Genomic DNA, 72,089 nt, shown 5'->3' on the forward strand with positions numbered 1-72,089 from the left:
TTTTTGCACGTAACATTGGTGTTCCAAGTCCACGATGTGGTGACAAATGTGACATTTTTTCTTTCCTGAACATACGTGTGCCTTGGTATTATTGGTACGTATGACTTGTTCACACGTAGAGCACAATCTCAGCAGTTGACAAGCGCATTTCTTCTGTGAACCTTGCGTCTTCAGATGTTGTTGGTAACAGGTAGGGCTGACAAACGTGCGCAGACAAGTTGAACAAGGCACTGGTTCTTCGCTCAGACAGGGTGAAGAGGCCAAACATCCTGTGCATTTCGATCCACAATGCTTGTGTTGCTCTCGATTGTTATAACCATGGTCACATTTCTCACAGTAATAACTGTATTTAAGGAATCCGGTGATACTGGTAATGGTATCGAAATGTTCATCGTGATGATAAAGGTGAATGTATTTTCCGTCCTTAAAGTCTTGGCCTCGAAACAACAGAGGTCCGCGCACTTCTTGAGGGTGCACTTTCAAGGTGTAGCGTGGAGCTAGGGCATCTTGCAATTTTTGCATCTCAGGAATGCCACAGGGTGTGTCTTTGGACAGGCCGGCTTGTCGTAACAGGAGTTCTGCTTCGCTTCGTTGTTTGGCTCGATAGGAACGTTGAATAGTGTTCCAGGTTCTTTTCCATTCTACCGTGTCGTTCTTGTTGGCATAGGTTCGTCCCACCACGATGGCACGGGCTAAACACATCTGGTCATGAGGATTGTGAATTTGGACAAGGCTACGCTTAATGCTGCGAAGGTCGTTCACCAATAACATCTTTTTGCGTCCAGTCCCTTGAGGAGGAGAGACGTGGGTCATGTCCAATGTGGCTTTTCCATCGGTGATGTCAAACTGGTCATTAGATTGTTGCACGTGTTGAATCTTGTCCATGACTTTGGAAGCGGTCAATTCTGCAGGGGTGCTAAACTCGATCCAAACAGGGGATTTCAAACCGTCGTGTTGTATGGAAAGTCTCAAGCGATCGTCTTCTTTGGGTTGACATTGTTGCTTGAGTGCAGTGAGCAAAGAATCCCACACCTCAGTGATGAACACTTCTGCTTTCTCTAACGGCACTTCAGCCTTGAAATCTTTAAACTTCACCGTGTATTTGTAAGCCGTGGTTCTAAATTTTCTAGAGGAGCGCTTTTCCGTCTCTCGAATGGAATAGTACTTTTCAGGGTTGACAAAGGGTGGTGAACTTGGTTTAGAGGGTTCGGATTCTGGTTCACTCATGTCCTCTTCAAAATCACTGGCATGAATTTGTGCCAAAATTTCAGCCCTGGTACGAGGCGATAGATCACGTTTCTGCCTCTTACTTTCTTCTTTCTTCTCGAATGAATGGGATCGTTTCATCTTGAAAGCAAAAAGTCAAATGACTCAAGTTCAAACACCATAAACTACTTTATAGTCATAGCAGACCAGCGTATATAAAAGGGTGTGTGTCTTGTCCTTTCACTATTCATTTCACTCTCAAGCCGAGCACAACGATGGAAGAGACTGACCAGATGGAACGTTTCGTCAGAGCTTTGCGAGGGGTCATTAGAAAATTCTCTTCAGACCAGCCTACGGACTACTCTCCTTCCTTTCGAGATAAAAGTCAAGATACTTGCTATATCTGTCAGAAGAAAGGGCATTGGTCTTCAAAGTGTCCAGACCGTCAAAAAAGAAAAAAAACAGGGGATAAAAAAGACAAAAGTCAAGATACCTGTTATTATTGTAAAGAAAAAGGACATTGGTCTCCAGATTGCCCCAAAAAGAAACAAGAGGAGTCAGAAGAAAAGAGGAATTCTTCAGAAGAAGAGAGGGATTCTTCAGAGGAAGAAGAGGAAGAAAAAAGACAATTCTATTTAAATGAGGCAAAGAAACACGAGAAGAAAAGAAGAAGGGAAGAAAGCGGGGAGAAAGAAGAAGAGGAAAAGAGTGTGACGGTGAAGAAATTCAAAAAACAGAGAGACTAAACAAGGAGACAGAAGAAGTCAATGAACTTTTAATTAAAGTGTTGTGTTGATAATTGTGAATTGGATTGTAAAAAATGGAGAAAAGAATAAATGAATGATATAAGGTAAGAGTCTTTGAGTTGTGATTTTAAAATAAGAAGCTAAACTCACGCACTCATACACAGACACGTACTATAAGGGTAACATGGGTGGGGTTTTTTTTTTTTGTTGAGTTATTGGCAAATTGAAATTGTATTTCTTTTCGAGAAATGTGGGTGGCCCTGAAAAGGGCCTTTTTCTTCATGGTGTAGGGGTGAGTTTAAGCAATCAGCTTTAACTGCCTTATGCCTTTGCCACGGCCAAGGCCTACTTCTGGACTGCGTAATGTTGATGATGATAATGATTGGGTTGAAATCACTAAGGGTGGTACGGTAGGCTTAGTCACAGGGTTAACGTGTTTGGCTCGGGAAGGTCGTATTCTCTTCGGTCGTGATAAAGAAGTCTGATACATTTGTTTCAGACTTCTTAACTCCGCTAAAATGTCCAACAGTACCGTGACCGTTTGATTTTCACCCTCTTGTTTCTTTGCTGCTACTTCTTCTTGCTGTTGCTGCTGTTGTTTTTTTCTTACCTCTTCTTCTTGTTGCTGTTGCTGTAGGAGAAAAGCTTGTTCCGCTTCCTTTTGTCGTTGTATAAATTTCTCCAATTCTTCTTTCTGTCTCTGTCTAAAATTTTCCACTTGCGGTAATGAAGAAGGTAACGCAGGTTCCGGAACAAATTCTTGCGAAGAGAGAAAATCCACAAAATCCCAATTCACTTCTTCTGAAAGTAAGTCCGAGTTCCCTTGGGCAGTCTCTCCTGCTCGTGCACCCCAATGGATCGTTTTCTGAGTTTCCGTCATGTTGAATGACTGTCGCATAGATTGACTGCACACAAGCGCTAGCAGATCTATATTGACTACGTGACGTCACAGACTGCTCTCTTCGGATTGGATGCGGCTGGCTGAATTTTGTAACGCGTGTTTGGATTGGTGAATGAACTCAATCCGTTTCAATCCTACCTGTACGTATAAATAAGCGCCGTTGACTGCATTGATTCACCTGTTCTCGTCGCTTCAAGATGTGGACTACCGTTGAGTCATCCACCCTTGTGTCTTCCATGATGTTTCGGACAGACTTGCTCATGTATGTCCGATCGAAGTGGACCGTTGTCCACAGGACAAACACCAGCCTGTGGATACGTAGGATCTACGTTGAAAGACAAGGATGCCTAAAAAGAGTGCTGATGTACGGACCAACAGTGAGACGTAGCCTAAGAACAAGAAGAAGACCAATGCGGTGACATTTATGTTAATGAATAGATTAACATAAAACCCAAAGGCCCTTTTCAGGGCCAGCCATATTTCTCGAAAAGAGATAGTCTTTTGAATTGCCTACCCCTTTTTAAAAAAATTTTTTTTTAAAAAAAAAAATCCCATGTTAAATTCCCCTTGTCCCTAAACAAGCCCAAACTCTATTCCCATGTTAAATTCCCCTTGTACGTAAAGTGCCCCACGATTTATCGCCATGTTAAATTCCCCTTGTACGTATAGTGCCCCACGATTTTTCTCCATGTTAAATTTCCATTGTACGTATAGTGCCCCAAGGGTGTTTTTAATGCTAATTCCCATTGTACGTATAGTGCCCCCCTTCACTACTTTTTCTCCTGCTGTTCAATGGGATCTGGGATTGTTTTTTTTTTTAGTGTTTTCTCTATATTTACGTCTATTGATATAGCTGCTGCAGCTTACGTTTTGGGAGAGGTGTGTTGATTCGTGTAGTACTGGCAATCCCGGGGTAAGTGGCCGGTAGCTTCACATCGGTTGCATTTACGATGATATTGATAACCTTTGTGCCACGATTTCATCATGAATCCCATGACATAAAGGATGGGATTTTCTTGGCATCTTCTGGCTTAAAGCTTAGTATCCTTACCCCTGTATAAATTGAGGGGAACCCCAGTAGGTGGCCATATGTGATTTTAGTATTTTCACTCCGTATTTCCTCTCTAATTTGATCTGGAGTTATTTTGTCGGGACTTCTAAATGTAGCCCGTAGAAGTGTATTTCTGTAAGTCTTTCTCCTAGTGCCTTGATCAGTGGTGGAGGGGCGTACATTTTAACTGTTTTCGCTTTAAGTTCTATTGTTTGATTGTTTCCATAAAGGGGCGCTTCACCTTTTGCAAACAGGAAGATGAGTCCTTTTTCTTCCATTTTGTAGCGTCAGGATATCACTTTCTTTAGTCCCCCGGCTACCAAGCGTTGGAGAATCTCCGCTGGACGCGGCCTCTCACTTTCCGTAAAGCTGGTAAGGTCCAAGACCTGGCACCCTGGCCTCCTATAGGACACACGGTACTAATGGTGTGGGAAAATGGGAACCAGCCTGGAAATGGGTGAACATAAAATAGAGTATATATGGGTTAGGCTGAATAAGAATTGGTTAATAATGTAAGTGATAGTGTAGGAAAAAGAATCTTTTGAGAGCTTATCCAAGTAGTAAGTGATTTTTTTAGAGACATTGTTTTATTGATGGAATTTCCTTTAACAGTCTTGAGTTTGGAACACTCATTACTAAAATTAGCACCTGACTCTTTGGTGCGGAATTGAAAGCACATGTTTCAAAGACATGCAGGTCCAGAAAATGCCGCGGCTCATATCCTTTCCTCTACACAGAAGCTGGCATCCAGATTTCATCTATACTGATAAATATAGGTTTGATCATGAGCACTCAAAAAGTTTAAGTTAGTGAATTTTTAACACCATGATGATGCATAGGTTTACTATGGGAACTGAATTAGTACCGTGAGTCCTATAGGCAAGCAGCATTCTGCCTTGATCCGTTTCTTTAACGTCTGTGGCGACGAAGCTCTTCACTTTCCCGCTTGCTCTACACTAGTTGTGTGTGTGTGTGTGTGTGTGTGTTGGACATGTTAGAGGGTGCGAAAACTACCCACTACAATACTGAAATGTATATTTGCAAAGAAAAATATAAATACATTGATATTTGCTACAAAACAAGAATAAATTTTAAATAAATTGAAATTTACACAATGGAAATAATGGCAAAATAGATATGGTAAAGTAAAATGTATTATATCTTCTAGAGGTCCTCAGCTAACAATAAGTGTATGTACGTATGAATACAGCTCTCTAGTATAATCCAAACGAATCTATGAACACGATAATCTCTGAGATGAGTATCAGACAGCGCCTTTACTCCCTGTGGCTTGCTTGGGTGGCAAGACTGATATAATCACAATCAGCTAAAAAAAAAAATGGGGAGGGAGATCCCGGTGTTTGTTCGTGAACCCCTCTTCAAGCATTTCAATATATCTAGAAAAAAAGGTCTCAAAAATATTAGTTGGATAGTTGTATAATCTAAGGCCAGTGTACTGAAGAGGTACTTAATTTGGTTTCATCTAATTGTCGCCTGATTACTCTATTCATTCAGAAGAAAATGTATATACAGTGGTAGAAAATGAGTTAGCTCACCTAAAAATGAAATCTGCTGACTATAAAATAATAATTGCAGACGGTTATAATGTCGATACTGGTACGGAGCCAGATTATATCAAATATTATAGTGCTATTGACCTACTTCAAGACTTTAATTATACAGAAGACGAAGCCATGTATGACCGAGCTAATCAAGACGTAAGGGAGATAAATCATGTTGCAGAAAAAACTTCTACAACCATGCCAGATGACTGGGTTGAGGATCGCCAATGGTAGATGTGGATCAGATAAAGAGATACGTAAATTTACCTGTATCCATGACAACTCTGCCTCAGCAATATATTATGCTATAGCTGACGTGTGTTTAAAAAAATATCCTTTGACATAGATGATAGATTGGAATAAATGCATATGCCATTGTTTTTTTTTCCTTTTACTACATGGGTAAACTAAAGTAAAAGGCTTTAAGTGTCTCTTGGGATAACGAAATAGATAAACACATATAGAACAAAGAAGAGTGTCTATCTTTTATCCATAATTGCAAAGATCTATTATCTTAACATATGGATAAGATTTTAAATGATATAAACAATAACAAACTCGATGAATGTGTCGATACAATTACTGATATTCACCGTGACGCAGCAAACACATCGAAGACAATCAATAGAAAGCAAAACCAAACTGTGACATCTCCAGGATATCTAAGACAGTTCAGATTAAAAGGCACAAGTGAATCGCTTCAAGATTTAAATTCCTTAGAAATATGTATAAATCTCTTACAAGAAACAAGCAAAAGCAATATGAATTAAAATAAAAATTTAGCCTTTTATCTGCATGATAATCTAAAAATACACAACGTTTCTGGCGCCATATAAATAATCCAGGTACTGGTACGCAAAGCATTATCATGTCTAAAGCATTATCATGTCTACAACTTGGTATAAATATTTTTCAGACTTATTTCATTTTTCCAGTTCGGTTGACCTGATGCAGGAAAATAAAAACATTCAAATAATTCATGAGACTTTAGATAGAACAATCACCGAAGAGAAGGTTCGCCTAGAATTGATTAAACTAAAACACAACAAAGCTGGGTAATATATGCTTTATCCAGCATGTTCTTTATATGTACGGGCAACATAAATGCACCAATATTAACAATATTATTTAATACACTATTCGATGTTGGATATTACACAGAATATTGGTCAACGGTTATCATCATACAGCAGCAGGGAAGTTCTACAGACCAGACGTTCCAGACCAAATAAACCTTCCTACGAGAACTTTCTCCGTAGAAGCCTCAGAAAGCAGAAATAAACCTTCCTACGAAAATTAATTTGCGTAAAATCCCCGCCGAGTGCAATTTTTGTGTGCAAAATCGATGATTCTGAGCAAGTAAAAAATGAAGATTTTCTGGGGGGGTCTGGGATATTTTTTTGTGTTAGTGTGATTTTGCATCATAGGGCTGCAATTCCCAATTTTACGTCACATTAAAATAATATACTTGAAAATAATATGAGTCGGAAAACTAGTAGAGTCGGAGAGCCTCATTCTGCTAGATTAGCGCGAGAAGAATTAGCGGCAGTAAAGAAGCTTATCCCGACAAAACAATTATTTAAGAAAAAAGTTCGTGATTACGAAGATGAGAAATATCATTTTACTGATTTGTCATCGAGATTTTTGAGCCCGGTCACTGGAGCAATCGAACAGGTCGCATACGGTGATAAAAAAGAAGAAAAGGAACTTAGGAAGCGCGGGCTTATTCCTATGACAAAAGACATCGAGGAACACACTCGAGTAGTTCCGGATAGATTGGATCAAATTCGTCAAGAACAAGTACGAGCGCGGGAAGAACAAGCACAAGCGCGGCAAGAACAAGCACAAGCGCGGCAAGAACAATTACAGCAGGAAGAAGAAGAAAAAGAAGAGGAGGATATTCAAGGGAGAGAACCTCGGGAAGTAATAAAAGAAAAATTTACCGATGATGGTTGGCAAACGTTGATAAAACAATTTGATTTGTTTGGTACTAACATTGAATTACTTGCTATATTTGCGGAAGATTCCTTTGACAATAGGAAGGGTTTTTTAACGGAAAATGGATTGAAAAAACTTAAGTCGCGGGATATTTGGTATAATAATATTTTTCGAGCTAAATTTAATTTAGGGGAAGTAAGAAGAACCAATGCTCTTTATAGTAGATTCCTAGAAATCGCAGATGCAAGGAGGGAACAAAACAAAAAATCTTCGGATAAATCACAAAAAACAACTCAACAAGAGAAAACTGCGAAGTCCGAATATGAAGGTCTTCATCATGCTATCGGAGTTGTTTTTTCCAGTGATGTACATGCACAAATCGCAAAAGGGGAAAATTTAGTCGATATTGCCGCGGATTATGATGATAGGGACAAATATTTAAACCCCAATGTTCGTGGAAAACCTCTTGAAAAAAAAAATGGATCGAGTGGATATATTTTGCTAGCAAAAAGCCTCCCTACAAATATGATTCCGAATTTCGCGAATTTGTGAAAAAAGTAGAACAAAGAGAAGAAGAAAAAATAAAACAAAAAGAAGAACCAGAAGAAGAGGACGATCTGTTAGATTGGGAAAGTAGTCCAGGACCAAAGACAGGAAGTGGATATACCATTTGCCCTGACAGCGTTGTCAACGACGTGTCTCGCCTCGAAGTATTAATCGGAGGAAAACGAGCCGGAAATAACTCTCGTGAAATAATCAACGAGGCCTCAGATATTTGTCAGCGATTATTTCGCGGCGGTGTCATAGACTCTTACATTTACAAGGAACTCATCGATGAACTCATCGATTAAAACAACGCAATTGAAATAATATGATTGTTCACAAACATCAACGCAGACCCAGACAGGTCCGCATAGTAAACTCTCGATTGCCCGTATACAAATATATCCACGGCAATGGTCTCGGCGACATCGTTGGAAGCCTTGTCACGCGAGTAATTCCCAAAATCGGACCCATAGCTAAGCAGATTGCATCAAAAGCAATAGGAAAGATTGGCGAGACTGCTGTCATCTCTGGTATCAAAAAATTAGCCAGCAAAGGCTACGATTTTGTCAGAGAAAAAATAACAAATTTAACACGTAAAAGAGAGCCCGTCAAATTACCTAGCACCAGCGAAATGCCACCCGAAATCAGCAAAGCCATAAACGACGCAGCAAATAAAAAAATAAACGACCTGGCACAGGAAGTTGCTAACACAAACCTCGCACAGGAAGTAGCAAGGAAAATTACCAACACAAATCTAGCAAATGAAATTGCTAAGACAAATCTCGCAAATGAAATTGCTAAGACAAATCTAACAAGGGGAGTAGCAAATACAAGCTTCATTTCAGGCAGTGGTCTTCGTTTTAGATGAGAATCTTATTAATAAATGTTCGCACAAGTGTCAAACGAAGTGTTCGACATGGACGAGCCTGTAGGTAGAGACACATCCGTGCGAGATTTCCAGTATTTTTCGTACGACGCAGTGTCGCCAAATACTGATAATCGCTTTGAAATTCAAGTCCACGACACAACAAGATATTTTCTTCCATCTGAGGCATATATCGAAGTTGTTGGAAAAATTGAGAAAGACGCTGGCGGTGCTAACTATAATGAAAATACTAAAGTTGGATTTGTCAACAACGGTATCATGGCATTATTCAAGAGTGCCACTTACATGATCGACGGAAGAGAAATCGAATCGATCATAGAAAATGTTGATATGGCAACGACGATTATAGGCCTAGCGAGATACTCGGATGATTTTACCAGATCAGCCGGTCCTAGTATGATGTTCGCCAAGGATAATTCTGATCACGCTGATCATGTCCCACTTGAAAAGAGACAACCTAGGAATCGCGCTGATCCCCCTGTTAATATTGATAACATCGAAAACTTGGTAATTGGTAACAATATCAATTACAACCTTGGATTTGCCACGCGAAAGTTTATGTTAAAAGGAAATGGAAATGAACGAACGTTTTCCTGTGCAATTCCATTATCTCACATTTTTGGATTTTGCAGACATTTCAGAAAAGTTATCTACGGAACGAAACATACGGTCTCTTTCGTTCGAGACGCCGCAGGCAGTAACAGAGCCATCTGGAGAGACGCTGCTATTCAACCTTGTAAGGTAATACTAAGCAAATTTACCTTGTGGATGCCAGCGATAGTTCCATCAATGCTCGAGGAAGAAAAATTGTTATCATTTATGAATCAAGGCGGAAAGTCCGTCATGTCCTGGCTGACAACTATGACCGACTCCTGCGATGTTAATATTAACGGAATATTTACCTGGCGAATTGCGTCACAACAGGGTGTTTCGGCACCTAGACACATCTTTGTTACTCTCCAAAACGCAAACAGATACGATCAAGCTCACAGTCACATGATATTCGATAATTTCGCAGCAACAAATGTATCATTGAGAATAAACGGCCAACAAGAACCATCAGAGGAAATATCAATTGATTTTGAAAATTACTCTACGGCCCGCGCATATCATCGCTTGCTAAGTTTTATGGGCCGCGATCAAAATATCGATACCGGATTGCAAATATCACAGTTGGATTTTAATACTCTCTATCCCATCTATTACTTTTCCTTGGAACATCTCGATCTGGTAAGACAATCCGTTGTCGATATTCATTTCAAAGCTAGAATTAACACAGCCGGAGCAGCAAGAGCCATCGCGGTAATTCTCAGCGATAGAACAATGATCTTGGAAGGCATCAGTGGCAGAATGAGAGTCATCGATGCTCCTGTCGAGAAAATGTGACAAAATCGAATATTTCCAAATTTAGATTAAGCGATTATTAATATGACTTACGAACATGTCAGCGTAACTCTGACCCCGGGTCAGATAAAAAAAACTCCAAACAGCAACAGCAAAGCGATGCGGTATGAAATTAACCTTGAAAAATGATCAAATTCACGGTGGGCCTAACAAATTATCGCTAACTAAAAATCAACGTGAGCGATTTACCAAAGCCAAATCAGCGAATTCTGGCGTTCATGTGAGTCTTTCCATAGGCGCAATCAGAGACATGGTCAAGGTAGGCGGATTTCTCCCTTTCCTAGCGCCTATATTAGCTGCGATTGCACCGCCTATATTATCAGCCGTGGCTGGATTCGCAGGTAAAAAAATATTAGATAAAATTACAGGAGGGCGATACCGTAAAAAAAAGGGAGGAGCCATGCCTATTCCCCCCGCCATGGTAATGAATATAAAAAATCTTCTGCAACGGCTGCAAGCACAAAAACCAGGATCCGGCCTAAGACTGGGACGACCTCCTCCCATATACGGATCCGGCCTAAGATTAGCACGCCCTTATCAAATTTAGATCTACTTGGCGAAGTAAAGAAAAAAAAAATAAAATTTTTCAGGGGCGTATTTATGCGGGACCAACTACCAGAAAAACCAAACCCTACCGAGACGGGAATAATTAATCTCGATTCAAATACCGGTCCCGGCACACACTGGGTTGCCTACGCGATTAATCCTCGCGAAGTTGCTTATTTTGACTCGTACGGATTAGCACCACCGAAAGAATTCATCAACTACGTGTCTTCGTTGAATACTCCGATTTGGTATTCGACACTTCCAACGCAGACATTAACGGATCCACCAATATGCGGCCCAGAGTCAATTAACGTCCTCGATGCGATTTCAAAATCATCCAGTCCGTATCACAAAATTTTATTTGAATATACCGTAGATAAATACCATGGTTGACATTTATGGTAGATCCCTCTTTAGGAAAAAGGAAAAGGAAATAGATGGCGTCGATGTATCAAAATTCGCAACCAAGAGTGATATCAACAATCTCCTATCACTGTCAGAGATAGATCCTGGCGAAGTTGCTGTTTTTCAAAATACCGAAGGAAGATTACAAACTAGCAACGTCAAAATAGCTGATATAATCAAGCGAGACGAATATAACGAACGCATCGAGCAGTTTACTCATTTGTCAGATTCGGTAACAAAATCCATCGCTGACATCGCTGATCTTATCGCGAAGTTACCATCGAAGGCCAATATCGCAGATGTAGAAAAAAAGGACAACGAACTATCAGCGACGTTGCTTCTAAAGGTCGATAAGGCAGCCTACGATGAAGCTCAAGATAAATTGACAAAAAGACTCAACAGGCTAAATAATGATCTTAAAAAACTCGACGAAGCACTAGATAAACTTAGCAAAAAAGTTGACGAGAATATAAAAAAATCCATCGATACATCATTCGCCGCAGATCAACTAGTAAAGAGGAAAGTTGATCAAGAATTACACGATGATCTCAGTGATAAGGTAGGAAAAATCAACGAAGATATCACCAAGATTTTTGCTGATGTTAACGAAATAAAAACCACAATGGGACAGAAAGGCGATAAAATACTATACGACGATCTCAACGAGAAAACAAAAAAAATAAACGAGGATATTGCCAAAATCAACAAAGATATTAACGAGGTGCGTGGATTGGCGAGTCAAGGTGCCGATACACTATACGACGATCTCACCGAGAAAATAAAAAAAATTAACGAGGATATTGACCAAATCAACAAAGATATTGACACGGTACGCGGATTAACACATCAAAAGGTCGATAAAACATCACATAACGATCTCAGCGAGAAAACAAGAAAAATAAGCGAGGATATTACCAAAATCAGCGATGATATTTCCATGGTACGTGAATTGGTGCAACAAAAGGTCGATAAAACATCACACGACGAGAAAACAAAAAAAATCAGCGATGATATTTCCATGGTACGTGAATTGGCGCAACAAAAGGTCGATAAAACATCACACGACGATCTCAGCGAAAAGTTAACAAGAACCACCAGGGATGTTACTGGCATTCTCGACGATATTACCAAAATAAATACCGCAATGGGCCAGAAAATCGATAAAACATCACATGACGATCTCAGCGAGAAAACAAAAAAAATCAGCGAGGAAATTGATAAAATTAACAAGGAAACTTCCAAGATACGTCAAATCGCAGATGAAAAAGTCGATAAAACATCACACGATGATCTCAGCGAGAAAACACAAAAAATCAACACAAAAATTGAAAAATTGGCGCTTATTGTTATACCACCGGACGTGGAAAAAGTAGAAAAACTTCATTGTTATGTGCCATTTGTAGTACAAGCGCGAAATAAAACATGGAAACCTGAGGTAAATGCTACGAGTTTTATTGCGCCAATTACTGGCGTATATCGAGTATATTTCATATCCAGGATAAAATTCACGGTAACAACTGAATTTCACGAAATTAATACGTTTCATGAATATTATCCTGGAATTTTTATTATTTCCATGGAGGGAAATACCAGGGAGGTATTTACATTAGAACCACCGGATAGAACCATCACAGGACCAATCAATTATTTTGCGATTTACGAGTATTTATCCGGGTGGAATAATATTCCGTACGAAACCAACTAAATACCGCAATTGTTATCGTAGATTAATAAATGACCGCATCGGATTACCGTTACAATCAGGCGAGGTCATGGCAGGATTCGTTAAAAATACTACTTGACGATTATCAAATAAAAATAAAAAAATACCAGCGCAGATTAGTTACCATCGATGTTGCTGTGTACGCGGTATCCGCGGTAGTAGCCGGTGCAGGAATAATATTATCCGCGGTAACAACAATCGCGCCGATCGTTGCAACGATAATAATATCATCAACAACGACAATCGCTGGTGTTCTCAATATCATCGCGAAAAAGATATCCTCGTGCACGAGCGAGAAATTATCCCTGTACAAGAACAAACTATCCCAGGTCAACAACGCGTATTCAAAATTATCATCGTTGCTTTCTGAGAGTCTCAATGACGGCGTTATCTCCGATCTAGAATTTTCCTCGATGATAAGCATCTACTCGGAGATTGAACAAATGAATATTAATAATGTCCGAACTAGCCCAGATCGTGACAAACACGACCCCGCTGACAACAACGCTGATATCGTTAAGCTCCACCAATCCAGAATTTAGCATCGACTTTCCAACGCCAATTATCGTCAAGGAAATTGCGCTGTCGCAGTTACGCGTTTACAACAGCTGGCCCAATATCAGATCGAAATCATTCGGTAGATTATTGTCAAATAATTCACTTGTTATCGCTAATAAAAAACACCCCGATGGAACTCCCGATTGGATTCCCGTTAGCATACCAACAGGCAGTTACGAAATTGAACAAATCGATGCGGAATTCGCATACAGAATATCAAATATAACCGGCGATGCTACTCCAGGAATAAAAATATTATCACACGAACCAACGTTGTCGTCGATCATCGAGATAAAACCGCCGTACATGGTCGATATTTACCATTCGTCGATTAGGACAGTGCTAGGTTGGCCTGAAATAGCCCCTCCGATAAAACCAGAAAAACCGAAGGTGTTTATCCCAGGTTGGCACGAGGAAGCCCCTCCAGATCCACCTGAACCCAAAAAGGAAGATTTTATCACCGATGAAGGATATTACGAAACAGCCATCAAACACAAGGATCTTGTCGAAGATGCCATCATTCTCATGAATAATCACAAATCCAACTCGCTATTTTTTGCTTTCACTCTCCGGGATAAGATTTTCTCATGGCTGCCTCTTCCTAAGGTCCCCTCGGATGTTCTCGATGTCAATGTTTTACAACCTAGACGAGTAAAACCAATAGATGGCATTTTAGTGAGAAGAACCATTGAGGATTTTAATCAGGAACATAAATTACAATTAATTTTACTAAAAAAAAATTTTCATGATTGTATCTTAGAAGAATCAGAATCATGCAACAAACTTATCATCGAACGCGTGAAGATTCTTAACCAACTCGCGCTTGATGTTGAATATTATCATGGCATGTTCATTCGGGCGATAATCGATGATATATCAGTTGCTGATTATGATCATCCCGTGAGCAGCTTCAGGCTGATCAGGAATTCAGGAGAGAAACAAAAATTTATGACATTATTCGGATTGACCGAGGAAACGCTTCCGAATTATAAATTTCCCGATTACAGCGTTGATAAAATGAGAAAATCCGTCACCGATACCATTCATGATTTATTTCCTAAATTATATAACGCGTGGCTGACTAACAAAATAAAAACGAAATCAATTCTTCACCATGACAACGACGGAGTTGGGCAAGGGCGACATATCTCGCCGGGCATCGTTAATATAACCGAGGTTATCGCGATTTATCTTCACGCGGATGTTGTGGAAAACAGCTACAATGTTGATCCGTCCGTGTCAAAACAAGCACAGCAGGGATTTATCTTGTATTCGTTTTCACCTAGCGTCTCTCCGGGATATTTGATAATAAAAGAGCCGGTGAATCCGTTTTATCTGCGATGTCACAATCGATTATTATCAAGGATAAATTTCAAACTAACGGATCAGAATGAAAATTTACTTGATATACGCGGAGAAACACTAAGTATCAGCCTGTTGGTAAAATCATAGATTTGGAATCGTGAGAATCTTCGATTCTAATTTTTGAATCTGTCCACGGAAAAAAACAGGCCAAAAAAATAAATAAAAACCAAGGAAAATTTCAAAATTAATATATTTTTTTAATTTTTGTTTTTTTTTTGTTGCAGAAATCTTCAAGATTCCTTGACCTTATCATCGACCAGCTTTTTCAGCTGCCTGACACGTGAGCTTGTAATTTTTCTTGACTCATATGCGTCTGATAAAATCAACCTAGCTTTTTCTACCAGCGTCGAGAATTTAACGAAATCCTCGATTTGATTATCGCTGACTGTCGCAAGTGATTGATACATCGCAATTTGGATCTTTTTTATTAGTTTGTACTCTGACGGTAGAGTGTATTTATATTCGAGTTTTCCTTGAACAATCGTCTCGAATTCGGATCGAATTTTATCTGTATCTAACTCCGAGGGGAGATTCACATTTTTCTTTCTCAGGTCATCGATGGCTTCGATGATATTGTTTATATTTTCTTCGTCCATTATACAATTTGTATTATTCAATTATTTTTTAAAATTCTTCGTCCTCACTTTCCGAATCGAATATTATCGGAATATAAGAAAATTTGATCCAAGCGTCAGAATCGTAAGAAAATGCCGCGCTAGTTATTTTTTCTGCCGCGAATCGTACCGTGGAAGAATTAATACCGAAGTATTTTCCAGCGGCAGTCATTGATTCAAATGCAAGCTCCTTTCCTGTTTCTAGATTTATCGATTTTACCGCCTTGGCATATTTTGGAAATCTACCAACATTACTGCTGTGAAGTAAATTTTCACTCGGAGTTACAACTCTAAGATTGGATAGTTTGTTGTTAAGTTTATTTCCATCGATGTGATCAATGACAAGTCCAATTTCTATTGGTCCGTTGAAAACTTCGAATACGAACCTATGAATAAAATAATTCGTTTTTCTTTGTTTTTTATTTTTTCCGACGGTAAAAGCAAGATATCCCGAATTACAAACGAAACCAACAAGATTCTTTGTTCTGGCATTTCTAACGGTACCATCCGATGATGCTTCGTATCCCTCGATGGTTGGGTGAGATTTGAACTCGTATGTGATTGTTGTTGTAGGAATCGTTGATTCTGGATTCATATACAATAATCTATCTGTCTAAATCATAATTTGCCTTGAATCGATTAATATAATCTTCTTCGCATGTTATTATCGACGAGGATCTCTTTTCGTAATATCTCCGTAATTATCGATAATTTTTCCCTCCACAGGATAAACACAACCGTGTCTTTCCTCGAGTGCCAACTTGACAAACTAAACACCGCTGTGGTCCTTTACTGCCACGTCGAATCGCATATATATGAGCGCCGCAATAATCGCCTCTGCAGGATTTATCACATGATTTTACTGAACCGATTGGTATCCACGCACATTGATTCATTATAATTTAAACATTTGTCTAAAATATAATAATGGATGCATTTGATCTTGATGAGGCAGAATATATCGTTCCTGAGGTTGATCGTGCGAAAAAAGAATTTTTCGATGATGGAGCTGTTCATGTTTGGTCGACTTGGAAAACGAACTCTGTTGATGCTACGATGAATCTGGAACGAGCCAAGAAAATAATCGAGCACATAAAAAACGAGCATAAAGAAGAGCGATTTATCTTTGGAATAAAATTTATCGCACAAATGCCGGACGATACTTGGATTATTCGCGATAAACGAGATCCCGTGCGTGGCGGTAAGAAAAATGTCGTTCTTGATAAAAATTCTAAGCCCGGATTGTTATTAGGAATCGACGGTCCCTATTATGCGAGAGCGTATCCATCTAGCGCTGTTGTTTATGGAATTTATCGGCTGAATAACAACCCGGACATGAAAAATCTACCTGCGATGAAAGAATCGCCGAAGATAAACTGCGTGGCTGAGCGCGTTATCGAGCACATGAAAAACGCCCGGCGTGGATCTGGTCTGACCCAGTTGAGGTTGGATAAAATTAACACGTGGGCGAGGACCGTTGCTGATGGTGCATCGGTGGACGATGTAGCTGCGTTGAGTAAGAAACTTAAATTTCCAATCACGGTGAAAACGCTATCGGGAGAAATATTATACTCGTCGCCGTATAAATCTCGAGGAGTACCAATCGAGATTGTCGATCATAATTCACACGCGTGGTCACAATCGGTAATGATATTTCCGCGAGATCGTGCTGTTAAATTTTATCCCACAGATAATAAATCTGCGTAATTTTCTGCGAAGGACAATTCCGATGCCATGTTCAGATATATCAAAAAATTAGCCGCGTCTGATCCAATATCGATTTGGTTGTTCTCGAGCGAAGAAAAGTACGATCAGTTTATCTTGCCACGCGGAGATATTTACCGTGATGAAATATTACACGAATCGATGAGAAATCTCGCGGTGAAATATTCGTCGAATCCCGATCAGCTATTAACGAATTGCTTTACGGTTCCATCTGTTGCTGCTCACGCTGCCAGAGAGAGAAATTCGTGGAAACCTACGAGGAATGAATATCTCGCTGATATTCAACTCAGCTGCATCGAGTACGGCCATGGAGGATTGTGGAATACCAAGTATTATTTCGAAGATATGATCTCCGTTGACATGAGCGCGTGTTATCCTGGAAGTTTCCTCGGATATGGCGATTGTGCGGATTATTTTGCTAAATTCGGCCATCCTACCAGCGAGATGACAAGGGTAGCAATTAACGGACCGTTGCCTGATTTTACCATGACCGGATTCGCTTGTGTTACTTCGTTCGAGTTTGCTGAAAATTTACATAAAATCTGTTATATTTGGTTCGGTAGGCATTTATCCCAGCGTCGTTGGGTCCCTACGGTGTTGTTGAGGTATATGCTGGATTCGTCAATGTTAGTGTCGTTGACGGTGAGTGAGGCGATTATATCATACAGGAAACAAACCGAGGTGTGGCTACCGACGGATTGTGACAACGCGAAGGATATCGGAAGAAAAATAATTGGCAAATTTACTCAGGGTGGATCCGTTGATCATAAACACCGACACGCTAGGTTGTTTATCAATGACGCCGAGATGGATTTTATTATCGCCGATACGGTATCACGAGGAATATTCTGCAACAGAGAGAATATTATCATTGATGGAGCAAAGTTAGGTACCGTGATTAGTTACCTCGATGGAGAATCAGCGCAGTATACGCATTTGAGGTCGTCGATGCTCGCTTATGTGAATATAAATTTACTGTCGATGATAAACAAATTTTCTGATATCGCGGTAAGGGTCGCGACGGATTCGTTTTATATCGATAAAAAATACCAATACAGGCTGGAAAATTTAATCACCGATGGTAGCTCCTGGGGGACGTGGAGGATAAAAAACGAGGATATTCTAGATTATTGCGAAGACGCCGATGTCGAAGATTGCGATAAATTTCATCGAGATAAATGTGAGAAAATATCGACGGCTGCATCTGGATTTAACCCGATTTCACGCAGTAAATTCGTCTACATGAATGGTCCTGGTGGTAGCGGTAAAACAACGCGAGCGATAAATTTATTTGCAAATTCCGATATGATCGTGCTGACTCCGACTCACAGATTAGCGCGAGAAATAAAGCAACGCGGAGTTGGTTCTTGCACGTATCATAGTTATTTCAAATACAGCGGTGGATTGTGGGATTCGGCTCGCATGGGAAACAAATATATCAACAAGATCATAATATTTGATGAAATTTGCACGGTAAATTTAGTCACGCTAAAATCAATCCTGACCTGGCTGGAGGGGAAAAATACCGCCGTGGTAATGTGCGGAGATCATGGTCAGCCTGATCCGATTGATGGCGAATCTCCTCATGAGTGGCTCAGAAACTTCGTTGATTATTATGAGGAAATCGACGCCGATTATAGATCCGATGATATTTTACTGACCGAATTCAAAAAAATAATTCGATTACAACCGAATAAAATTCAATGCGATGTGATGAGAAGAATAATCGACGAGACTCCGATGGATAATTTTCTAAATTTGTGGCGTCCCGATCATTTGATTGTTGCTAGCAGGAAAATTGTTCGTGATATTATCCAGGAAATGTTATTCAAGTTGCACTGCGAGAAATTTCCAACGCTGCAGGTGCCGTTATGTTACAGGCCCGCTGATACCAGGAAACAAAATATCAGTGTTACTTTACCCTGCGGAGAGGAAAAGATTTTAGTCTTGAATGATATTATCCTCGTTGATATTAATCTTGTTAATGACGCGATAAACGCAGAAAAATCGCCATGGAAACTAGGATATGCAACAACGATACATTCATCGCAGGGATTGACCGTGCATGGCCAGGTCTGGATCGTCGATGATAGAATTTCCTGGTCAAATTTAGTGTATTTAGCCGTGTCAAGAGTAAGAAAATTATCTCAGTTAGGTAGAATTCGAGTAAATCACATTAGTGACGCTGGCGGTAGTTGAGTATCTTTCGGTATTATTTGTAATTCTTCTTTGGTAAATCCGCGTTGAGGCGCTAACGAATCTAGGATATAAATTGCTGGTCTTCCCGATGATCTTGTTACGGCTGATATTTTGTGTGTTGTTACGCTCCAGTTTGGATCGGTTGCTCTTTTTCTGCCTCTTTCGGCCTCACCTTGCTTATACAAATACCTGACCGTGACGCTACCTAGTACAGGCGGAATCGTAGAATCTCGCTTTAGGGGTATATTCGATTTTGTAATTGCAATTGCAGGTTTCATTGCTATTGTTCGAGTTACTTCGTTATTTAGCGCGTTAATCACGTGAGGAAATCTTGATACCCAATCGTGAGATCGATTATCTTGAATAAATTCGCGTGCGTACTGATATCCGAATAATCTTTCCGCGAGTGTTTTGTTGAATCTCTCAACGATAGCTTGATTGCGATGAACACCTACTATACCGCGTCGGATTTTAACATTATTCTTTTTCATCAATGAAGTAACCGCACCGAGGAATTCTCGTCCTGGATCAATCTGGAGAAGCTTCGGCCAGGTCAACGGAGATCGTGAGTAAATTTCGTTAAACGCCTTAGCAATTTCTGTTGCTGTTTTATTCGATAACGGCTCGGCTTCTTTATATCTGCTAGCGATATCAACGATGGTCAGGACATACTTGTATGTGACTCCGTCAACGGTATCGTGAGGAAGAAACATTAAATCAGCCTGATGAACTTCATTAGGTACGCTGACAGTGAAACTCGCATATGGTATTTTCTTAGGCGGGGGGAGATATATTTGCCAGACTGCCTGTTTCGATAGCCACGATTCAGCGGTGGATTGTTTTACTTTTGCGGCCTTGGCAAGTTTGGCAATTGCTGATTTTCCTCGCCAAAATCCTCGCGGAGAATAATATATCTGCTCCATTATTATTTACCGGCACCGAATACTAATTTGCCTTTCATTCCGGTTTTCACCGCCAAAGCTGCCAATTTTTCTTTGAAACTTTTGTCGGGAATTGCGTTTAGTGCGTGAATTAGCCTGACATCAGCGAGATGCCGTTGTTGTAAATCCCCGCTACGATACGCAAGATCGTGATAGTAACACGCGTTATCGATGGCGTTTACCAAATTCGATAAGAATGATAATTATTGGCCCATCTGGTTCTGGAAAGACGCAGTTGTTGCTAAATTTGATTATGCGATGGCTAAAATGGGATAAATTGTATTTGGTTGCACCGTCCGTTGATGATCAGCGATGTTATTAAGTGCTAAAGGAATTCAGTGACAATACCGATGAGGGCACAATCGAATTTATCACAGACATTAATGAAGCTCCATCCGTGGAAAATTTAGATGGCGATGTTAATAATCTTGTTGTTTTCGATGATGTTATGCTGGACAAGCAGACCAACCCGGCTAGGATATTTTCGCGTGGCAGACACAAGAACACCGATGTGATTTACGTGACACAGCGATACACGCAGATTCCCAAGGTGATCAGGGACAATTGTAATATCTTGTCGGTGTTCAATGGCGTTGATACTCACACGTTGAGAAATATCCATCAGACCTGGTGTAACGGCGACATGGATATAAACAAATTCAAAAATTTAATCAGCCGAGCTCAGGCAACGCCGCACGGTTTTATCACGATCAATCTTCATGATCCGCGTAGTAGATATCGAATCGGTCTTGATCAAATTTATTCATGAAAACGCAGCCCAACGTTGCAAAATCACACTAACACAAAAAAATATCCCAGACCCCCCCCAGAAAATCTTCATTTTTTACTTGCTCAGAATCATCGATTTTGCACACAAAAATTGCACTCGGCGGGGATTTTACGCAAATTAATTTTCGTAGGAAGGTTTATTTCTGCTTTCTGAGGCTTCTACGGAGAAAGTTCTCGTAGGAAGGTTTATTTGGTCTGGAACGTCTGGTCTGTAGAACTTCCCTGCTGCTATCATACCAATTTTGACGAAAGGGGATGCAAATGAACCCTTTAATTACAGAGACATTCATCTACTATCTGTAATTTGTAAATATGTAAGACAACTTAGGGGTAGATGCTATGCAGTATTTTTTTACTTTAAAAAAACTTTGATAGATAGAGGGACATTTATTGTAGCAAAAGCTAGTTAGTAAAAATTTTAGTAGAAAAGTGTTAACAATCATTAAGTTAATTTATACTGATATAAAAGCATGTGTTAAGTCTAACAATCGTATCACCAATGTGTTGAATTGTCCTTTGGGCGTACGCTAAGAGTGCGTTTAATCGCCTTTACTCTTTTCTTTATTTTTGAACGGTTTTAAACCCTTTTTAGCTGAAGGAAACAGCTGAGTGTCGATAGAAACCTTAGAACCATTGTTACTTTTGTATGAGGACGAGTTAATTGTCTTTGCTAACGCTGCTCACCAGTTGCAAAATATGCTCAATAGGCAACGTACATAATGCCTAAAGTTTGAGTTAAAAGCGAATATAAAACAAAAACAAAGAGTGTTTGTATTTCGCAGAGGTGGATAGATATCACAGAAGTTACAAAAAGTGACGCTCTGTCCAAACATAGGAAAAGACTGAATCATATTATAAGTATTTGGGATGTATATTTTCTTCAAAACAAAACTCTTGGTATATGTGCCAGGAAACTATTTTCTCTGCAGGCACTGAAGACTATGCATATATTGAAGCAAAGTCTTTCAAAAGTTGGCAAATTACACGTAAGTGGACTGCTTCGTTTGTTTGACTCAAAGATAGCTCACATCCCTAACTATGGGTCTGATGTTAATTTACGATGCAAATGATATCGGAAAAGTTCAGTTGTTATCTTGCAAATATGATCTTGGTACATCTCAGTCTACTCCATATGCATTCGTATATAATGAATTAGGAAGATTTAGCATGCAGATTATAAGATATAAACGTATTTTGAAATATTGGCTTAGAATTCTAAAAATACCAAAATACAGATACCATAAACAATGCTACAGTTTTCAGTTAAGATGGGAAATTGTTTTTCCTGAGCTTACGATGTTAAAAAGCTTCTATTTACATTTGGATTTGGCAACGTTTAATGTACTCAGGGTGTAAATAATGAAACTACATTTCTGAGATTGTCCAGCCTGAGATATGAAGATATTTTTAGGCAAACGATGCAGGATGAGATCAAGTCGATGGAAAGATTCGTTTACATAGGTCATTGGGTACAGAATACACTTGTCAAAAATATATAGAATTGTTAGGAGATAGAGATTTAAAAAAATATATATATAATCACTATGCTTAAAGTGGGGGATTTGCCAATGAGAGGTACAATAGGAAGATACGAAAGTATTTATTATGAAGAAAGATTGTATCAAATTTGTAACGTTATAATCGACAATGAGTTCCATTTTGTTACTGCATGCCCGCTATATGGAGAATTACGAAGAAAATATTTACCCACCTTTGTATATAAAATTCCAACTTCAGAAAAATTTAGGACTTTTATGCAAAATGATATTAGTAAAATTCTTATGACTAATTTAACAACGTTTATTACAAAAGCCTCAAAGAGTTAGAGAAACCATAAGACTCTAGATCAGTATCACACACAGTATGTGCTCCATGCAGGATTTAGGGTTCTTTTTAAAGTAGTTTGTGTGATTGGTGTGTAATATATACTTGTATGTAACCCAATTCGAAAAATGCAATAATTATTACTTTCATGTATAACACTTCCAGTAAATACTAGCATGATGTTCTTTGTACCGCATGATGTATGGATATGTATTATGGGCCAGAGGCACGTATTACAAATAAACATTATTATTATTATTATTACATAAATTAGGGACGACATGATGTATAATAAAGAAGTCAAATTTGCACACTTATTGTACAGGAAATGGTGCAAAATAAAGTAAAATTAAAATAAAATGTCTGAAATGTTTTATATAAGAAAAATGTGTACAGTCAATAGTGTTAAGAGCGAAGAGAAAGAGACACCTCTGGATCAGTTTTCCCTTGGAAAATAATAATGTATTTATCAGTAGATAATTTCCGGTGTTTCATAATTATTATCCTATTTTTTTGAAAAATAAATCTTTGGGTGCTTAAGGGGAGTACGTATTGAAAACAAACCATAAGCTCGTAAAATATCCGTTCCGATGAAATTTAAAATGAAATAATATCCGCCAGCACCAATAAAATTCAGACCCCATACCTGCACGAACACCAGATAGGTCGGTAGATAAAGTTGCTTGTCAATTAATTTAACTGGATAAATTATTTTGGGCTCAGTGCTGATAAGCCTTCGAACTGTATATGGTTTGCCAATAGCACTGGATGATAAAGCATGTTTGATCAGAGACAGCAAGAATAGTTTAATGTGTGTTACACTGTCAAAGTGGACACACGCTATCGAGCCTGTTTCCAGCCTTGTCTGCGGTACCCAGATACTGCCATATTGACGCCCTCCGCTGACCTTACATGCATACGAAATCTCGCGGTCCAGCTTGTTTCTTTTTTGCTATGAATATTCATACGAACTGCTCTTTACGTGAGATCCAAAGTCCGTGTAGACGGTTCATACGACCATCCTTCAGGTGAAGAGTGATTTACAATCGTTATCAGAAAACGTTTTATCTAGTCCAGTCGAAAGACAACGCCTTAAACGCTGATTGCTGCTGTTGTATCATTCTAAGGAGAGCGAAGACTGGGACCGCCTGTGTCTGTTGAACTATCAGACAGTCTTTGTATTCAACAGGCGGATAAGGAAGTGACACAGCTGGATAGAAACTCAGTCAGTTCTGTGATCCATCCTATATTATATAATACTGTGTGAAAAGTTTCTTCTGGAGATGGGAGAGGAAAAGTTTCACCGAGCGGCCCGCGATGGTTTTCTTGACATTCTTCGGTCAGCCACTCGGAAAGACCTGAGCGAGACGGATGAAGATGGCATGACTCCCGTTCACTGGGCAGCCAGCCATGGGAACCTGGACGCCCTAAAAATGACCCTTATGAGGGGGTAAGAAACACAAATACGCATACACACGATATGATGTGGGGCAGATTAAATGAGTTCTAGAAAGGGGGGTGTCAGATTTTAATTAGAGAACAGGAATGGGGGTAGGCTAATATAGTCAACGAAAATGAAATGTATTGAAGGAAAAATGAAAGCTTGAGCACCCAACCTCTTTCAGTCTTAACCAGAAAGTTGCACTTCATTACCTCGTAATAAGGGAGTGACCAGGAAATTATCGGCTTGTCTTGGTATGTGGTTTATGTTAACGTTACAGTTATTTTTATACAGCCATCCAGTCTGTTGTAAACTCATTTGGAACGTAATGTAAATATAGCATGCCCCCTTCCTCCCAAAGCAGATTTGTCTTAGCGTGCCACGTGGAAATTTGAAAATTAATATTTAATATCAATTTGTCTTGAACAGTTTCCCTTTTATCAGTTTTAGTTCTTAATTGTTCTTTTTCCCTCGCAGCCGTGCAGGTTGTAACAATTGGCTTGATGTATTCAAACCTCTGTCTCGTGAATGCAATTTCAAAGCAGGCCATTTAATTCCTGTTTTAAAGTCTGATTAAAAAATATAGATTTTACAAATGCCCTTTACCATATTCTCGATATATATATATATATATATATATATATATATATATATATATATATATATATATATATATATATATATGAGAGAGAGAGGAAAAGAGATTTGTGATATTTTAAATTAAAGTGACCTTAAACGATACGATATATTAAATTCTATATTGTGAAATTAAAGAGGAAAACGTAATATGGATTTATATTTTTTTGGCAAAATTGTTTAAATACTCATCTTTCGTGTAATAATTACTCCAATTGCCATGATAAACTCATCTGCGCAATTTTTTAAAAACATTTTACGTCATATGAGCATTCTCTTTGGGCTTCATAAATAAATAAGAATTCAGAACCTGCACACAGCCATTTTTGTTTCAAAGATTATGAGTCGTTGAGATATGCTTCAGATTCATATAGTAACCGCGTTATGTTGACATGCTACGATCGATTTATGTTCAGTACTCTTTACCGAGCGGTCGAATTGGAGGTACGTTCTCTTGTAGCATATAAATCTTCCTGAATGTTATCATAAGCTCCCGGGTTTAGAAGTTAAAGATCAATATAGGCGGGAGGTGGAGAATATAACGTAAGTGCCCTGGACCAGTAAATCTTCCACCAATATACACTTCCAGACGCCATAAAAGGAATATTTTCATTTGATCGTTTTGAATAATTTAAATCCAATACTCAATTTAGATCAGAACAAATCCTATTGCAAAAAAGATGCTATTGTTGCAGGTTGTTTCGATTTTTTTCAATATTAATTTAGCCTATGTCAGTTGCAACAATAGCATATACAGCAGTCCAAGTATCTCTTCAAGGGCGCATACAGAGTTGGAAGCAGGTTCAGTAAGCTTACAGATTGACAGTCACACGGAAATGCTCCATCCAGAAAGACATACTTTTTATCATATTCTCTCGCTACTAACACGAACTTGTATCATTTCTTTCTTTCTTTCTCTTCCTAATTCCTTTCCACTAAAAGTTATAATACGGTACATGATAAGTACGAGAAGTTATACACATGGCACTTGATAACTACTAGAGGTTATACACAAGGTACATGATAACTACAAGTAGTTATACATAAGGTACGTGATAACTACTAGAAGTTATACACAAGGTACGTGACAACTATGGGAAGTTAAACACCAGGTACGTGATAACTACTAGCAGTTATACACAAGGTACGTGATAACTACTAGATGTTATACATAAAGGTATATCTAATGAGGATATAGTTGGTGTCGAGTCAAGATATATATTGACTACAGTGACGGACCCAGAAATATCGTTTGGAGTGGAGGGGGAGCGTAAACAAGTAGAATAAAGGTCTGCGAGACAGATTCCTCGTGGGGGGAAGGCCCGAGGATAAAGCTCCCGGATGCTACTACAGTTCAGTAGTATCCTTGGCATTATTTTAACCATATAACTGTTAAGAAAACTTACGCTGCGAAACGATCTTGTTTTGCGCTTATGTTTTGGAGCAGACATCCGTCACCCCACCCCAATCCCGGGATCCACATCTGGAATAATGCCTGTATTTGATTTTGCGAAACCGCCCGTCAATGCATGCTTTGTAACCCACACTCACATCGGTTGCGCGGATATCTCACTGCGTCATGTATTGTATAGGCTATACACAACTATTAAAAATCAACATATTTCTTTGCGGTGTTTGTGACGTACAAGCCCATTTAAATTAAGGGCACAGCCCAATTGACCATTTAAGTTAAGGGCACAGCCCAATTGATATTTTGTGTCATCATAATTACGTCATAACTGCGTCACACTGGCACGTGTTTATTTTTATGGGGTGTTTTCTTTTTCTTTTAAAAGAATGACATTTTACCCATGGCTTACACACTGGATACACGTGTGGTAATGCGAGGCTTCACTTCAATACACTAAAATGAAAAAGATAATTTTTTCAGTATGTAGGTTTCAAAATATGTCTAAACAACCATCTACGCTGGCTGGAAATTGAGCTAGACCAAAAAATCTTCACGATAGGCTTCAAAATATATATCATTTTTCTCTAAGAATAGGCCAATAACAAGTATACGCGTAGACTTGATTATGCTTCTTTAATGGTTCAAACAAGGTCAGAATTGCATCAAATAGTTATTTTTAGTGACCACTTTCAGTGATTTTCGTTTAGAATATACTCTTAAAGAACCAAATGCAGAAACGGGGCAAATCATATTCTCACACTATGTGACAATGCAAATTCATTTAATAGCATGACATCGCACGAAGTACACTAGCGACAAAAATGGAGAGAGAGAGAGAGAGAGAGAGTTGTTTGGGTTCATCACATAGAAAAATCTCGTTGATTGGAGATGCCTTTCCATGGTATCAAAGGAACGAGCAAACATTACGTGTGACAGGCATGCGGTACTTGACGTGTCATCGGTAAACAACAGGCTATTTGCACTTTATACGGATCTGGGGAAGGCTCATCGGGACATTTTCATCCGGGTAACGACACATTGATACTTGCTGTGCTTTGATTGATGTAACGTCGAACAAAGTATCCTGAATTTAGTATGTGACGCAGTTTTAATCCCATTTTTTACTCTCTCTCTAGGTTTACTGCCATTAAATACAGGACTTACAGGAAATCTAGAGTAGCCGTAAGTGAAGTATTGCCCTCAATTAAAGCTATAAAATCTACAAGAACGCGCTTATATATAACAATTAATACTCACACTTCTGGATTTTATCATTTTATTTTCTCTCGCCTTTTTCGGAGAAAGAGAACACTAGACACAGCGAACATGATGTCGTCGCTATGGGTCTTCATCATAAGATCATTTTTTTAAAAACTATGAGTCGCTATCACAATAAAATGAATACATAACCAGTATTAAGTTGTCATCGACATAACGAGATCTGTTTTATTATGTATTTCCTAATAATCTACTGAAATTAATCAGTAACACAAAATGTATAAGGCCACAGTGGCTACACCGCTTTTATCGACACGGAGGCGATACAAATTATGCGTATTTCATCATAATTTTGACCGCTCTGGTGGCCTAGTGGTTAGAGCGTTCACCTTGGATGCGGGAGGTCATGGGTTCAATCCCCGGTCGAGTCATATCAAAGACTTACAAAAATGGTACTAACAGATGCCTCGCATGGCGCTCAGCATGAAGAGGTTAGTGTTAGGACTGGTCGGCCTGGTGTCAGGATAATGTGACTGGGTGGGACATCATGCTACATGTATGCGGCATGATGTCCCAGTGCTAGACATCACTATAAACTGTCACACTGCAGGCACCGTAGCGATTTGACTTAAAAATTGTGAAAGTTGCGTTAAAAACCCAAATCACACACACACACACACACACACTCATCATCATTTTCTTCTTATTCTCTCTCTCTCTCTCCTTGAGGATGAATATATCTTATGTCGTCTGTACATTTATGTCAGCAATGAGGAGGTGCCATAAAAATGCCTGATAATAAACTTTAAAAAAAATTAGATTAAACTTGACTCATATAAGATAATTTTCTACATGTATCTGTAACTGTAAATAACTGAACTTACCTAGTCTGTTTATATTCAATATTCACCATCACTAATAGATTACCTGTAACACACTACGACATACGGTCCACGTTTTTAAGGAGACCCTTTACCCCACGCCCCCCCCCCCAACGTTTTATTATATGATCCATACCATCTTTTCCCCGCAGTGTTTAGACCATGTAGCAAAAGACGCAGGGATTGCTACTGCGAACCATTGAAATAGCTTTTGTTTCAAATAAATGAACGATTGATTATGTACGACATTGGCTTCGAGAATTTGGATTTTTCATCACGTATGTCTTCGCTAAATTCTGTATCAATGAGTTTTATAGAAAGGTTTAAGTCTGAAAACTGAGTTCAAAAGTATGCATGTTTAAAACGCTTGAGACTGACTATCCAGGTAGGAGATTATTTTGTAAGTGAGCTTAGCTTTTATTATCATCCTTTTGAAAGATTGTATTGTGGATCATTTGCTGGCGCTCTGAGATGACCTATTGTGGGTACTTTGTATTCAAGTACATGACTCGTGCATGTAAATACAAACTAGCCACATTATCTCTATTTCCTCGGTACTGCAGTGAAATGATACCAATGAGGACTGATTCCTGAGCGGGCCGCCCCAGTTAAATGTCAAGCATGTGATCGGGTTTGGGTCAGGTTCACTAGATTTGCGGTAAATTGAACTATTCGGTTTCGATCTGCATACCAGTTAAAGGGCCGCAAATTATAAGGTCAAGAATGTGGCCCACCTAATAAGCAGCGTGATGTACATACCTGTGTCAACATGCATACTGATTAACTGTCTTCTCTACTCGATTTGCTTATTTGCATAAGTGGTGTCAAAAATGTGTTGGATTTGGGAACAACACTCAACGTGTGATCGCTATAGTTTTTATTACGAATATTCCATCACACGTCCAAATTCATCGCTGCTACCCAGGGCCGGCAAGGGGGTGGGGCAACCGGGCATATATCACCAGAGCACGGGCCTGTAAGAGGGCCCGGGCCGAACAACACTTTAATTTTACAAAAGAAATTTTTTGTTTGAACAAGAACTAGGAGAGGCCCGGGTGTTTCTTACCCCAGGGATCGTGATCGTTCTCTACGCCCCAGCTGCTACCTTATACTGTAATGTTTCTATTATAATAAATATATTAATTATTAAAACCGGAAGTCGTGCATTTTCTCACGTCTTTCTTAACTTTCATGAGGAACACATGCCTAGTTTTATAGTTCAAAGCTTCAAAACTTGATTTTATGGCTGCAGTTTAAATGTAAAAGCACTGGAGCGAAACTGTAGTGGGGCTGGTAACAAAATCTCAGTACTTTGTTTTGAAATTGTAGCTTTGTTTACTTTCATTGCCTTATAGAAAATGTCTGACAAGGAGCGAAGGATGGTAGGTACAATCGAGTACTCGAGTAGTCTAGGAATAATTGATCTTAGCGCATTTTCAACTGTAGCCACTTTGCGAAAATTTATAGCAATAGTTTGATATGCTCGTTATAACTAATTAACATAAACGCTCACAGATAGTAGTATTATCTTAATTAAAGCTGCGATGTTTACACATGTACATGGCTCAATGTAATTAACTACCTGGAACTATTTACATGACCCGATAAACGTGTACACGAGCACGCATGCAGCTATCAGTGGCGTAGGCCGTACTGTTCCAACTGAATTATATATATCCGTATCTCTGCTTAAGATGACCGTTTAGAAGGATTATTCTATGAATTAGTTTCTTAAAGTATGTAAGATTTGTGCATCGAATTTAGCATTAGTAGAAACACGCTGATGTGGACTAGGATTGGTTAGATCGCTCATTACAATTACATTTACCGGCAAAGTTGACAAAACTTCTTAGAATGTATTATGTGATATATATATATATATATATATATATATATATATATATATATATATATATATATATATATATATATATTGTAAAAAGAAAAACACCGTTTGAATTTTGTAATGCAATGTATAGTCCCTGGTATTTGTAAATTATAATAACAAAAGCATCCCATGCGCATGTCAAGGCAGTACATCCTGTTGAATTACCGAGTTTATCGTCATATACATATACACACAAGTAGGAAACAACAACTTCACAACGATTTTATGGATGTTTTACTGATATTGTTAGATCTAGTCAAGAAAGACATGCCATACAAACTAAATACTGTCATAATAAGAGGTAAACCGCCCCCCCCCCCAACACAGAGCAAATGAAACAGTTGCAACTGGTACGTTATGCATGATAGAACAACTGTGAGTTGTTCCGTAAGCCTAACAAGGTGATTGGAGTGGGGAGGGGAATCGTCTTAATTAAATTGCCTCGTTTCGGTTATTGTAAACCGTGTACACGTTTAGAAATTTGTAGCAAATGTTGCATCCTTGTTATTAGTACAAAACAATACATATGGTATTAATACAGAATATAATACATATATTATTAATATAGAATAATACACATATTATTATAGAATAGTACACATATTATTAATATAGAATAATACATACATACATATATTATTATTATTATTATTATATGCTCCTTTTTTTGTCCGTTGATTTCACATTGTCAGAATCGTTCAGTATTTTACGATATTGCGATCACGCGTACCTCATATTGCACTCACGTGTCCCCAATGGGGTATTAGGAACTACTTTGTAAACAAATCTTGTACACTCACGTAGTAGGCGATTTATGTTTTGGTTGATTAAATCTGTTTCTGAATGAACTAAAGCAGATGTTTCGTGGACTGTCACACACCAGCTGCTTTGCCAAATTCTGCATTAACTTTCTTGATACAATGTCTTGAATTTAGGCTAGCGATAGACGCCAGATTTTATAAAATTGCTGGGTCCCTACAAACATGCAGTGACAAGGCTAATTGATTCTGAGGTGAAGGGGTCACTTGAGGACATGTAAATAATAACTGGAAATACAGCTTCAAAATTCGGAGAGCAAAATCCCTTATTTTACTCTTAAAGAGGGGCCTATGTGAAGTGTCGAATTTTGAATTGCAATGAACTTTAAAGTTGAATGTGTTGAGCATTAAAATTTTATCACATTTAAGCCAGAAAAGTCTTTGTGAAGGGTCACTTCGACCTTTGTTCGTTCATTGTCCCCCATGTCAGTGTAAACTTCAAAAGGGGCAGCATTCAACCTCAGTGAAATTGACCGGGGTATCTTAACACGGTCCTTAGACAGTAAACATTTGAGCTACCAACCCTAACCGCTTGGTAGGAACCTATGTCCACTTATAATTGTTTCAAAGGAAAATTGTTACGTACCGTCGTTCACAGATTCTGAGCTGCCTAAAGCTGATGAAAGGAATGATTTCTTTGGGAAAAATTTGGGACCGCTGCCTACGATTGGGCAGAATAAATTAAGGCGTACACGTTAGAAGCAATCAGACTTTAAAGTGACGACCTTAGTCGACATTCTTTAGTCTGAAATTTTCCTGAAAGAGGAAAGGTAGTCTTGACTCCGTGGTAAGCCTAAAGAGAATAGTGATTTCCTCGGTAAACAAAAAAGGGACCAGGTGGCAGTCTTGTAGAAAAAAAGACAGGTTTTAGTGCCAGGACGCACACGTTCTGAAAGAGAACATCAATAAGGAACATCTTTCTGGGAGAGAGACGGGACAGTCTGAAGACAGACGTCCGAGGAAAGAAGGATGAGGTCAGAATAAAAGGACCAGGAAGTCCATGAAGGGTCAAAGCATAGAGCTTAGGAAGGATGAACTAGGAGACGTTGATATACGGTCATGAGAGAGAGGAAGGTGATGAAAATCAATCGTGGACATTGCGCTCTTTTCACCTCTCGTTATGATAATGAAATAATCCATATTGGACACTCCTGTTAAATTCCATTGATATAATCTAACTTGAATTGGAATTGCCGTTATTAATTTGTTTTTATTAAATTTGTTATTTTTTTTGTCAAAGGGGGCTTGTATTGCTTTATTTTCTCTCAGTATTCTCGCTCAGTTCTCTGTTGAAATTCTATTCTTCTTTCACTCCCGCCGGGCTATAATGTCGAGGGAGGTCATCCTTGTGATAGCGCCAGCCAAATCCAATTAATCACCCCTCTTACTAAGAGAGAGACCTTACATGGTATTAATATAGAATATAATACCTACATGCATATGATTCAATTCAGTAGTGTACTTACGGAGGGGGGTGGGGCTGACGGGGCGGATGCCCTGGGCGACAGGTCCTGGAGCGCCACAACAGGTGATCAAATTAAATTGCAGGAAAATCGTAGGCTGGTCCATCATCGTCGCCCCGGGTACCATTTACCCTTAGTACGCCACTTGATTCAGTTTTTGAGAAAATGAAATCACTCTAAATTTTGACTAAATGTTCACGTCGGGCCTTTAATTCGTACAACTTACACATCAGATGGAGAAATGATTTTACTTAAACTTCAGAATAAAACATGTAGTGGATACTCATGCTATTTATATAAAATATTTTAGTCTTATATTCTCTTCTATAAATTGTTCTTTCAACCCGTGAAAGCTTTCTGCTTGTGCCAAACACTGATTTCTAATAACTGAGTTTCAATGGGAAAAAGAGGATTTTGAATTCTAAGCTTAAATGTTATAAGTTTATGAATGAGTTCGTACTCCGAGTAAAACTTTTGACTGAAGAAAAGCAACTTTATTCGTGGATAGAGCATGAAGTAATTTATCGAGAAACTCGATAAATGTTCAAGTTTATACTGTACAGTCTTCTCTATTATAATAGTTTTCAAAGTGAATCACCTCACTGTAAACACTGGATTCCTAATTTGATAATTTGTTTCTGACCTTGACTTCATACTCTAGAAGCTTTTATTTTTGTTCTTTACTCCATTATAAGTCGAATCCAACATCACTGACCCATATATTCCATCGCATAATGCACTGGCAGGTTTGGGTCTATGCTATTTCTTAGAACTAATAGAGAGAACAAATAACATGGACCTTGCTCTGCCAGCGGATTATGCGACAGCAGATCAAAGTCTTTTTTTTTTTTGCAGTTGGAATAGACTGATGAGCGAGTAAATGCGGTTAGCCAAGTTACCCAAGATATGTATTAATAACAATCTACCGTTCCAGTTGTATTTTTTCTTCACAATGTTCACTCCTTTACATAAAGTAAATACATTTTGATGATCTTTAGAATGTACATGCCAAAAGAATATGAGAGTCAAGAATTTAGCATTTTCATGCAAAGTGGTGCCAGTAATTGTAAGCAAAACTAGCTGAGTTTCGCAGGACTAGCTATTGTGTGAAATCAATTATCATATAAATTCTTTTTTTTCTGCTCAGTTTTCCTTTTTTTTACTGTCTGCTTCTCGATGTTCAGAGAATGAACGGAATACTGTATTAAGAAGGGTTTCCGGGAAATAGTAATGAAATCCAGATATTGCCCAGATTGTAAATTTTAGTTCAGTATTACTTGACTATAGAATTTAGCTACTGGACAAGTACTGAGAGAGAGAGAGAGAGAGAGAGAGAGAGAGAGAGAGAGAGAGAGAGAGTTCTTAAATCTGTAAAGTCAGTGATTTAGGCAATATGCAATGACTAAAGATTCCGTTGTAAATATGAGTCATATATTAAGAACTTAAATACATCGCGGTTATCAGTGAGTTGCGTTGACATTAAGTAGACAGTGGACAGATGTCAATGAACTGTTTCTACTTCAGACAAGACAGGGAACGGTATTTGAACATTAATTTCAAATGCCACCTTGTTCATTTTTCCCGTCAATGACTACAGCGTGTAAATATCTAGCAAATAGGTGTTTTCGCCCGTTTTCATTTCTTTTCTTTCTGGTTCGTCGGTATCAGAGCAACGCAAAAAAACTTGACGCTCTATAGTTTCAGTTGTTCGTAACCCATATGTAAAAAAGGGATGAAAAGCTTGCGATATATTTTCTTACGGTGGTCATACCGGAAAATAATTCTTCCTTACCTAGTCTTGCATTCACAGGTTCGTACCGGTATATCGGCGTTACCGGATTTTCTGTATGTTCTAGGATCTGTGGAGCCTCCAGGCAGCCCACCGGTAAAGAAAGAAGGAAAGAAACAAAGCAGACAAACAAAACCAACAATAACAACAACAAGAAAACCACAAACAAACAAGCCAGAACTTGTTTAATATGTCTCAAAAGTCACCTAGGCAGCCAGTCCTTGTTTTCAGACTTTTTTAGTTTATTTTTCCTGGAGTAAATCCAACGAGTGCTGAACAAACCGCAATGAATAATTTGATCATCTTTTCTTTTGGTGCAAAATGACACCATGAAAACGATTCATCGCGCAAAAAGATAGAACTTTGAACATATATTGTTAATCAAGTACTGGGTGGAGAATGTGATACAAAACATAAACGAGCTAAATCAATTCAAATTTAATTTAATGATGTACATCATGCAAGCAGTTAATATACGTTTTAATCTACAGATAGCTTTTAATATTTATTGATAATCTAGTCCCTAGAAGGGACGTTTGATACAAAACGTATAAACGAGCTAACAGTCAATTCAAAATAAATTTAAACGGTGAAGAGCATAAAAACAATTAATAAAAATCAAATAGTGCAGAAAACTTTTAGAAGATTAAATACGGACAGTTACTATCAGCCTAAATAGTCCAAAAGCAAAGTAACTTAACAAAGCAAGGATTGTTTGGCAAGCTACAAAAATATATAAATATTCAAGTAAAGCGTACAAAAACCATATCTAAACATTCATAAAGTGAAGCGTACAAAACCATATCTAAACATTCGTACAGCAAAATGTACAAAAACTGTATCTAAACATTCATACAGTAAAATGTACAAAAACCATATCTAAACATTCGTACAGTAAAGAGTAAAAAAACATTTATAAACATTCATCAAGCAAAGAAAACATAGTAAGATGTGTGTGTGTGTGTGTGTTTTCGATTTTTAACGTAGCTTTAGCAGTTTTTCGACTAGTCATATCGCTGCGATGTCTACAGTGTGGCAGTTTATAGCGACGTTTAGCAGTGGGGCATCATGCCGCAGACATATAGCATGATGTCCCACCCAGTCACATTATTCTGACACCAGGCCGACCAGCCCTAACACTAACCTCTTATAGTTGATCGCGAAGCAAGGCAGCTGTTAGTACCATTTTTATAAGTCTTTGGTATGACTCGGCCGGGGATCAAACCCACGACCTACCACAATACGAGGCGGACGTTCTAACCACTAGGCCCCCGGAGCGTTCATAGTTAGATGCTGTTATCAGATTGTTTTGTAAAAATTAACGTATAAGGTTTTGTGAAAGATATATTGATTGTTTGGAAATATATAATAATCTACACAGTTCATAAGATCATTTAATTTGATTGTATTTTGTATTTCCAATGTACAATGCTTAAAGCAATTTTTTCTCCTGTCTGCAAGACAAGGACATTTAAAATGATAGTGTCAAGCATCGCCTAAATAATCACAGGTTATGCAAGGAACATTTTCTATTTGATCCTTTTGTGTTCATGAACGACGGTATCCTGTAGGTAATCTGTGATGTAAATAATGGAATCAAGAGATATAAACACTAAATGACTCATGTGATAATTAAAAAATGTTTATGTTATATGCTCTTTGTTAAACTATATATACCGCATATAATTGCTTGAAAGTCCGGTGCAACTGCATCAACATAAGCCATGATCTGTCGTCGCATAATGCACCGGTAGATCAGGGTCTGTGTTGTTTGTTTTACTGGTTACTCTTAACAAAACTACACAGACCCAAATCTGCTGGCTCGTTATGCGATGGCAAATCAGGGTCTATACAGGACCTAGTTGGAACCTAATAACAAGCGAGTATTGTACAACTATAATAAAAAAAACATAACTTAAGTAATTAATATTTTTTCTCTGTTTGGCTACAATGGTCCTTAAGTACCTGTTTTACTTTTTGACTTACTGATCTCAAGTCAGAGTACTTGCCTCGATTAACTCAAAGTTCTGCTAGTCTGGTAGTTTAACCTCTGTGTCCCTGAAGAGTCTATGATGCCAGTAATTTTATACAAATGTGTTTAAGCTTATTTTTTATTACTATAGAAATCCGCCATTCGTCAGCTGACAAAAATATCAATTGGGCATCTACTGTCAGACTTTTTAGATTTACCAAGATCTGAAGATGCTGCGTGCTTAGCCAATTCATCATGTAGGTCTCAGTATCTGAAAATGTATCACAGAAGTTAAACGTGATCCAAAAATAGCATAACTCCGTCTTAACATTCATCTACTGGTCGCAATATGTAAGACTTAGTATAGTGGTCATGTTCGAGTCCTAAAGGCAAATTGCTATTTTGGTTTTATAGGGATTTAAGAATTAAATTCTAAGTCGCGTAATACAAAAAAGATGGCACTGAAAGCTAGTTGCAATTGTTACGGTTGATTCAGCAAACTTAACGATATCCTATGCATACAAAGTCAAAGATAACTTGACAAAGTATTTAATGTCCACAGGTATCGAAAGCTTAATGACTATGTTTGACAATTTGTTCAATCTATCGGGTGCCTCAGAAATAAAATCTGATGGGTCGGTAAGTGAAAAAGAATTAATGACAACTTTTCCCCTTGCTGCAGCCCAGTATTAGTTTGGCAGAATGCAGAGGTCTTGCCATAGATCTATACGCAAAATTTAGTTTGCTTACATGTATTTCACAGGATGCCACGGTAGATCAATTGGCAGAGCTTCAAAATGGTAATCCAAGAATCGCGGATTTCATATTCATCTTGTTCAGAGTGGGACAGCTTTAAAATCTGTTGATGAAATGTTATCAGTCTTTTTGATAAACTTACCTTAACGACGAGAACTGTTAATCATTTTGATAACACCATCCCGATATAGCTTGAATTCGTTTATTACCGATGAGAACTGCTAATCCATTTGATAATATTATCCCGATACAGCTTGACTATTTTTATTAATGATTTTCTTAAATGCTTTGCAAACAATGATGAGCTTGTATCTACTTTGAGCAGTTTTACATCTGCAATGGTAGTGGTTTGCTTTAACATAACTCATTTTGAGAACTTTGTACACGGTTTATGGACCGTCGGAAACACATCGGTGATCTTTACCAACGTTTTAGCAGCATGCAAAATGACACAATTACATTCAAAAGTACCACCGTACTCGCGCACAAGTCGAGTCTATCTGAAAACACAATAGAATCTAATCTGTCGTCGCATAATGATCTGGGTCTTTTGAGTTTGCAGTTAGACTCGACATGTAGGCGAGTACAGACGGTAAGTCGACATAAAGAGCTATAGCTGTTGAAGTTTGTAAAAACATAAAAGTAATTACTGAGTTTTTATATATTAATATTTTTCACGAACATACCAGAGCTTTCACCTTTCCAAATTGTTCTGCTAGTGACATACGTAAAACTTTTGTTTCATTTTTGGTCAAGAATTACGTTAATATTTTGGCACCTACGTAGGTGATTGGCCATAAGTATTTGATCAAAATTAAGAATTTGAAAATCATTTATGTTACTGAACAGAACTGGTGGTACAAAAAAATAGCCAACTGTACTATTGTCCTTATATGCAAACCATCCTACAGATTTCATGCTCCACAATTAGATGTACAGATGTGACAGGATTTATATAAATCTAGTAACCATTGTACAAAATTATTGATTTTTTTAATCCATGTTATTTCTAATTTTTTTGAGTTTGTAGCAAATCAGATCTAAATTTCTGAAGATTATGTAAAAGTACATTAAATATTCAGTGAATTGCAAAGGTTTAAGTCACGTGTGGTAACATCGCAAGATTCAACAGTCCCCGAATTAAAATCTCTCAAGAAAACAAAACATGATAATATTATGTTGAATGGAGACGACAGAACTATATCATGATACACCAAACAGTACCGCAAACGGTATTTTTTTATACTTAAGGTTTTGTAATAACTAGCCATACTAAGTCACTGGATGAACCATTTAACATCGGAACATATTTGTAGAGGTCATTGAACATAAGAACATATTGACAAAGGTCACTTCCAACAAGTCCAAGAGTTTTATTTATACAATTTCTTTATATTCTTATATTTTGGGGTTGAATAAAGTTATGAAATTCTGGAAATGTTAGTTAAAAGGTCAAAACAAACACATTAATGGAAGTAAACTTGAGAATAGTTTTCTTTGAGAAAGGCGGTTTCAGTGATGTTGGATTCACATTCCTCTTGGGGTCAGTTCTAAAATCTAGGTGATTTAGGTAAAATTCTCAGAGAGAAATGGGGAAAGAAGTTTACACGAGGTGTCTCGTTTGCATTGAATGTAATCTCCAGGTCCCATTTGTCATTATCGTGCATCATTTCCAGCTGCTGTTTCGATGCACATTTATAGACCGCAAATAGGATTTGAATCCCAGTAAACTTCCGCTCGCCTTTGCTTTCTCTCAAGCGATACATTGTTTACACGGTGAACATTGTACTATAACCCAAAAAAAGTTGTCGTATGCATTGCATGAGCTATGAAAAGGAAATATACTCCCTGCATTATTTTCCAGAAGAAGAAAAACAACGCCAAAAGCAACATTTTTTAAGGTTGCTCGTGTCACTATACCGTTGCGAAGCAAAGATTACAGATGACCGTTCAAGTGTTTATTGTAAAGTTGGTAAGATCCAGAAGACAAAATAATAAATAAAACTTAGACACTATCTAATGTCAAACGCCTTTGGAACTGTACTGTGACTCTATATATGAAATACAACGGAATTACTAGCATTGGGACCTGTTCTACTACACCAATTTCTTAAAATAGAATAAATATATGAAACACAACATACACTTATGGGTTAAAATGACGCAAGTGTTGTATTCCAGTATCACACATAATCGTAGCGTTCATATGTGGTGCACGCATTCGCAATGGTAGGTGTTCTCTTGCTGAACAACCATCCATTTTGAATTACTTTTTTTTTACCCAGCTTCAGACTTGAAAAAGGATGGATCACTACGAGTGAAAGTTTATAATAATCGGCTCAGGCATCACGCTATTAATATGTGTCCTAGAATTTTTCTAGCCTTTCGTAAAAGCATCGGATGTCAAGACATTAAATTATTTTATCATAGCTTGACACAGTAATGTCCCATTATGACGGCAGGTGGCACTGATTACGATATTCCAACTTGCATTATGCTAACATCTTAGCTGTAACTTTCACTGTGCTACATTACAGCTTTTAGAATGTGATGTATTTTTTTACTGTTATGGTGATTAATCAAATAAACTGTCAGAATGCAACGAGGAGACTTAGAAAAGGAATATTGCATCGTAGAATATTGACGTTTGTAAAGATAGGAAATTTGTAGTATTCAATATTTCGCATATCAAATTATGTAAGAAGTATTGGCAGATGTAACGATTCAATCTTGAAGGTACATCTTACATACATAGAAAATGGAAAAATAGAATAATTCAGTAAAGAATATACAACATATATTAATAGAAAACACATGCACATAATTATGGTGGTAATACCCCTCCATAGCATGGAAGCAGACTATCACATAATTATTTTTACATATTGATCGCGTCTTAGTCAGCCTGAGGGTCATTTCATCCGTCAGCCTCTCCCTTTCTGGGTTATTTGTTTCTCCTCACTTTTGCTTCCGACCGATAACTTTCAAGCCGGTTTAAAATAGAGCGTGACATTTTATATACATATATATCATAATCAGAAGGTTGTTGGGTACCACATTTAGATTCCTGTCTTTAATTTCAAGGTGATCACTGCTTACGATTATGTTTTCCTTCACACTTAAATTTAGGCTTTGTAACTTATAAGCCATTTGAGATTAACGGGCATATTTTGACATACTTAAATATTGTGATTAGAAGGTGTGTCGCATACCCCATTGGAACAAGTATCTTCAAAGTAACGGTCATGACAAGTATTTCAAGTTTTCTGCCATAATTTTCAGAATGCTGTCAAGTTTTTCCTTTTTAAATGAAGTTATAGAACTTGAGATATTTGTATATCGTTTCTAGAAACAGTTGTTATGAATGGACTTGTGAGTTCTTTCTAGAAACTATTGTTATGAATGGACTTGTGAGTTCTTTCTTTAAACTGAATGTTATGGTTCAAAAGGTTTTCGACGTACTGTTCTTACCGCTCTGTACTTTGGAACAATTCTGAAATTCAGGGGCGGGAACTTGATACATATATACACCATCGCTAGAATGTGGGTGACATATCGTATTGATAGTTCTATCTTCAGGATCAAGGTCACTGCTCTGCATTTAAAATTCCTTCATACTTTCCATTCTGCCCTGTAATTTTCAATAGCTTTCAAGTCGTTTAAAATTCAGGCATGACAATTGGTACATTATCATTAGAATCAATGTCGCATAGCACTTTTCGTTCTCTTCTGTATCTTCAGGATCTATTGAGATTAAGAGAAGGAACGTCTTATGCTTATTTATCATCACCAGACGATGTAATATAAATGGCTCAGTCTTCAGGGTGAAGGTCATATCTCAATTAAGGGGCGGTACTTATTCAAAGGTGTTTCATATACTATACTGGTGTCCTTATCTTCAAGGTCAAGGCCATGGATTAATATTTTAAATTTTCCATCGCTTTCTTGACACTCTATAACTTTAGAGATTAAGGAATGAAACTTAAGGAACGAAAAGGAATCTCTAACACTGTCACCCTAATCGCGTTTCAAACCAAACGGGAGTTGTTGTTTTTTTACTATCACTGTCGCCATATTTTCTTGGGCGAGCCTATATTTTCAGACAACAGATATAATATATTCACTAAGCCCTAATAATTTAGTAAATTTCCGTAACTTTGTGTGTTACATCCCTTAAAACACATCTATGTAAAACTCTCACCTTGTTATTGTGTTCATTTTTAAAGGTTTGATACAGAAATATTAAAACTAGACATTGTAAATATTGGGTGCAGACGACGCAGCTTTTACTGAAAATGGACTGCTCCAGAAACTGAAAAAGGACACAATAGTTTGATCAGTTACAGCAATTGATTTCAAGCACGAAAAAGATGTCAATTTTATGGGCCTCCTAGCGACCATCAAGTCAGAAAATAAATTTATGAATGAAATAACTAAATTTTGGGCACTTTTTATATCATGGATGGTTTCTGTTTTTAAAATCTGGGGTGGTGTTACAATGAGTTTCGAGTGTAGGCGAATACTGTATTTTTTTCCGTTTCTCTTTTGCTTCCATATAGTTGAAGATTTTAATCATTTTCAACAAAATGGAGCTAAATTGAATCATAGAGAACTATCCTTATTTCCCACCTGTTCTGATGTCGTTTGGCTATATTGCTCATATTGCTACAAAGTCAATATATTAAAGTTATTAGAGGCTCTGCATTAATCTAGCAATACTAGTTCTCCCGGGCATAATGAAAGATTCCCGCTGGAAACGACAGCCTGTCAATGTTTATCTTGCAAAATACTGCAGACAAGTGCATTGTGTAGTTATTGATCAGCATACCAGTCCCCCTGCGTTCCAGAATACAAATTTTCAATAAAGATAATTCATTCATTTAGGTCCTTGCTTACTTCTTAATCCAGAACAGTATACGAGAAACCTGGCATTACTAATCAGCCATTAGAACCCTCAGAAAGTTCTGGAATAGCAACCCATAACCTTTCTATCTATTGTTAACTCATATTTATTTGGTTCGAATCTGGTGTAGATAAGAGTTTCTGGTCAGACTGCCACACACCAATTTGCCTGAAGCGCAGGAAGAATTTTATGTTTTAAGATCAACACAGACTATTCTATAAACTCGTTTGATAGCTTATCGTTAGGTTTGCATGCAAGGTGTAAAGAAAAACGTCGCATATTTGTATCACCAGAAACATGATCGTTGTGGGGAGGTGACTGATACAAAATAAGAATAGGGGAGATTAAGTATCGAATATATACCAACCATTTTGATAGAATGCCTGGGGAATCTTGACCGTGATAACAGGGGGAAAGTAAAAACCGATCAGTCGTAATACGCCTTGTAAAGCGCCCTACTAAAATCACCTGTCAGGTATTGGTCTGCACCACGATTAAGGTCTTCATGCTTGCTAAACTGATTTAACAATTGATTCAGTTTGCTTATGCCTCCGGAAAGCAGTGTCCTATATTGATCCTATTCCAGACGAATGTGACTTTAATTTAGAATCAGACATGGGGATATTTCCCGGCTCTCACCAATCGTCCTTTCAGAGCATGCCCAGAAGATTTGCATGTAGAGTTTTCTTAACAAATATTAATATTCTTTCTACGTGATGAATGTACTAAAAATGGTCATCTAATGGTACGCTTCTTCTGAAACTTGATTATAACATGTCTTTCCCGTTTTAAAGAAAAAGACGTCGGGAAATAATGGTGCTACTGTGTAAAATTGAAAGTTCCACAACCAAAAAATATTAGAGCGTTCTTGGATTATTTTATTTAGCTCTGCTGGTTATATACTAAAAGAGCTCATGGGATGGTATATTGTCCGTCGTCTTTCTTTCGTCCGTTAGCAAATATGTTATCGCTATTTCTCATAAACTATGTGGAGGACTGACTTGAAACTTTAGATACATCATCATCCCATAGTATATGTACCAAGATTGAAACCAAAAGGATATTAATTAAGTAAAAACACTGAACACCATGTGAGTGAATGAAATATGCATGATAATGTAGTAAGAGATTCTCTGTAAATCTAACATTTTCGCTAGCAAAGGTTCCGGTAACCATATCTACACCTTGGCGGATCGAACAGCTATATTGGCGCTTTGTCCTAGTGATATCTTTTTGATTTCGTGTGTTGCCTCCCTTAGTATATAATGCCAACTAACCAATAGCGTGGCGCATTGTACATCCGCCGAAAACGGTGGCTGCAATTTACCTTAAAATGTTGGTTTGTAAATTTAACATCAAAGTAAGAACATGTACCAGATTAAAGCCATTACAGATGTATTTAAGTGAAAGGTATTTATGCAAACATGGACCGGCAATGGAAAATTGCTTATTTATCAGTCCATTAAAGTTGTGTGCTGCCCTTTTCACGATCACGTAGGAACAGAGTTCAAAGCTGAACAACTTAATTTTGATTGGATGCGATGGCTTGCCGCTGCATCCAATGAAATTCACTGACCCGAAACTCAGAAATATCTGCTCAATATGCCTAGGTTTAGATAGGGTTATCGGAACCTTGGCTAGCGAAGATGTAAATCTAAATATTAATGCAAAATGAAAATAATGAGGAAAACAAATGTGCAAACAAGAACACTTTATTAAGCCTTAAAATTGGGACACACTATTCATTGCCGTACACAACAAGATCTTACGACAAAAACTAGAGCTCGGCACTCTCATAAATATATACATAATTCACACGATGATAATACGATACTTTCATTGTCGTAAAGAGCTCATGCAGTTTTGTATTCACCATAATGTGAAAATTCTTTTAATAAAACGATGTGTGTGGTTCATAAAATCATTTATATTGTCAAATTTTAAATTCACAATTCAAAATACACAGCTCAAAATCCACATCCTTTGAACGAATCTATCTCGTGTTTGCTCCACCCTCTGATCAGGCAGTTATGTTTCCAATCATATTACTCTTTTGCCATCTATGTTGCTTTCCTGTCGAATATGTTGCTCTTTTGCCAACTATGAGGCTATGCTGCCTACTATATTGGCAGCTATGTTGTCATCTATGTTGTCATTTTGCCATTGATGTTGCCGAGTTGAAAACTAAGTTGCCATGTTTGAAGCTGTGAAGCTCTGCTGCCAACCATGTGTCAGCCTGGTGGTGGGTACATATATTTTGTAAGGTAGACTGCCTGACAAGATCTCGGAATTATTTTGCTAAGATATAGAATATACCTCCATTAAATACTACCCAACAAGTGCAACACCCAAAGTTAAAGCACCCATGCACATAATGAAATCTGGGTATCTCCTTGCAAAAATTCTACAATGAGTTGCAACTTTTACTCGATATTTTCTCTAGTCAAGGTAAAAAATAAAACTACAGTAGGTAACGCTGTGCGAGTCCACGAAATCCACTACATATATCAGTTCTATAGCAGTTCTAACGGAACAATCCAAGTTATTTTCTTGTACTGTTTTGTGATAGTTTAGTTGGTCATTCATGAAAATGGTGATGTTTGGACCCCCAAATATAGCTGCCACATCAGCACTCTTGAAAATCATATCGCTGCTCCTCGTGAATGGATGGTCAGATCAACATTTGGTTTTCACTAAAAGATTCATGTGACATATAGTTGGTCGTAAATGAATATGGTGCCGATCAGACGTCCAATATGGCCGCCATGCGAGCCATTTTGAAAATCTCGTTATCGTTAAACCTCCTGAATGGATGGTCGTGTCAATATGAGGTTTTCACTAAAAGACTCCTTATGATGTCTAGTTGTTCCTAACTAAAAACGGTACTGATCTGATCCTGAATAGGAAATGATATCTTGAAAATATTGTTTATCTCTATTCCTCTCCAAATGTATCGTTATATCAACACGGCGTTTTCACCATTATACTTCTTATGATACCGAGTAAGTCGTAAATGACAATTGTGCCAGCTATGACGACTGTCTTAAAATGGCGCAGTTTATACATCCAATATGGCCGCCATGACGACTGTCTTAAAATGGTGCCAGTTATACATCCAAAATGGCCGCCATGACGAGTGTCTTAACAGACTAGTTGTCACTTCTACCCCTGAATTGAGAATCATTATGTCATGGGTTTTCGCCAAAAGACTTCTAATGATATCTACTTTGTCCTGAATTAAAAGGGTGCTAAGCTGACGTATAATATGGATACCACAGCAGCTATTTAGAAAATATGGTTACCGCTGAAGAATAGCTGAGATGATTTCAACATTCGACAGTTAAAACAAAGAAATGGTTTTACCATGAAATTCCTTTCAAATTTGGTTTATCTAGTATAGCGTCAGTCCGTTCGAGGGACTTTTATTTTGTGGGATGGGGTTGCAGTGCATCATATTTTCTTAATTCGAAAAATAATATTCTTATACGGTTGTCTTCAGTAACACGTACACTTGCATTGTATCCTTATACGATACTTGATAAAGTCTGACCCCAATCTGGAGCGATATATTCTTTTCGAGTGGCATTTAATATGGTTATGATAGGCATACACAGACAAAGTGGTATTTATGAATAATTATGACTGAAATCGATGGTTCAGTTTAGTGTGGGTACTCTATTAGATATAGTTTGATCAATCCAGGTTGAAGGTTACAGTTGCAATAAAGATGTCTTTTTTTTGTTTGTTGTTGTTTGTTTTTGTGCTTTTAATGGCACTATCAGCACATTATTCGCTATCTGCAATCCGCCATAACCGACCAAACCAGGCCTGGGCGTCTGTTTCCTTGGGAAAGCCACTTAGTTCCCATTTCCTTGGCATGATGTAGCCAATATGTTAAAATTGCCGTGAAAACACCACCCACGCCACCCCCACCCCCAAAAAGAGATGAAAAGAAAGAAAGAACATCTTTATTACAACGCTAATCTTTTACCTGGCATGTAATATTGCATACATATAACACTAAAATTGTCCTCTAAAAGCTAATCTATTACCTGGCATGTAATATTGCATATATATATATATATATATATATATATATATATATATATATATATATATATATATATATATATATATAACACTAAAATTGTCCACTAAAAAAAATGTTTTAGTGGACAAGTTACGAAGTGTCGTCACAATGAAATTGGTGTGGGGTTCGATATCAGTAAATGTTTCGCACTCTGCCCATTTTGGAATGGAGGTTTAGACTTGTTTAGTTGCTATCAGACCTCAAGTGGTCTTTTACCTGAAAACCAACACTACTTGCACGGGAAAGATTACAAGTGGATCCTTAATGTACGGTATTTATCTCTCAAGTGATATAGATTACGTAGTTCGGTTCTCAAATACAAAATGTATAGTTTTTATAACCGTCACATTACTTTGTCACATGGCAAGTCTAACAATCTGGGGCTGATAAAACTACATGAATATGGATGCTAGTAATTGTTTCATTTTACTTTGTTTATCCAACGGACCGTCCTTGCATGTTCCGCATTAAATCTAAATTAGACTGTTTTTTGTTTGTTTGTTTCTGATAAAATATAGACTACGCGGCAGCAAAGAAGACCAGCCGCCGTATTTTCAAAGCTATTTTAAGCAACAAATACTAACATAAGCTCAAAACACCAATCACAGGTCTTATATGTTGAAGATATCTATGTAAATCAAAATTTAGCACGAGGAACAGAGGTTTAGAAGATCCTAAAAGTTCTACGAGTCTAACTTCATTCTCATTAAAATTATAATACATCTATGGGTTCTTTTCTTGAGCTTGAGTTTGAGATTTGCTTAAAACGTTTCAGGAATACGGGGCCGGGAATAGAGAGATGCAATACTTGCAATCCTCTTTTAGCAGGGCAGCATCCAAGAGTAATCTATATCTAGTCTTTGCAGTTCAAGGGTTTGTAAAATTCAGTTCCATGTTATTGTTCCCTGTCATCATATTATTCCGATGCAAATACTTAACTATGTTTGCAACGATCTCCCAATCTCACCAAACTTGCAGTTTTGAGTAAAAGTACAAACAATAAACTTCATTTCAAAGCTATCTCTGTATCTATTAAATAAACCACGGTTGAACCACACGGAGTGTGTTATTTTCCATTCTGTTTCTAGCGATGCGTGAAACGTGTTCGGCTGTTCCACAAAATAAAGTATTTCAAATATAGATTTAAGCATTATATATTATTGTGACCTCATGTATTCGAAATTAAATATAGAAAATAATCCACGAGGTAAAGCTAACGTTTGTTTATTTTCAAATCGTCTTGTGCGAGCGCCAATTGAAAGTGCAGAGACGAACTGCGGTGGGCATCGTGCTGGAACTCTTTGTAGAAGATAACATTGCTTCGTGACCGAGGAAACGCGACCTAATGAAATGAAGAAATACGTATCATCTCCATGGCGGCTTTAAAACTTGGCAGACATAGAAATATTTCCGACACGGAAGACGAAATAAATCCGCATGACTCAACCCAGTTTTGAATCGTTCAAGTCCTTAGTCTTTATGCTACGCAGTGTTTGTGTGTGTGTTTGCGCATGTGCGTGTGTGTGAATGCGTGAACACTGAAGTACCTTAAAATCGATTCGATTTATGTAGATTATAGATGCAATCAAAATATTGTCAGAACATATTTTGCTCCTTCCTTGTACTGCGGGACAAGAAGTAGGCAAGACATTTAAAGGATCTTATTCCAAACAAAGCATACAATTTACAACGGTTAAAATTTGTTCACGGCATGAAATTATGTATCGTTTTGTATTTGGATTCTTTTAGGTTTTTGACCGTGAAGTCAAAATTAGCAATGCTATGATCCCTTCTTCCGTCCCGTCCACAATTACGTATTTATAACTTCTTCTCCAAAGTGACCAAGTTACACATAATTTACAGGGAGCGTTCTTTCATCCAAATCTTTCATATTTATTCATTGGATGCCGATTCGTTGTGCAATGTGGCAACCGTTTCTAACATCATAAAATCCTTTAAATAATTTCTAAAAAAAATTCGCTTAACACACTTTTACTATATGTGACAGAAAGCATTCCAGAATGAATGTTTTTGAATTATTTTTTCAATGTTGCTTATCTACCTTAAAATATGAGTTCCGTTAACAAAAACAGGACAAAAACACAAGCGACTTATTCTTAAAACGACTACAACAGAGTTTATACAAAGTTTGACAGAACTCATACTTGCATAGATGGCTTTTAGATTTATACAGATGATGTCTATTTGCTATTAAATATGTCCGCCGTTAATAAATAGAAATACTTCAAACCGTTTAACGACTTATTGTCAAAACCGCTTAATCGAATTTGACACATTTTAAAACAAGCATCGTGGCATAGATGACTTTCGAATTTATGCAAATAATGCTGGTTAGCCATAAAATAGAAAAACCTTTAAACGACTACTCAAAATCCCGTTCAACAAAATTTGACCAAATTTAACAGAAAGTATCCTGGGATATAGGGTTTTACGTTGTATAAATGATGACAATCCGTCATCAAAATGTGGCCCCATTACTAAATGAAGATTTTTTCCCCCAGCTTTAAATGATTTCTCATGAACTGCTGAGCAATCTTTGACCAAATTTGACAGAAAAATTGATTATAAGTATTCTTGCTTGCAGACCTTTCATGTGTGAACAAGTGATTCCGATTCGCCTTCATATTCAACAGCTGGTGCTAAAAATAGGAAATATTGGCACAACGTTATCTAAAAATTCTCTTAAAAGACTATGAGCATCTGTGACATAAAGAGTCCTGCTGACATTGATTTCATATATTGACCTGTATATTTTTATTGACAGGTACTTGGTTAGATGACTCAGAGTACGAATTCAACTAACATAATAAACATACATATGAAATTATCATAATATTACTTATTCAGTAATACAAATCCTCTTTGTCAAACCTATATTTATCTGTATAAACACATCCTTGATGCAAGCTTTTGCGTTGAGAAAACCATACGAACCGCGCATTTTCCGTTGGATTTACATGTATTTGAAACATGCTTTTACAACTCCACACTTACAGAACCAGGTGCTAATTTCAGTAATGAGTTTTCCTAAGTCAAGTCTCTTAAATGACTAAGATTGTATCAACAGAACCTTAATTTTTTTATAGTAAGAAATAGGATTAGTTCTCAAAGATTCTTTAACTAAAATTATACTGTTTATTATATACCAATCATTGCCCTTCGAACTGGTACATAGTCTATATCATAGGTCTCAAACACGTGGCCCGCGGGCAGCATGCGGCCCGCTAAGCCATATCATGTGGCCCGCAAAATGATTGGCATCACAAGGTGTCATGAGAGATAACAAAGGTGGAGTGGCCCATGGGCCATCGAAAATGCCTTCGTACGACCCTCAGGCTGTTTTTAGTTTGAGATCCCTGGTCTTTATATTCATCCATTTTTCGATTGGTTACCATTCTCCATATAGTTAGTACCGTGAGTCCTATGTACTCCGACTCGTATCAGCTTGGTTTCTGTGGCTATGAATAATCTCACTGATAGGAACATTATGACACAGACGTTGGTCAGAACATTATGACACAGACGTTGGTCAGAACATTATGACACAGACGTTGGTCATAATCGTTGATAGCGAAGAACATTAGAAATGTATCGGTCTAGATTCACTATCTCTTACTGGTTGCAAGCTATGGTTTTAGTCTAGCCGCTGAATTTTACTTTTCTAAGACCTATTTTAAGGTGGAATGACTGGTTTGCTAATAGGTAACAGGCACCTAGTCAGTCCAGGCAGGAGTGTAAAATAAATAATTAGATACTGCATCATATGTTACAAGAAATGTAAATATTTCATATTGCTTTGTTTAAACAATTACGGCTTTACGATTAGTTCACGAGGGAAATTTTTTTTTTACATCGCCGCATGATTTACAGTTTATATCTCAAAGCAAACACATTTCCTGTTTGCTTTTCACCTCGGAATTTGTTTTAAATAGGGTAATATCCTATCACATCCAACATTTTCTCTTTGCGCATATATATAAACGATTGATACGATATGGCTAAGTACGCATTAGACTTTTTAAAAAACTCTGAGATAATACAACACAGCGAAGCATTCTGATCTTAATTATCGATATTCGACAGTTACCCTTTTCCATCAATATAACTCATTTCAAGAATTATTTGGGATTAGTTTTTTTTGTTTTAAGTGTACCTGGATTTGCGTTAGAATAGTTCCTTTCTCGCCAAAGTGGAGTTCTTAGTCATGGTCATGCTGTATAAATAGTCAATAACAAACCTATTCGGAACAAGAACACTCAAAATATGCAAACGTTTATTAAATTAACGATGAAGAAACTTAAACATTTGAGAAATATGAATTGCAAATGAGTTTTTCAATCGACTGGACTTCAGCGTAGATTATGAAAATATATGCTATAAATCTATGCTATGACTCCACCTGTTTAGTTACCTGTAATTATTCATTATAATTGTAAATAAGTGATATTAAACTGCAACAAGTAACAATCGATTCAATCATATCAAGTGTCGGGATTTCAAGAAATAATATCTAGCAGAACGTAGGCACGAACTACGATTACATTGAATTGCATAGCAATGGCTGATGGACTGGCGGCCTCTCAGATACTAAATTTGGACGTAACACAGTTAACCCCCAAAACTTCATATAGGACGTTTGTTTTGTAGCTGGATAAAATTGCAGTTTTTCAAAGTCGTATTTTCCCCCGTGATACAATATTGTATAAAATGCATTTGATGCAAAACTTCGCGGGAAATTATGGCTAGTATAAAGGTCTAAGCAGTTCAGTACAGTCTAAGAGTTAACCACTTTTCAACTCTTCAAAACTTTGAGAAACGTTAGGCGTGTCATATTAGTATAACCTGTAATGACAAAGGTCCTTCTAATGACACTTTCTGTAATGAAAAAAGTCCTTCTAATGACACTTTCTGTAATGCGCGCCATTTTGTCATCTTTTGTAATATAAGGATTGAAACGTATTTGTGATACTAAAAATATCTCAACTGCGACCATTTTGAATGATATAGCTAATTCTAAAATGCTCCAAACCCTCTACCTGAGGCACTACTTTTGGAAGTAGAAAGAAATCGTACATTTCCAGGACTAACGGTACTAATTCTACTCCCATTGTAAACCTTTCAGAAATGCCATCATATTAAAAATTCAATAACTTTAAATAGGCTACGCTAGAACCTGTATCTCACAGAATAGACCCATCCTAGATGCAAGCTTTTTGTTGAGACAACCATATGTGCCGCGCCATTTTTACGGCTTTGTTGTTGTTGTTTTGTTTTGTTGTGATGTGCACATGCTTCCAATTCTACACTAAAAGGAATGGGTACTTCTTTCAGTATTGTGTCAAGTCTGTAAAGAGTTTGAAATTGCATTGATAGAACATTAACTGTTTTTCACTTACTATTAGGATAAGCTCTCGAAAAATTATTTTTGCCACCATTTTACTTTACAACCAACAATAGCCCTCCCTTCCTAGACGGGTTTCCACTTCCCTAGATAATTAGTAGCGCTTTTTTTGGTCGTTTTTCGGCAGATTACAGCACGAAACCGGTTTCCATACGATACTATGCAGCAATTTCCATGGTAAAAGTAAACTATATTCTTTATATTTCGTTACTAAGTTTTCTTTCTACCAGCAACATTTCTGAACAGAATGAGGATGTAAACATCGTGCGGCAGTCGGTTCCGTGCGACAAATAGTGCAGTCCCTCAAACGTAAACAACTTTGATATCCTTTCGACTTTTTTTTCTTTACTGCAGATAATTAATTACAGTTGTCAATTTTTAGAACTAGTTTAATCTTGCGATAAAATTAGTCCTTGTGGTAAGATCATAGTTTTATGACTGCACATGGTATGCAAATATATCCAGCCGTGGAATAAAGAACCTACATACCTCGGTTACCTCAATACGTATTGGAATAAGAAAAGCCGGTACATACGTCTAAACATAGTGTCGTTAACCTGATAAGTTATCAATATATACATGATTTTCCCATTAGAGACTCTATAAGCAAATCTTCTTAGATCCGAGTTAATGATTCCTTTATATATGGAATCTTGACAAAATAAGAATTATATTTTATCCCATATTTCCATGGTTTTACAGAGCGGCGCTGTAGTATATTTTCCTAACAATCGATTTACCCCCACCCCTTTTACATGAGCAGTATAGTATGGAATAATTTCTCAAAAATGGCACTGAAAACTCTGATGATTAACTCGAAACTCAGATAATGAGCCGATTAAATGCTTTAAGCACATGTAAATCAGACGTAACATGTTTTATCCAAGAAGGTTCTGGACACTGCATTTGTATAATGTATCTTCACATAACCAGATAGTAATGCACACACACACACACACACACACACACACACACACACACACACACACACTGTAGGCTAACAACATCAATGAAACACACAATGTAGGCTGACAACATCAATGAAACACACACACACACACACACACACACACACACACACACATATATATATATATATATATATATATATATATATATATATATATATATATATATATATATATATATATATATATATATATATATATATATATATATATATATATATATACCTTATTTAATTAGCACAGGTGCTTTAAGGAATAGCTTTAGCATCTCGGTCTTCATGTTCCTTTGGATGAAAACTGAACGGATAAAATGAGATGTGCTACCGGATCTATTAGGACTATGTTAATATTAGCTGGAATGTTTTTCAGGCTGGCCATTGAGTGTAAATGAGAGATACCAGATAATGTGCATATGCATATACATGCGCATTAAAACAATATAAACTGCTTTATAATTCGTTTTTTTATATATAAAAAATAAAGCGAACGTATGCAAATTGTAGTGTTTTAAGCATTACTTAAGTTGAATTATCAAAAAGCATTGCTAATTGTCTGAAATGCGTTAGTAAGAAATCATGAGAGTGATGTGGATTCTGCATCACGTGTGGTTAAATATTCGTTGGGTCTTTAAATTCGTGGTTCGGACTAACCACTCAATCCACGGAAATTGGTACCCCTCGAAAGAAAAAATGAAAGCGCATTATATCAATAGTTTTAATCTTCTCCTATTTAAAATGAACCTTGTCTTTAAAATATAATGTTTAACCAAATAGAGAATACACCAGAATAAAGACGGGGAAAATCACCACTCACTGTCCAGCCACGTTTGTAACTCCAAGACAATATAGAGGCACTATGTACATTCTAAAACATGGTAAATTGTCTCATGATTTTTTAAAATGTTTTTCTAATTTCATGGTGTTTGTTTTTGTAACAATATTGTTATATGTTTTTTATTTTATAGGTGTTGTCTAATGTTGTAAAGCGCTTAGAGCTTTTAAAGATTAGGCGCTATACAAAGTCCTCATTATTATTATTATTATTATTATTATTATTATTATTTCATGTGATGACGAGGGAAATATTTGAAAAAGTACAACCAAGGATGATGTAAATTTAAGATATATAACAGCAATAAAAGCATAAAATTTCAAATCTGACTTTACTTTTGAATCTGCAAATCATAATTGTAACAAATAATAATAATGAGATTTTACTTTCGAATCTGCAATCCTAAGTGTAATAAATAATAATGAGATTATACTTTCGAATTTTCAATTCTAATTGTAACAAATAATAATAGTTATCATCCATATCTCTATTGTCACCGAATGTGTAACACTTTTTCACATTGGAAAACAAATCGAGTGCTGAACACCTATTTTTACTTCTTTTTTTTTTCCAGAGGAGATCAAAACAAACAAGACCTACTAGGTTATACCCCATTGCATTATGCCACCCAGAATGGACACCTTAACTGCGTGACATACCTCGTTAACTTTGGGGCCAACCCCTGGACGATGGACAATGAATTCCACACAGCTCTCGAGTTAGCAGTTACACACAACAGAGAGGATATCGCAAGATTCTTAGACAACGCTCAGGCAATGCAGCAATCGAAAAATCCCAAAGTTGTACAATCACTAAAGGAAAAGGCATTGAAAGATGCGGACAGGAATGCTAAAAATTATGAAAAATTGCAGGACAAGGTAGCAAAAGAGGCCGAAAAAGAAAGAAGGCGATTTGAGAAACATGGACAGGGAACTGTTCGACAAAATGGAGATGTCAATAATGTGACGAAAATATCGCCCTTCAAAAAGCTGACCTTGCGCCTCAAGAGTGGAACAACCAAGTCTAAAACAAGTTTTGGAACTAACCAACATTTTTCTCATTTGGCTCAAGGTGCCAAGAAAGGTGGTGCTGCTAGAAAAATTTTGCGAAAAATGTCAAATAGCGATTCACATTCCGTAATGGAGTTTAGAGTCAGTGAAACTGACCCCAGTGGAAAGAGAACATTAAAATCTGTAAATGGGTTGGGAATTCCTAAGAATGGACAAGTTCTCTATATGACCAACAGAGAGGCTGAAAACACAGGCTCACGACCAGCCCTAGCAAATGTATTCCCAGAATCATCCATCAGTCGAAAAGGTCGCTGGAAAAGCGAATCGGATCTTCTGGATTCTGGAATTGATAGTTTTGGATCTGGGGCCCAAGTCGAGGACGAGGATGAGAAAGCGGGAATATTTTGTCGTCCAGAATTTGGAAAAATTTCGTTTCTCAATAAGTTTAGCTCCACTGGAGCGTTCCTGGTCCCCATTGAGGTTGACTCTGATGACATTGATTCGGGCACACTAAACGGCGACAATGAGATGGGTGAAACTGTGAAACGTACAAGTAGTACAAAATCTGACAGTATTGGCAGTACTGGAAGTCTGCAGGAACGTATGAAAGATTTACCATGGAAAGCGGAGGATGTAGAAAACCTTGACGATGACGATGAAGAGGAGACGATTCTTACTCCGACACTGTTATTTTTGGAGTGCTGTGGACTTTCCCATTACACGCATCTTTTCGCAAAGGCTGAGGTCGATATGGAGGCCCTGTTATTACTGAGCGATAAAGATTTGACAGAAATGGGCCTGCCGCTGGGTCCACGACGGAAGCTGACAGAGGCTATTAATAGGCGGAAGGAAGTGCTGGCACAGAAATCCGCCATGGCAGATACAATGTTGTAGATTTTGGTTCCGATTGTTTTGTTTTCAGATTTTTTTTTTGTAGATTCACAAATGAAGGTTTCAGTTACAAACATATCCCTGGTGTCTTCTGGATAATGTTCATACGGTTTTATACAATACTGATCTTCCCGCCAAACAAGTCACTAGTCTACATTGAAGTTGTTTATGTACTTACAAATAGCAAAATCTTTTACCATGGAATGTTTTTCCATATTAATTGCAGAATTATCAGAATCCATGGGATGGGTTATTTTCGTTTATTTGCTACATTGTTATACACATGGGTTAAGCGTACGTACCATTGGGTTGAAACGTGGACATCTATGCATATATTATTTATTTTAATTTCCTTTCATTTAGACAAAATGATGCGATTGTGGGCAGCACTGCAAAGCTGACAGTTTATCTCAGTTATAATCAATGGAATTAGACATGTAGACAATCAGGCAGACAGACAGACGGAACGAGTTAAATCATTGTTTAGAGGTAAACAATAATACTGTGTGCCTATGACAAAATTTGCAACTCTATTGTTAGCAAAATTCATTATCAGTTCCTATTTACACAGAGCTTTTTCGTTCTCTATTTTATTTGTTACTTTATAGCAGTTGTAACTTCTGTTTATCTTTCTATTGGAAAAGGGATATATTTATGACCAAACATAGTAAGTCACATGATTTCAAAGTCATCCAGGTATTTAGACTTACCAGTTATCATCTGCATTCACATCAGAACAATTCGACAAAACCTAATGATAACAAATCCAAGACGAAGACTAGTGACATTTTGTAATCAGTTATAACTAAGTTTTCGTTTTAGAATGATTCATGTTAGTTTATGTATTTGTGCTCCATATAATGATAGATCTTTACTTGTGCAAAAATGCTTTTGAATGCTTACATTCACTGTTGTTTTTTTTTATAAAGCAATTATTGTGGTGCTTCATTCTTAAATCTGGCCATATACAGTGTACAATTTCTATAATCGAAAGCACATATAATTAGTTCGACTGTGGCATCATGTTCGATGATTTTATGATGCATCTATGTCGAGAATAAAAAAATATTTAATGCATAATGTAGTCCAAAATGACTCCTGCTTGTTAGACTGCATCTTTGATTACTTCATTAATACGCAAGAAAGGTCTCGCGGTTTCTCATTTTATTCAAGAAGCTTCACAACTTCAGTGTTAAACCAGACAAAGCTTTCAAACATACCCGATTCTTCTTCAGCCTCTAACTTATAGGTTTAACAAATACAATGTTCATATATTGCTACTGACCTCTCTGAAGACAAATATATGAGGTTAAAGTTTTGTGTTGTCCAAACGTTTATATATATGTTTCGACATTTTAAGACGAAACATTTTAGATGGCGTGGACTTTTGAGGTTTGTCACTTCTTTAATAAACAAAAAATTGACATTCAAGAAGACCAAAGGTCATATTTTTTCGTGGCCGGAATAAGTCGCTGCTATTTGAAAGGATCGAGGATAGATATTGATAAGGAGTCTGCCAACACTAGCTTCTAACTGACAGTGCCACTAACAATTCATTATCCGAAAAGCGATGCAAATGGTTTTCATTAGATACCCTTGTAAGTTCGCTTTTGTTCTTTATATAAGTGTCTGTTCATGCTGATATTCACGAATGCGCATATGAAGACTAATGCCACGAAAATGCTGCGAAAAATGGTTTGTCCATCTGTGTGGAACATATGACTATTGAGATAGGAAGGTGCTTTTGATGCAGCACTTACTGTTTAGAGGTTTTGGACAAAGTCACGTGTTTTATTTGGGTCTGGCCTGCTTGTTTACTCCTAACGGTCCATTAGAAGTAATGATAATAGATTGTTTCTTCTGTATTAATGAGTTATAAAACATAGGTTTAAAAATAATGAGGACAAGAAAATTTAAACTGTAAAGACAATTTTAAAGTTTGTAATTAGCACGACATAGTTTGTACATTAAATCATTAAGATTTCATTCTCAAACATTTTTAATTGACGAAAGTTGAAAGGGCACCACACATATTATTATTATTATTATTATTATTATTATTATTATTATTATTATTTTCAGTGATACATATTTGAATTGTATTTGTTGGTCCTCGTTCAAACAGAAATAAATGTTACAATTTCGCATTTTTTTAATCAATCTCGAGAATGGAAGAATACTTTCCCTTATAGAAGAGATAAAAGATGAACAAACATATCACAAAATAAAAACTTGACAACTGTAAGTATTTGTGGATATCCCTAATTATTTGAGCATTTTAACCCTGAAGACTGGCAACTTAAAACTCTTAATATTCAGCTGCAGTGGCCTTTTTATAGACAAAATTGGGCATAGAAAGTAAATCAATGGATTACGTTGCAATTCAATCGTCTATCATGTTCATTTTGTTCTCAGAAGTAACTTAATCGTTAAATTTATAGTAATTTAAGGTATAATCGAAATGGATTCGAAATAATTTTACTGATTTATTTTACGATGAAGAATTTAAAGAATACTGTTCAATGCGCAAAGTTTAAAAAGTTACTGATTTTGGCATCTTACCGAATCTTTCATATTTTACGAGGGACCTCGTGTGGCCGAGTGGTCTAAGGCTCTCACTGTTACAGATCTGAGAAATTTCGTCAGTAGATTCCTGTGGGTCGGTGGTTCTTCTTGGGTTTTCCCAAGTTCTTAATCCACCCAAATATACTGTCCGCCACGTATAGCCTCTCTTGTCCTGAAAAATGGCGTGAAACCGACAAACCACAAGAATTCATGTTAGCCACACACAAAAACAACGGAAATATCCGATTTTTATAGCTTCAGCTTTCCATATTTTCAGTGGAAGTAACAAAGAAAACAGTTTAAAATTTTCACAATGCAATAATAAATGCAGTATATATCTGTGTGTGTGTGTGTGTGTGTGTGTGTGTGTGTCTGTGTGTGACTCTTTGTCTTAAAATATGTAACAAATTGTTTCCCTGAAATTCAAAGTCAAAATTCAAAAGACACTTTCAGCATTGTGAATTAAATAAAAAACAGTCATTAAATGTCCTATCATAAGTCCAAAAGTACAGAATGTTCCGAATGAATTACAATAGTCTTGAATGTCCAGATGCACCAATAGTCTTGAATATCTTGACGTATCACAGTGAAACAACAAACCCAACATAAAGTGTTAGTCAAGACGTTAATGAGGGCTTCGTAATCCCAATGAATAATTTAGACAAATAATTCCTCTCGAATTATATCTGAACACATCCGTTGGTTCTGATCAAATAGGATTCACACAGCCTGAACAAAACAGGATTGAATAAGGCACCTATTTATATTATTCGCCCCACCTTTGACCTAGCCATGAGTCATTCTAACAGAAAATTCAATCAAATTTTAAACAAAGTTTGGTTAATGATGAAATTCTAAACTCAAAAAGCTACGTCAACATGTTGGTTTCATATGATTATTATCTTAAGTACAATCTCCAATCATGACAAGAATGACCAGAGTCAGGTACGCAAAAACTCCATATATATATAAATTTCTCTCCGACTATTGAAGGATCATGTAAGAATTTCAGATTTCTTAGATCTCATTGGAAAATGATAGCTCTGCGAACCTGGATAAAGACATCATCTGAATAAATAAGGGAAACGAGTAATCGGATTAAAATCAGATATACACAGCCGTGTGTGGAGATTTGATGGACACCACTAAGTGGTCATGTTCTGTTGACCTTGTAGTTCACCAATCAAAAATCACAATTTTCAACGTTTTAAAACTGGATTTGGAACATATCGTTATTAAAGATAACTCTCCCTTGCAAGAATTTGTACCTCTTTATCTAAGATGTTCTTGAAACGAAGGTGGACTGAAATTCCAAAGGTCAGCAAAACACAACATTTTATCGGTGTCTCTCAGATCTCCAAATAGGATTGTGGAGATATGATGTTAATCCAGTTCCGGACAGAAACACCATATATCATACTTCAGCGTAACTTTCTTCTACATTTGATATATTTTGTAATTCATTTACTGCACTTTTAGAAGCTGGTATTGTCTGGTTTGGCATAATGCGTTATCCCTATTTTAATAACTGCAAAAGATATTGTACTTTAGACTAATTCAGGTTAAGTTTTGTACATCTACATTTTTTTCACGATTTCCACAAGTACTATATCCAAATAAATTTCAGCTACTGTACATGAAAGTAACATAGAGGTATACCAACCTTCTCTCCATTGTGCATGTTGCAAACGCAAACAACTTCACCATACACTTGTCACTCTCTCAGAAGTTCCTAATATCTGTAGTGTGCCCCCATTGCATGGAATGTACGCCCATAGGTGCCATTTGGACATCCAAGACTATTAAAAAACCAGGGATTGAGCAAGAAGTTGCAAATGCTTAGAACTATTTATTCATTGCAAATTCTTCGTCAATCCAACAGTAAATTCAAATGTAGAAATATATTGCTGTTTCTTATTTGCTAAGAAATCATGTGGACAAAATAGAAGTAGAATTGAGCAAGAAGTTTTAGTTGGTTAAGAATGTTTCAATCCCAAATCGGTACAGAATCAATTTTTTCCTATGTATTATCTTTGGTTAGTGCGCAAGCTTATGTGTTGACATTTACATAATTTAAGAGACCCTGTGTTAATCTACCCTGCATCCTTAAAGTCAATAAAGGTCTGTTCTCTCTTGATTCTTAATGCAAATAAATCTACGGGATCTGCATTGGGGAATTTTGGCAATAACTACTCGCAAGTCATTGGGCATGTATTATTCAAGACACGGGTAAAGGGATGCTACTCGCGAACCCACTGACCTGTTCAATTACAGGCCGTGCGCAACTATGTCAATTGAACCAATGGAATCATATAATTTATTTCAAAATAATACATAAATATAAAAACTTAGAAACAACAAATGTTACTGGAACGCTTGTTTACATATGCATGTCGGCCGAGCCGAGACTTGAACCCTTGCGGTTAGATCTGTACAGAGGAGCGCCTTAGACCACTCGGCCACCTGTGTCCCCCATCTTTGCTAACAAAAGTTCCGATATATTAACCCTATCTACACCTTGGTGGATTGATAAGATATTTCGGTGCTCCAGGTTTGTGAATTTTATTGGATGAGGCGGCATGCCACCGTATCCCCCAAAAATAAACTTAATTACGATTTGAACATTGTTCCTACATGATTGGAGAGAAGGGGAGCACACAGCTGGAATGGACTCGTACATAAGCAATTTTTCACTGCCGATCCGTAATTTTACAAATACACCCTTTCCCTCAAATACACCTGTAATGACTTCCCTCAGGTACGATATCATACTTTGATGTCAAACTTACAGAGTGTCCTTTTAAAGTCCATGGTTCAACCATTTACAGCAGATGTACAAAGCACCGATTTTACACGTTATTGGTTTGTTGGCATTACATACTAAGGGAGGCAACTCTGAAATCCAATATCTGATCGATCCGCCAAGGCGTAGATAGGGTTAACATATCGGATCCTTGACTAGTGAAGATGTGTGTACCCATACAGTATTATCCACTATCAATAAGGTTTGCAAGCATGATACTAGAAGTACATTTTCACACCTCCCTTTAAATAAATCTACTTTAATAACCTGTCAACTGCTAGTGCTGCACTATAGTTGTATAACTATCTGCCCGGGCATGAGAAAATAAATAAATAAAAGAAATAGAAAGCATTTATAATTATTTTAGGATTTGTTTCATGCTAAATTAGAAATAGACCAAACTGTGTATTTATACACCCCCTCCAAAAAAGTACCCCCGCCCCCGAAAAAAAATCCGGAGTAAGATTGGCACTCCGTCGACCACATATTTATTTATATAATTTTTCCTGAACTTATCCAAGATATCTTCATGAACCTTGGCATGCTTTTGTATCGATACTAGACATTGCGTCCCATAAAAAGGGAGTAGGTCTGATGAACATTTCTCTGGTGATACATCATCATACAGTCTTTTTCGTCGGGTTCACAACAAAATTTCATGATATAGAGATTGCCTAACCCTAGAAATCCGATTCGTCTCAACGGACAAGACAAAAATATCCCAAACTTAGAATTACGCCACAACTGCTAGACATAAAACAATTTTTTTTTACAAATAGACAAGCTAACCGATTTATGCCACTGCCAATTTATTTTCTTCAAGGTTTCTTCCTTTTCAACCAAAAAGTGCACTAATAGTAGTGGAGCGTTCCTTTTATTTTATGTGTTGACCCCCCCCCCCAAAAAAAAACCCCATTACATTTGTAACAAAAGTTAAATATCCTAGTGGGATATTTTGGAGAAACAAATCAACATCAATACCACCACATTCGTATGCAAGATATATAGTCATGGTTGACTGCGTGTGTTCTAACCGAAATCCAGAAACGAGCCATACATTCATCAGTCATACTTTTTGTTTTGATCATACATCTGTGTAGCGAAGACTATGGGACGAAGCATATTTTGTGACCGGCGATTTCATTTTAGGCCGTCATAATTGCAAAGTTGTAAGGGAATATATTTAAAATCAACTGCTATTTTAACATCACTTAACATATTTCGATCTTGAGAATGTTCACTAATCTTGAGAATGTTCACTAATCTTGAGAATGTTCACTAATCTTTAAAGCCACTCGCTACACGAATAAAGCTGTATACAAATCAACACATATACTTTTGAAACTCGTCAGGGAACAAAGAAACGGATACAGCAAAACGATTGGCTTGGTAAGACTGATCCTTCTATGACTCTCCCTTTAAAGTTCTTCCTTCCCCTCTTTTATTCCAAAGAGTGAAAGTTACTAAACTAACGATTTTCGTTCCAATTAAGAACCTTTACTGAACTAAACAGGAGATATTTCACATACAATGCGGTGACCATTACGTCCTTGACAATAACTTGTTGAAGACGAACTATAATACTGATTAATATTGCTTTAAGGAAAATTCAGAAGTTTGCCCTCCTTAGTTCGTGATAATATGCTTGATAATATTAATCAACTAGTACCTAGTTATTCCTGCATGAGTGCAAAAATAAGGTACCCATGGACCCATCTAAAGTGCCATTTTAAGAGTGCATTTCATCACATTTCTACTACGCACTTAAAGGAAACCTCATCCTCATATCAACAGGAAAATCTATAAACATTTGAAGGACGACAAAAAAGGCAACCACACTGGCCCACTAGATACAAGCTTGTTTTTTAACATATGAAATAGAAACAGTTTTAGATACAACGCTTATTTTAACCAAGGAAATAGAAACAGTGCGATACAACGCTTTTTATTTTAACCTAAGAAATAGAAACTGTGTGATACAAATCTTATTTTAACGTAATAAATAGAAACGGTGTGTGATACAATGCTTCTTATTTTAACATAAGAAATAAAAAATAGTGTGTGATACAACGCTTATAATTTTAACATAAGAAATAGAAACAGTGTGTGATACAACGCTTCTTGTTTTAACATGAGAAATAGAAACAATATTCCATAACGTGAAGAGTAATAACTATTTTCAACAATTGGTATGTTGGGGGTGGGGTGGGGCGAGATGTCGAAGCGCTCGCCTTTACAAATCACTTCTGTCAACGTGGGTTATAGGGAACTATGAGAAAGATTGAGTCGGTGGCTCTTCCAGGGGTTTTCCCAGCTTCTTCATCCACCGGATATACTGGCCGCCAAGAATAGCTTATCATGTTCTGAGAAATGGTGTTAAACTCACAACAACAACAACAACAATGCTGGTATGTTTCAAATGTTGACACAAAATAGTGAAATGTCGCACTTTTTGAAATAGTATGACCTTTGTCCTAGGTGACCATAAGGTTAGTTACTAATTGTAACACTGTAAAATGAAATTTAAACATCTGAGGGATAGGTACTAAACGTTTCAAATTCATATCTCCAACAATTACTTAAGGCGTATATTTATTTTAAAAAGAAGGATAAGATATATTTGTCTGTGTCATAGACTATGTTATAAATACATGAAAAAATCACCTGTGAAGACCACCCAACCTTGACAATTATAAGCACTGGTTTAATAAATGTCCAAAAATATTCAGGACATAAATAAAATTAACAAAGAATCTGTAATGTCTTCGAAAAAATAGGAAAATTTATATACCCGATTAGGATTACAGAAAAAGAAAGATACAGCCAAGTATATATTCATTATATTTGATGGAAACAATTACCATTAATGTGAAATACAAGTTTCGTCAATATTAATATCACCTCAAGCAAGCAAATGAATTAAATACGTTTTTGTAAGAAATGTCTGAATTATTTTTAATCTGACTCATCATAAAAAAGAAAAGATCAAGCAGTTAAATGGATACACAATGGACACAATACATTGAAAGGGTTTTATCGTTACATTTAATAACTACCCTGCCAACCCAATGTTCCTTTTGTTCTGCATTGCGACTTTGAAAGTATCATATAATCAATAATACGACGTAAACAGAATCAGAATACATCATGGACGCAAAAGAAATCCAGCAAAACATAAACTATCACGATTTTTGTCTATATATTAAATCAATTAAATAAACAAACCTATAGTTTACATAAAAGCTTACTGCATAAAGACCTCCAATCTAGATCAAGAAGTGTTAATAATACCAAATAATTATGAAAAATACATTTTGTTTGATAAGGAATTAATAATCGACAGATTTGAAAATAAAGGCAAAAAAGATTTAATAAAAGAGCAATTAGATTCATAAATGGTTATCGATTTATGAACAATTCACTAGAACAATTTGCTAGATATTTCAACTAGATTCACAGAAAGAATAATACATTTTGAAGCACCCAAAGGTAATGAGTTAGCTGCCGCCACAATGTATGTTAATTATGCATGAAACATTTTAAATTGAACTTTCTTGGGGACTTTTTTGACTACTATTTATAAATAGTACTTTATTCTTATGCGACATTTTCAAAGAAATTAGAAATGTATGCATGAATATTTATAATCTAGACCCAGCGCATTATTTTAGTTTACCTGGCTTAGCTCATGATCCAGTTTGAAAATAAATAAGGCGGAATTAGAACTGCTTAGAGATAACACCATTTTCCTTATGATTGAATCTGGTATTTAAAAATGCAGCAGTTGACAACATGAGAAGAATACAGAGTAAAAGCAACAGAAAAGCTATATTCTCGAGGTCAAATGAGATATATTATGGAGTTAAATGGCCTAAAAGCATATGATATTTCAATCAGTTCTTTGGAACTGGAATTAGAGAGAATACAAGTCAGGTTTAGGAGTAGGGCTACATTTTCTACTTAACGTTAGCCAAAAAGCCGATAGTTGGAGCCTACGTCACTTTGTCTATGTTAAACCTTTGATTAATTTAGTAGAATGCTAGAAAGTAATGATCAAATCGATTCAAAGTCAGTCGTAATATGGTTAGTGGGGATAAGCTGTAGAATATACCATATTTATTGTGAAATTTCTAAACTGCTGAATATAATATATTTGTATTTCTAAGTTGTACAATATAATATTGTATGGTACGGATTTCGAAGCTGCCGAATAGGGATTCGAGCAGATATTTAGCAGAATATTTAGCAGAATATTTAGCATGATATCCTCACCTCCTACCAATTAGGCATCCGTTGCCATAATCAACCAATGCTTTATGGGGGCGCTCGACATTAGGAACTTCTGAGAGAGTGACAATTATAAGGTGAAGTTGTTTGCATTTGCAACATGGACAATGGAGAGAATGTTGACATAGCTCTAAGTTAATTTCATGTACTGTACTGAAATTTCATTGGATATTGTTCTTATGGAAATTGTACATGACCTAAGCACACATCTAACCTAAACGCCTGCTCCCATGTGCTCAATTGATTAGCTTGAATTAGTATAAAGTGCAATACCTTTAGCAGTTATTGAAATAGTTCTAGGGAGAACGAAGTTTGTCAGACTAGACAATACCAGTTTCTGAAAGTGCAATGAATGAATTACCAAATATATAAAATATAAAGAAGTTATCCGCTATTTTTTTTAAAAATACAATTTACCTCTGAAGTCCAGGAAGTGAAAATGGGCAGACGGAGCTAGCAGATTTTTATATATAGATGCACATCTGAAGTAAGCTGTAAACTCTATAACCCAAATTACACCCATCAATTATACAACAAAGGAAAGGGAATTAATAGTTCTTTTAACACTATCTAAGATATATAAGGATTTTTTTTAATTGCCAGTATGACATGTGTTGAAAATCGAGGAAATTCTTTCTCTTAAAAAATCTAACCCCTATGCAAAATGCGAAACTGTAGAGCGCTACCTTAGAATAGAATACTAACAGTTAATGGACCGTATTGCTAGATTGGCTGTATTCTTATACAATTCTAAAGATGATGATGATGATGATGATGATCATCATCATCATCATCATTATCATCATCATTCGAAAGATGATGATGTTGATGATGATGATTCTAAAGATGACGATGATGATAACATTCTAAAGAAGATGACGATAATCTCAGTTACTTCTTAAGCCAATGTAGCATGACCTCAAACTGAACTTGCAGCTGTGTTGGGGTTGACTTTATATCATCTCATACTTTCTTTCTAAATTAAAAACTTAACAAAGACTATATGGCATTGGATCAAGCTAGCCTAGCATCACTGCAACTGATGATTTTGAATGATCTTACAATTATACTCTAACATGAACGTATATTTACTCAAGACCTAGGAAAGACGATGTAACACAGGTTTAAACTAACCTTGCAATTATCTTAGGGTTAACATCGAATTACTTTGTACCATGCTATATCCTTGATCAATGGTCTAGCAAAGGCTATGTAACATCGGCTAATCCATGTTACAGTTGATTTTGTATCATCTCACAGTTACATTTTATCTGAATAGTAGGCGTTTACCGTATGTACTCATAACACAAGTCCAACTGCAAACTACTAAGACCCATACATGCCCAGATCTGCCGTCGCATATTGCGCTGACAAATCTGGGTCTGTGTAGTTTGTAAGGAGTAATCAGAAGGACAAGCAGCATAGACCCTGATCTGCAAGCGCATTATGCTACGGCAGATCAGGATTTGTGTTGTTTATATTTTGACTCTACCTATAGGCGAGTGAAGACGTTATATCGGTAGCATATGCTTATTACATATCCTGACACAGGTTTTCACTTTATCATTCTTAATATACTCTGCCAGAGATAAAATATATGCACATAGAGATGCATGATGTTACTACTTAACACATGAACCCCTTGTGACGAGTTTAAGTGACAGGAGGTAGTAGCCTACTGCCGAGCTCTGTAGCGTCAAGGTCATGTATGATACACTAAAGTGGGTGGTATTATAGAAAGGTAGACAGACGTAGCTCTACAATGATACCAAAAAATATGGAATTTCTAGTTGCACTACAAAATAAAGAGGGAAAACCTCATTTTTTGGACCCGATTTTTTTCTACCCAAAATTCGCCCATGGTCGGAATCCGATTTTGTGTCCGGATTTTAGACTTTTTGGTCTCAGATCTAAGGCAGACCGGTATGAACTGCAAACAGACAGACGAACCTTTGCAAAAAGTAGAATAAGATGGGCATTTGGAATAAAAAGTGGTCTCGATACTATAATAATGGGTCCGTTAAGAAAAAAATAATAATAAAAAATGAATAATAAAAAAAGTAAATAAAAATAAAATAAAAATACAAAATCCAACTTTTACCCTTCTGCTCATGCCCGAGCCAAATAGCCAATGAAAAACGATGTTTCTAACACACTAGGTAAAAACCTCCAGGGGTTAATGTGTTAATGCAAGCCAATATTGACTCCATGGAGATATAGATGTTAAAAATAAAATTTAAAATTTACATAAATATCTCTATGTACTGGTGATTATACTCTAACAATTCTGAAATACTTTCTGGAGACTTCCTTCGCTACATCCTAACTTTTGGACCTAGGGAAGTATACATAGGTACAGCCATACATTGTATGCCTTATATACCTGATTATATTCGTATCCATTTTTTAAACTGTACATGCTTATCTCATCTATTATGTACTGGGAGTAACCAAAGTGGCGTACGTTTCTTTTGTGCAAACCCTCTATACGCCTAGCAACTCATTAAACATATGCAATGTCACTGTGAAGCAATATTTTTGACAGGTAAAGAATATATGTCATTGAATAATTTCATTATATGTATATGTATATATATATATATATATATATATATATATATATATATATATATATATATATATATATATATATATATATATATATATATATATATATATATATATATATATATATATATATATATATATATATATATATATATATATATCACATGTCTTTAAAAGTATTAGTATAGAGCCATTTGTTATACCAACAGTATTGGTATATCAGATTGTATGCTATCGATTCTATAGATCCATGATGAATTTCCCCTGATTGATCGTTAATGACGTAAGAAAATAATGACAAAATGTTAATGATCCCTATTTTCTAAATGAATTTAACATGGCAAACAATATCATCGCAATCCTTTCTCCCCTCCCCTCATGCATAATGGACAAAATAAGCAAAAATCTGCAGTGAGAGAGAAACAGAATTTGCGCTTGATGAAACCGTTGAAACTGAACTTTAACCAAGCAACCTACAATAACCTGGTTCATATATGTACCCTCTCCTTGGGTGTTATCTATAGAGTTTATACTATCAATTATAGAAATTTGCAATAGCCGGTCGACACTATATGTCGAGGCACACATACTGTAATCTATTTATTGTATTTTTTTTCTTAACCTAAAATAAGGTTCTAAAAACCGATTATTAATTAAAAATGAAAATGTTAAAATGCCAACCCCCTTCTTTCACTTTGTTGGTCATTGGGATTGACAATAATAAAAATACCCTAATGTTAATCCCTCCTTATCCCCAAACATCTCTCTCTCTCTCTCTCTCTCTCTCTCTCTCTCTCTCTCTCTCTCTCTCGTGTGATATAAATTTGCAAGCCTCGTTTCCGTTTAATGAAAAATTTATACATCTCGTGGAAAATTGTTGTTGGTGATAGTTATTGTTCGGAGTTATTAGAACTTTTGAGTTGTATTTCAAGCACTCAATATAAATACTTTCTTTATTCTCGTTATTACCAGTCATTCATTCTTTGAACTTATTCACATACATTTCAAGGTTATAAAACGATCAACAATTAAAACAGTGTCCGTCTCATTCTTGTCGTTGATATAATACAATATATTGGTTTCTTTCAATATATTAAATATTGTAATCACTATGTAACACAATTTTTGTCCCTGGGTCGTAAGTGTTATTTCGTAATTGCTTATGCCTAAAAGGTATAGATAAAGGCTATTATTCTCCACAAGCTTTGTTTTGTGACCAGGACAGTGATATTTTAAAATTTACCTATTTCCAGTGAGAAAGCGGGAGAATTTGTGTCTTTTCGTTCACATAACGAACAAAAAAGATATGAAACAAAATTAATATGTATTTATACTAAAGTAATACAAAAATGATCACAAAAGATTTAGAAGTGAGTATTTTCTCGAGATTTACGATTATGCTGTAAATCACTTCCACGAATCAGCCCCCAAATGAAGTCTCCCATCATGTTCTCGTTATACTGTCCTTGGTAGCGGCGTTCAAAGTCCTGTATATCCTTGTGAAAGCGCTCGCTTTTGCTCCTCAGAGTACGCTCCAACGTTCTTCTTGAATTTATCAAGATGAGCATCAAGGATATGTTCTTTGAAGGACATCCTGCAGCCCATTGTGCCGTAGTTCTTCACCAGACTCTCAACCAGCTACACATAGTTTTCGGCCTTGTGATTGCCCAGGAAGCCCCGAACCACTGCGACGAAGCGGTTCCAAGCCACCTTCTCCTTACTATTGAACTTCTTGGAGAATTCACTTCATTCCAGGATCTTCTTTATCTGTGGACCGACGAAGACAGCTTAGGGAAGAAGTCTTGAAGGTACTTGAAGGCTGCCGACTCCTTATCTAGAGCTCTGACAATTTGTTTCATAAGTCCCAGTTTGATGTGCAGTGGTGGCATCAACACCTTCCGGAGGTACACCAGTGGCTCCCACTTGACGTAGTTCCTCCCCACGGAGAACTCTATCCGCTGTGGCCAGTTCCGCCTGTGGTAGTGCGCCTTGGTGTCCTTGCTGTCCCAAAGGCAAATCTTGCAGGGAAACTTGGTAAAACCTCCTTGGAGACCCATCAGGAATGCAACGATTTTGAAGTCTCCGATGACCTTCCAGCCGTACTCATCATACTTCAAGGCTTTCAGCAAGGTCTTGATGCTGTTGTAATCCTCTCTGAGTTGCACCGAGTGAGCCAGTGGAAGAGACGGATGCTTGTTCCCATTATGGAGCAGCACGGCTTTGAGACTCCTGGATGAGCCGTCAATGAACAGGAGCCACTCATTCTGGATACAGGCGATTGCGATTGCCTCGAACAGACTGGTCACATTGTGGCAGAAGCAGAGCCCATCTTGACGGGTGATGAAGCTGGAAAAAGCTTGATGACGCTTCCTCTGATCTGCGACTTGCACACTTTCATCCAACAAGTTCGACTGCTTGAGCCTAGACGTCAAAAGCTCGGCATTGGACTTGGTGAGACCAAAATCTCTGATCAAGTCACTGAGGTCCTTTTGGTTGGGGTAGTATAAGTTTCTCTCCTCAGCTCTACCTCTGAAATTGCCATCTGGTTCTACAACATCTTCCTCGCTCTCTGACTTGCTGCCTCTTTTAAAGAAGACTGCTCTCTCTCTCTCTCTCTGGAGGAGCGAGTACGGGAAGCTCAGGGCAGTGTGTCACCAGGGAGATGGATGAAGGTAGGTTCGGATACGTGATAGCAGGTGCATTCTTGCCAATCCGACGTCTGGAAGGGTCCACCATACAGAAGTAGCAGTTGCTTGAGTGGTCAGTGGGTTTCCGCCAAATTCTTGGGATAGTGAACTTCATGGCTCTCTTTTCTATTTATGTTACTGGAAAGTTCTAGAAGATACTCCAAGTTTACCCAACACTGGATCTATCTGGAATGTTCTGGAAAATAGGTAAATTTCAAAATGTCATAGTCCTGGTCACAAAAGCAACGTTTGTGGGGAATACTATCCATTTTCTATACTTTTAAGGCATAAACAATTAGGAAATAACACTTACTACCCAAGAACAAATTGTTTTTACCCGGTGTAGCAAACTAAAAAACCTATTCTCTGTAATGTATTTTGATACTTACCATATTTACAAAAAGTCTCTTTTTCTCAGAATTCACTTTTACGGCGATGAAACATTTCAATTCAATCAGTTGAAATTCATGCAAGCAATAATGAAATACTTGCATGGTATATCTTTATCAGTTATATCTTCGTGATTTACGTTGTATCATGGTAGCTTTTTTGTCCTGCAAGCTCATCTAAAATCTCGTTATCATTTTTTCCTGTTCTCTTCTAAAAGAGGAGTTTTCTTTCACTGTTTGCGGGTTTTTTTGTTAGGCCATCTCTCTCCCTCACTGTCTTGTTTTATCGATTTTGTGACTATTGTACTCCGTAACTCTTGCTGTCCTGACATATTAAACAAGGTAGTAAACAGTAAACGTTTGCAACATGCCCTATAAGTAAATTAAGCAATATTGATGCATCCGTATTGCTTAAATTACGTGTAGGGCATGTAACAAACGTTTACTGTTTACTAGCTTGTTTTTAATAACCTTTTTAACAAACCCAAATAAAGTTTCACCAAACATATTAAAGGCTATTGGCATGATAAGTCCTATTGCTGTTCTTCCGATTCCTAAACCAGCAGCTGTAACACCCATGCCACCTGATTCATTTGCCATGAGGACCTTGTACCAGACTAACACCCTGCAGCTGTAACACCCATACCACCTGATTCACTTTGCATAACGAGCTCGACTCAGACTGAAACTAGTATGCTTTCTTGTACTTTCATTTAGAATTTATGCCATGTTCAGTCTGTTTTGCAAAGGTTGATCTTAATTTCCTTGATCTTCATTAACTTAAAAGTAATTTCGTTGTCGAAAGGTAGTAATATTGAATATAGCAATACAGCATTTAATATTGTCATTCCCATTTAGATTTAAGAAACAGATAAGTTTTAGTCTTGCCTTTACTACTCCGTCTCCTCGTTTACTTCAGATTTATGAATTACACTAGGAGCTCTTCTGGCTTGTTTTCAATATTTGTTCGATTTTCTTTCTTTGGCTTAGATTTAGGTATCGAAATAAATTTTTCTTCCTTATGTCCACCATCACTCATCTTCACGTCGTTTACTTAATTATTTTGTCTCGTAGATAATTAGTTGTAAACTGGGACAATGCATTCAAAATAATCAACTTTATGACTTCTACAGTATTCATGTTTGATGTTGAATTTATGGACGTTCTAAATTTGTCTTTCAAGGCATTATGTATTAGTGTTGAAAGCTGAATTAAATGATGCAATGTACATATTTTGATTTATGCTGTTTATCTCTCTTAACGTTTATTTGCTAAAGCTAATGTATGAATTCGAAAACTTGTTCGTTTCTGTTCTTTTGACACACCCAATGGAACTAGATGTGATTGATCTCATGTTGTTTATCACGTATATGCGTTTTTAACAAATATCTCGTTTTGTATGCTTTTGAGTATATATATCATAACTCGAAGGCAACATCCATACGACTGTTCATGTAAATGGCTATGTTTGAG

At 37.0% G+C, this 72,089-nt stretch overlaps 1 protein-coding gene across 1 annotated transcript; it reads left to right on the forward strand.

Annotated features, from left to right (window-relative positions):
* The first annotated feature begins 23,643 nt into the window (after nucleotides 1-23,643).
* LOC149803768 (pre-mRNA splicing regulator USH1G-like) lies at nucleotides 23,644-57,462 on the forward strand. Its single transcript, XM_089953550.1, has 2 exons — nucleotides 23,644-24,379; nucleotides 53,991-57,462. Exons 1-2 carry the CDS (start codon nucleotides 24,213-24,215, stop codon nucleotides 55,318-55,320), a joined length of 1,497 nt encoding a protein of 498 aa, XP_089809676.1. The 5' UTR covers nucleotides 23,644-24,212; the 3' UTR covers nucleotides 55,321-57,462.
* Nucleotides 57,463-72,089: the final 14,627 nt, after the last annotated feature.

The sequence above is a fragment of the Sinohyriopsis cumingii genome, chromosome 3 (genome assembly GCF_028554795.1).
Source record: "Sinohyriopsis cumingii isolate HCF-2022 chromosome 3, ASM2855479v2, whole genome shotgun sequence".
NCBI lineage: Eukaryota > Metazoa > Mollusca > Bivalvia > Unionida > Unionidae > Sinohyriopsis > Sinohyriopsis cumingii.

What these genes read in the sequence shown, in the direction of transcription:
- LOC149803768 (XM_089953550.1), top strand. Translation starts at nt 24,213, where the DNA reads ATGGGAGAGGAAAAGTTTCACCGAGCGGCCCGCGATGGTTTTCTTGAC. An exon ending in AAAATGACCCTTATGAGGGG is followed by an intron (nt 24,380 to 53,990) that starts GTAAGAAACACA and finishes TTTTTTTTCCAG; the next exon opens with AGGAGATCAAAACAAACAAG.